The sequence below is a fragment of the Zootoca vivipara genome, chromosome 3, assembly GCF_963506605.1.
Source record: "Zootoca vivipara chromosome 3, rZooViv1.1, whole genome shotgun sequence".
In the NCBI taxonomy this organism is placed as follows: domain Eukaryota; kingdom Metazoa; phylum Chordata; class Lepidosauria; order Squamata; family Lacertidae; genus Zootoca; species Zootoca vivipara.
Genome location: NC_083278.1, coordinates 5779253 through 5835645, shown reverse-complemented (window position 1 = coordinate 5835645; position 56393 = coordinate 5779253). Strand labels below are relative to the sequence as shown.

General features: G+C 43.8%; 2 protein-coding genes across 2 annotated transcripts; both read right to left on the bottom strand.

Moving 5' to 3' along the window:
• Positions 1–1836: 1836 nt before the first annotated feature.
• LOC118082620 (cytochrome P450 2K6-like) lies at positions 1837–14459 on the bottom strand. Its single transcript, XM_060272364.1, has 9 exons — positions 14182–14459; positions 12253–12415; positions 9652–9801; positions 7495–7655; positions 6127–6300; positions 5359–5500; positions 4414–4598; positions 3839–3980; positions 1837–2231 (listed from the first exon to the last, which is right to left on the bottom strand). Exons 1-9 carry the CDS (start codon positions 14362–14364, stop codon positions 2044–2046), a joined length of 1488 nt encoding a protein of 495 aa, XP_060128347.1. The 5' UTR covers positions 14365–14459; the 3' UTR covers positions 1837–2043.
• A 2686-nt stretch (positions 14460–17145) lies between these two features.
• Positions 17146–32459, bottom strand: LOC132591870 (cytochrome P450 2K6-like). Its single transcript, XM_060272365.1, has 9 exons — positions 32157–32459; positions 30323–30485; positions 29749–29898; positions 28185–28345; positions 27446–27619; positions 26657–26798; positions 25991–26175; positions 18943–19084; positions 17146–17795 (listed from the first exon to the last, which is right to left on the bottom strand). The coding sequence occupies exons 1-9, from the start codon at positions 32337–32339 to the stop codon at positions 17608–17610; spliced, it is 1488 nt and encodes a 495-aa protein (XP_060128348.1). The 5' UTR covers positions 32340–32459; the 3' UTR covers positions 17146–17607.
• Between the last annotated feature and the right edge of the window lie 23934 nt (positions 32460–56393).

The following is a 56393-nucleotide window of genomic DNA, read 5'->3' as shown; positions in this document are numbered from 1 at the left end:
GTGTCTATCAAAGCTACAGCCCCCCCTTCTTATTCACTTCCTTTTAGCCTTGCAGGGCCACCTTAGTCAAATTGAATCCTCTGCACCCTCATTAAATCGCCAATAGAACTGTTAATGCGATCCCTGAATGCCCATTAACAACTCCCACTGAATAACAATAGGGTGAATAGGGTGGACCTTGCCTGAAGGGATATTCTGCTCCATTGTCTTAACTGCTTAAGTACTGGTAGCCACTTTGCTTTATTTATTTGATGTGTTTTTGTTACAGCTGTGTTCCCGCCCCCAGCAAGTGGAGAGCTGCTCTTGCTAAAGCAAAGCCCTTTCCACTTCAGTTTTTGGAGGGGCAAAGTATTGGTTATGGTCTGTAAAATACAATAGTTTTTTGCTTCTAGGGGGGGGCAGCTGCCCCCTCCTGCCCCCCTGTCTACACCCATGTTTCATAACATTTATACACCACTTGGTTGTTGTTTTTTAAAAAGCTCAAAGTTGGTAGGTGTCATGGACTGGCTGTGATGGGATGCAGCAGCTGGGAAAACCCCAGAGGGAGAAGGCTCCAAGCCAGGGGACTGGTGGTGGGGTGAGTGGTCAGTGGGAGAAGAGGGAGCTGACTGGGAGGAGGAGGTGTTGGTAGCTGAAGAGGTAACAGGGTTTTGTGGGCAGGAAGAAACTGCCGCGGAGAACAGTTTAGACAGGAGAGGAAGGGGGCAGAAGACAGAGATGCTGCAGCCTGCCTCATCCGGGGAGTCTCCCCCTCCTGCTGCGACCAGCTCCCTTCTCCCTGGTCACCCAGAATATGGAGAGAAATGAAGACGGCAAAGTCATGAGATGCAAGGTGAGGCTGTAGGCTGCTGGGGGGTGGGGCTTAGAGGGCAAGGGGAAGGTGGGATCTTCAGTTCTCATAAGCTGGCAGCAGCTGGAGTCAGGAGTAGGTCAGCAATAAAAAGACCACCAGTGCCGGGGAAGTTAATTCTTTATTCAAAGAAAGCAAAATAGTGCAGGCCTAGTGATCACAGCATCTCCCATCCAGATTTTTCATACCACCCACCCCCAATTTTTAAAATAGAATTTCTCCACAGAGTAAGTTTTGCATCTGAAAATGAAGGAAATTTATTTTTATTGGCCAATACAGTATATTCCATATTTTCTACCTGACTTAATTGTTTCAAGTGTTGTTTGAACTTTCAAACATCTTGATCCTAATGCAAGGTGCTATGTATGTATGTAAATTATCCACTGTGATACATTAAGACCATCAGCAAGTCTTCAATATTTAATATTTGTCAATAAATAGGCATGATTTTATATTTTCAGATTTGGAACTCCACATCCGCATTCTTTAATTTGTGAATGCATTTTCTGCAAAGGTGTTCTCTGTGTTTTTGAGACCCAAAGACATTTCCTAAACAGGGAGTTTATCTTTTGGAAATATGATCTGGATATAAAAACTGGAAGGCCTCTCAGAATATAGATAAATCTGGGGACAATGTTCTTAATCAGATTCCTGATGTGAATTTTAAAACCAGTGGAATTTATCATTGCTCTTTTCACATGGAAAGACAATCTATTTTGTTACCTGTAGACTTGCTATACCTGTGGCCCTCAGTTAAAATCTGAGCCTCTTGATCAGAGTGGAGAGAAGCACCTGCATTTGACTATTCCTTTTTGACCAGCCATCACTTAAATCTTTGTTTTTAAAAGTGCCCTTCACTTAGAACCACATGATGAAGCAGTAAAATACACAAGGAATGAAGTGTCTTGGCACAAAATATACAGATTATAGTAGGTAATTTCCCCCCTGAACAGAATCAAATAACTTTCAAAATTAAATCCCTAGGCTGAACTAAAGCACTACAATTAACACAATATCATATTTACTACAAACATTAAGCAGAACATAGTGTGTAACACTTAGGTTTTGTGACACATCATGGGCCAATCCGACTGGAAGTCTACTGAAACAAAATGTCCATGGTTAATAAGGGTGTTTAAAAAAGGTTTGCATTGATCACACAGGGAGGCTTACCAACCCATGAACTTTGCGTCTTATGAACGTGGCAGAGCACAGAGTTGGTGGGGCATGGGTGCTGTTGTTAACCCAACAGCAGGGGTAAAATCCAGGTCATCTTCAGATGTTCCAGGAGGGAGCCGGAATGTGAATCTCTGCAGGAGACTCGTGAAGAAGAGGAAGAGCTCCATTTTGGCAAGAGTCTCACCTAAACATGCTCTCCGACCTGTAAGGAAGCCCAAGCAGGATTGAAACTGGCTTTATTGCTTACTTAATACCATTTTATTGGTTTATCTATAATGGAATTGTCAGAGGGTCATCGTGGCTACTCTAGAGTAACTCCGCTTGAGTCCAGTTTGTCTTTAAAGACTTTTATTGTGCATAGTATTTATAATAATAATAATATTATAATTTTTTATTTATACCCCGCCCATCTGGCTGGGTTTCCCCAGCCACTCTGGGCGGCTTCCAACAGAAAAATAAAACACAATTATCTACTAAACATTAAAAGCCTCCCTGAACAGGGCTGCCTTCAGATGTCTTCTTAAAGTCTGGTAGTTGCTTTCCTCTTTGACATCTGTTGGGAGGGCGTTCCACAGGGCAGGCGCCACCACCGAGAAGGCCCTCTGCCTAGTTCCCTGCAACTTGGCTTCTCGCAACGAGGGAACCGCCAGAAGGCCCTCGGTGCTGGACCTCAGTGTCCAGGCAGAATGATGGAGGTGTAGAGATAGCTTAAAACATGACCTCTCAGTCCGAACCAGAATCCGGCAATGGCTTACGTCTGTTCCTATGCCAGGAAGTAGTTGGGGCACCCCAAAACACCTCCCCCTTGACCTGCGTCACAGTGCTCTCCTCAACTCTTGCTCCGAAAGGAGCGATGCCCTCTCAGCCTCCTCCTGGTCAAAGTGGTGCAATGACCCTCCAGCATCCTGGAGCCCTTGCCTTCATCTCTCCTCCCCTGAGCTTTCCCATCATTCCGCAAGCTGGCTTCTCTCTCCCTCCGAGTCTTTCCCCTCCCCCCTGGCTGCTGAATCCCTCCAAGTCAGAAGTTGCCCTACTGAAAACGAATAATGTTGCGAATCTTATTACAGCTCTAAATGACAGATATAAGTACTCCAAAGTTAGAGACTGGGTCCTCTGTCCAAGTTTTATTTTATGTTAATATACTTAGGAAGGCCTGTTCATTGGATATGTATAAATAGACACAAAATACTGTTGGATTTTTTGAATAGTCAAGTTACTTTAGAGCCGGTCTAATGTAAATACTGTCTGTTTAAGAGAAACAGGTGCCGGTGTTTCTGTTAATTGCTCACAGGCGTGGGCTCTGCTCCTTGTATATAAGGCTCTGCCAGAAAGCCTTCTGTATCTCTTAGTTAGATCTTTCAGTTTTGATTCATCTCTAAGTAGATCACTCTCTCAGTTTAAGAGATTCCTTAGTTGAATCTTAGTATGATTGCTTAGTTATAATGCTAGAATGCTGTTAATTCTCGGGTAGTTTAATGGGAGGTTTGTGGGAGGTTTGGAATGTGGGAGAAAGCATTTATCTTTAGTTTAAAGTCTCTTTCGATTCAGTTTGTTTTTCAGTTAAAGAAACCCAACCGTTTATATTTTCATCTGCATACTTTTACAAGTGTGCAGCTAGTAAGGGGTTTCATATAAGGGAGATAATTCCCTACGCTCTTGGTGGTGTTTTCTTAGCCAGGTCGACTTCTGATTGCGTATAATCTGCGTGAAGCGTACTTTAAAGGGCCACTGAAAACTGGGATATATGATTTAGGTTAAGCAAGTTTCAATACACAGTTTTCTCCAATATTATTCTGATAAATATGTTACCTGCAGAGAAAGGCAGGAATGCGTGTCTCTTTATGAACTTTCCTTCAGAGTCAAGAAAGTGCTCAGGATAAAATTGGTATGGTTTTTCCCACTGAGATTCATCATGCAGCACGGAGGTCAGTAGTGGCAAGATATGAGTCCCCTGAAAAGGAAAAGCAAGAGTTATTTAAACACTGGATATGGCCCATCAAGCAAATTGTTATGGTATAGTCCTCAATGTATTTTTTTCTTTAAAAAAGCAAGAAATGAGCCGGAATATAATCCAGAGATTATATACCATTAGCTCCTTAAACAGTCATCATTGGGCTGAGAGAATTGTTGACTGAGCCTCTTGCCCAACTTTTCTGGGATGACTCAATAAAGACCTGTATGCAGGAAGGAAGGCAGAAGCAAGTAGGCCCAGACTAGAGAACTGGGGCACCAAGTGGGGCCCCCAGAGGGGCAATGGCCCCCTACTTTACAAGGAGGTCAGTGGGACCTGCTCCTAGGGTTAGCCTAAAGTGTAATGTCCTAATTAATGAATAAATCAATTGCAGACAGTTGAGCAAAGAATGCAGTTTAATCAAAGTGATTACCTTTGGAATGAAGTAGCCTTTGAGGGTAACATCCACAGTGGTTGCATGGGGAAGGTTGGCTGGGACAATGTCAGCAAATCTCTGGATCTCATGGACCACGGCATCTGTATAAGGCATTTTAGTTCGGTGCTCTATCCTTGGTTGAGAAGATCCAAGAAACTTTGCAATTTCTTCTTGGACCTTATCTGAGGGCAGTGGAGAGGCATTTTTTTTTGTCAAAATAAACTCATTGGTGGTTTTTTTGTCCCCCATAAATGCCAAACTCAAAATCATATTTCTGGTTACAGGTAGGTGGCCGTGTTGGCCTGACGTAGTCAAAACAAATTAAAAAAAACCCTTCCAGTAGCACCTTAGAGACCAGCTAAGTTTGTCATAGGTATGAGCTTTCATGTGCATGCATGTTTCTGAAGAAGTGTGCATGCACACAAAAGCTCATACCAATGACAAACTTAGTTGGTCTCTAAGGTGCTACTGGAAGGAATTTTTTTTTATTTTGTTTCAAAAGCATATGTTTGCCATCAACTTATATCTTCAGATTTCCTGGAGTAACTGACAGCTAATTATGCAATGGGACTGCCTGATCTATGAGCACAATCTCACAACTTAATGCAAAATTGTGGAAGATGCTATTCACCTGAGAATTTTAGTAGAAATTCACAATTTGCATATAGTTATGCCGGAAGCAAAAGTCAGAAACATGTGTGCTCCGTTACACCCAACATTGGGGGGGGGGAATGGGGACTGACATGTGTGTGGTCACACAGTGAAACTAGGCCCAACAAGGCCCACCCAGTTGTGGAATATTGAGGGGGGCCGCCCCCTCATCGAAAATTGTGGGGCTCACCGCCCAGCTCCCTGGCTCCCCAGAGAGTTACCGGTATGTACAACTGGAATCAAGATATGATAGCTAGAGTAATGGGAGCCAACCCAATGAAAAGAACTCACTCTGAATTTCAGGATATTTCATCATTAGTAACAGTCCCCAGCACAGTGTGGTAGAAGTGGTTGCCATGCCAGCAGCAAATAAGTTACCCACAGTGGCTTTTAGGTTCTCATTGTGGAAACATCCGTTTGGCTTGTCCTTCTCCTGGGGTGTAAAAAGAAAGAACTGGCTATAACCAGGTGAATGAGCAAATTCCATGCGCAGATATCCAAGTAGCCAACCAAGGGCTGGGAGGGCACTCACTGGAATGGAAAGAGTAGAAATATAATACACGCCAAGCACACTAAAATTTCTTTTATCTATGAAAGCATGTCACAGGCAGAAGAAAGGAGCGTAGTGGGGAGGGAAACATGACATGTTGGACTAGTCATGGAATCAAGGAATCATAGAGTTGGAAGGGACCCTGAGGATCATCTATTCCAACCATCTCAATGTAGGACTGCAGCTGTCACTAACAGGGATCGAATCTGCAACCTTGGAGTACGCAGCAACGTTTTACAACCAACTGAGCTACTGTATCTCAAAGGTTGTTTTTTTCCTTTTCTTTTGAGAGAAGCAGGCGTCCAACTGCAAACAGCCCTGCAAGCAATCAGGTCACAGACTCCGGATATTCGGATATTAGCCAAAGCTTTAGAGAGCAAAAAATAAAAAATAAATGTGCAGAGTATAGTAGACACCGGCTCACATGGAAATGTATTTTTAAAATGTGAAAATTTCAGCTTTTCAAAATATCAAATTTTATTCTTGTTGGGTTTAAAAGACTCCATTACCTCTTGCTGTCTCAGAAGAAATGAATCAATAAAGCTCCTTTGGTCGTTTTCATCCAGATCTTTGAGGTGTTGTATGAAGGTGGCTTTTACGAAGGCATGTATCTCATCCCTGTTGTGAAGGATAGTCTTACGAGCTCCCAAAAGTGAGCCAAGAGCAGGAAATATGTTATACAGCTGTAAGAATAAAATACGACAAAGAGAAAAGCCCAGTGCTCAATTATCAGGTGGTACCCCAAATATGTTTGCTCATCTTCCACAGAGGAATACACAATGACAGAGAACAATAATGTATTCGGGTTGGAGCAACGTTGAGTAAATATCCCTTCGAGGCCAAGGCTGCAATAGAGCTGGCTGGAGGGCCAATTTCCTACGTGCTGTTGTAGTTATCAAGCCCCGTTGTACTTGTGGATTAGCAGTTTGTTGAGATGTGGACAAGCCCCTAGATTAGGCATCCCCAAACTGTGGCCCTGCAGATGTTTTGGCCTACAACTCCCATGATCCCAAGCTAACAGGACCAGTGGTCGGGGAAGATGGGAATTGTAGTCCAAAACATCTGGAGGGCCAAAGTTTGGGGATGCCTGCCCTAGACAGAGGTCAACACTGTATACTTAGACCAGTAGTTGCCAGGGTCATCAATATACAAAAAGTCAATTATGGTTTAAGTTATCTAGCTATCATATGTTAAGCAGAATACCCAATTATATTGTCAGAGGGTCGTTGCGGCTACTCTAGAGAAACTTTGCTTGAGTCCAGTTTGTCTTTAAAGACTATTATTGTGCAAAGTATTTACAGTGCAGAGACAGCTTAAAACATGACCTCTCAGTTTGAACCAGAATCCGGCAATGGCGTACGTCTGTTCCTACGCCAGCAAAGTAGTCGGGGCACCTCAAAACGCCTTCCCCTTGACCTGCGTCGCGGTGCTCTCCTTAACTCTTGCACCGGAAGGAGCAATGCCTTCTCAGCCTCCTCCCGTTCAAGGCGGTGGAAGGGCTCTCCAGCATCCTGGAGCCCTTGCCTACATCTCTCCTCCCCTGAGCTTTCCCATCGGTCTGCATGCTGGCTTCTCTCTCCCTCCGAGTCTTTCCCCTCCCCCCTGGCTGTTTCAGACCCACTGCTGCTCCCTCTGCTTGGCGAGGTGGATGTTAGGATGATGGGGGCTGGCTCCCTGTAGGGTGTCACCCTTACATATATGAATGAAAATAATAAATGGGTGGAAGACTGCTTTTTAAAAATGTCCTGAAAGTGTCTCATATTTCTCAAAATATTTTTGCAGTGAATGCTGAACAATATGGAATTGCACACACATTGAGTTTTCTGTGAATACAACCAACTACAGTATTTCTTTTCCATTTGACAAGCTTAGATTACCATGATAGAGGGGCTTCCAAAAAGCCGGACATTTTCATTGAACAACTCCAGAAATTGTCTAAATGTGGAATCTTCGTATTCAAATCGCTTGTTTATTAGGATAGACGCTATGATATTGGCAACAGCGGCATTCATAGTTGTGGTGGTTTCAAATGGTTGTCCTATACGTAAATATTAAACAATGTTCAGATAAAATAAAAAAGTATAATTGCTCTTCACTACCTTAAGTTCCCAGGGTCAGCCTACCTATGTATAGAGTGCATTTATATTAGCATATATAATGTAGAAGAGTTTGGATTTGATATCCCGCTTTATCACTACCCTAAGGAGTCTCAAAGCGGCTAACATTCTCCTTTCCCTTCCTCCCCCACAACAGACACCCTGTGAGGTGAGTGGGGCTGAGAGACTTCAAAGAAGTGGGACTAGCCCAAGGTCACCCAGCAGCTGGAGGTGGAGGAATGGAGAAGCCCAGATTACGAGTCTACCGCTCTTAACCACTACACCACACTGGCACCATAATGTACCTACCCATAAGTCTCCAACCTTTTTGAGTCCATGACTCCCTTGTCCAGCTACAATCTTCCTGTGGTTCCCCTGTGGGGCAAATGCACTCCAAGCCTCAGGAGCCAGTTATGTCACCCCTTGGCAGATCCAGCTGCCTCTCACCCTTTTTCAAACACCCTCCGTTACGAAGTGTTCCCTCATCCTCTTCTCCTCTCCCCTCTCCTTGGGAGTCCTCTAGGGAGCAGCCACAGCCACCCCTGGTCTCTGAGCCACCCCCTGCCCCCCAAGAGAGGTGCCTCCTCAGGCTGCCCCACAAGGGCCTAGGAAGAGGGCGCCCCAGCCTTAGCGGCCTGACGGAGACTGGACGGAGGTGATTGTGAAGCCAGCACCTTACTTGCCTTGGGAGGCAGCAGTGGCAGCAGTGGGTGCCACCAGCAGGGCCGGCTCTAGGTAGACCCCCGGTGGCGCAGGGCACCAGGGCGCCTAGGTGCTCAGGGGGCGCTGAGGGGCGTCCCAGCAAGTGGGGGAGCTGCGCAGCGGCCTCCCTTTTCCCTCCGCCAGCCGCGCCGCTCAGGGGAAAGCAGGGAGGTAAGCGAGTGGAGCAGGGGCACTAGGACCCTGCTCCGCTCTGCAGGGTCATCCCTCACCCCGGCGCTGCGTTTCATTGGTAGAGGTGACGCCACATGGCAGCAGCTCTACCAATGAAACGCAGCGCCAGGGTGGGCGGGAAGGCTGTCAAACCTCCGAGGCCAGGAGCCACGCGGCCTCTGAGGCACCTCGGCTGCTCCTGCAAAGAAGGCTGCTTCCTTGCTCCAGGCCCGGCGGTGGCGGGGTGGCCCTTCCTCCTCGGGTCCTGCCCCGCGCTCCTCAAGCGGCGGTCGCGGGTGTCCCGAGTGGGAGGGCCTCTGGCTTGGAGCTCGGCGAGGCCGGCGGAGTCGTGCTCCCCTTGCAGCAGCCTCCCGAGCTCGCCCGGCAGCTCCTCCGCAGGCCCATGTACAACAGGCCTCCGCTGGGCAGGGAAGCGCAGCTGGGTGAGCTGGGCCGGCCTGTGCACCTGGAGCTGAGCGCCGCCGAGGAGAGCATCCGGAGCCACCAGAGGTGAGTGACTCAGAGCCTGGAACCGTGCAGGCCGAAGGGAAGGGGGGGGGGCGACAATTTTTTTTTTTGGCACCAGGGCACTGGGTACCCTTAAGACGGCCCTGGCCACCAGGCCTGCATGGCGCAAAGGCTCCCCTTCGGCACCGTACACTCAGCTCCCAGACATGGTCTTGCACACAGCAAGCACAAGAAAGGTCAGTGTGGTGCCTGCCTGCCCAGCCTCCCACTGGTCTGTCCATTCCCAACATCAAGGGCTGGTGGACTGGCTGAACCACCTCAGCTTCTGACAACCAGCACCCCCTGGCCAGCCCCAAAGGCACCGTTCACCTGGGGAGCTTGTAGCCAGGGCTGCTGCAACAAACAGCTGTGCAAGCCTTTGGGTGGGAGAGATGCGAGAGGACACCTGAGGAGGGAGGAAAGGAAAGAGGGACAGAGGCCAGCATTCTCTCACACTGACCTGAACACTGCAGATTGGTTACTCCTTCACCAGGAATCCTGGTTACTATAGTTCTGAGAGTTAGCAATATTTATAGAACACAATATTCTGTAACCCACCTTGGTAAGATTCAAATTTCTTAATCAGGACACTGCATTCTTCCACAATTCTGTCCTCTATGGACCTTTTCCCCATGCCATAGTCCCGTAATGTGCTTAGTGCAAACCGCCGCATCACTTTCCAGTTTTCACCATGTGAAAAAATAACACCTGAAGAGAAGAGATCAAGTTTCTAGTTACCATGGTCACGATAATATGTTTTGGCTTCTCGGGCCCTTCTTCTGTGGAACTGACAATCGCTCTCAGCTGGTCCCTCATCCGGTCTCTGATAAGACACACACTCTCCAGAACTTCAGCAATATCCCTATGGGTTGTACCCTCAGAACACGATTGGACAGGGGGTTCTCCAGTTTACGGCTCTTCAGATGTAATGGTACATTATCTTATGACCAGATTCTCCTATTCCCTCAACACTACTCTTTTGCTGGCAGTGACAAAGACATTTGACATTATCCCTCAAATGGCTGCAACTACACTGGCCGATTGAAAAATTGGCAGGCTGGCCTCAAAGCTATAATTTAAACTAATAATCAGATCTCAAATCCAAATCACTTTATTTCAGCTTTGAGCTCATAGACATAATAAAACAAGAACAGAAATACACACAATTTGATTGACAATTAAAAGGTAAAATAGCTTAAGGGATATACAGAATTAGATAAGGATATAATAAAATAATTTCAAGTTGTGTATAACAATCCATTCCATCTCTTATATGTCAAAACAGAAGTTAATTTTTTTTTGGCCATTTGTAGAGTTACAAACGGATTTGTGTCTTGCAATAAAAAAGCAAGGTGAGAATCTTCCAGATGCCCGGGGAGTTTTTTGAATTAGTGGGAGCAATAAATTCTTACGGACAGCACAGTATAAAGGACATATAAACACTATGTGCTGCAGGGTTTCAATCGAGGAGTTATCACAGGCACATAAAACTGAAACTTGGCCCTTAGAACATCTGTGAAGGAGGACATTTGGGGGGAAGAAATTAAAACTTGCCTTAATAAAAGCAAAACGACGAGTGGCAATAGGAAGGGATGATAAGTAAACTGGCACATGAAATGAAGGATTAACACCCAAATGTTGCGGAGATCATGTCCCCCCACCAAGCATAAGATTGTGTTGCATCTCTATATCGTCCAATCTTTGGGTAATAATCTTTTTTGCTGTAGTAAGATCGTACCACAGAATTTCTAAAGCGAAATTCCAAAAAGCGAGAGTTTGGCGTGGATCGTACTAGCCCAAGGGCGAGTAAACTCACCGTGCCATAAGCATTGGGCTAGATAATAATTAGGTAATCTGTGCCAAAGTGTTAACCAATAGCTAAAAACATGTTTCCACAGGAGTGTCTCCAAGGAAGGCACCCTCAATTCCACACTGATAGCTGCATTGCTCACACAAGTGGGAACATTCAAGAGGCGACGGAAGAATTGATTTTGGAGAGACTCAAGAGCTGAGACATTTGCCAAGGCAGCCCAAAGTGGCGCAGCATAACCGAGTGTGGCAACTACTCTCGATTTATACACCTTCAACCCCGAAGGCACATGCAGGGCACCATCCGTAAAATAGAATTGGAGTAGTGCATAAGACAAAGCTTTTGCCTTGTTGAGAAGGTATTGTATCTGTGCTGTCCACCTCATATTTTGTGGAACTTAGCAACTTGTTTCACTGCTACTCCATCAAGCTTCCAAGTATATTGTTTCCGGCTTCTGGAAAAGATCATTATTTTAGTTTTGGAGTGGTTAATGGCTAGATGATTAGATCGACAATAGGACGCAAAAATCTTCAGTGCTCTGTTTAGAACAACTCGTGAGTAGGAAAGAATCACTGCATCATCTGCATGGATATTAGCAGATGACTCAGCTAGGGGCTTTCTCATATCACTTATATACAGGTTAAAGAGAAGGGGTGCCAGTATACAGCTTGACGGACTCCCCTATTTATCTGGAACTCACCCTGTTCGTGAGTTCACCTGAAGGAGTTAATCTCACTCTGGCAGCTGATCCCTCATGTAATTGAATCATGAGCCATAGCAGTCTTCTATCTATACCCCACGTACGGTAGCTAGTTTCACCCATAGATTGTTCCTGGGAAAACTATCAAAAGCTGCCTTCAAATCAATGAAGGCTGCACATAAACGGCCCCACCTAGGGGCCGAGTATTTCAGTGCACGGCGTGATCAGTTGTGGAGCGATTAGACTTAAAATCCGCCTGTTCATGCCCAATTAAGTTTGACTTTTCTGTCCACTGGGCTAATTTGGACAACAAAAAATGGGCATAAATTTCCCCTAAGGTTGACAGTAAGCTAATATTGTGGTAATTCCCCGGGTCAGAGGTAGGTCCTTTTTAATGGATTGGAATAACAATAGCCTCCTACCAGGCCCTAGGAATGAGACCAGTGGTGTTTATGGCATCAAATACTTTGGCCAGGATTTCAGCCCACCACTCAGGATGTGACCTAATGGCCTCAGCTGGAACCAGGTGCTTTACCTGCTTTCAGTTGGCCGATCAAGTCTTTTCTAATAATCAGTTCTATGAACTTTTTGGCACAGATTCTATATTGCTATGATAACTAAATTTCACAAACAGAAGGAAAGGCCTCACCAAAGCCCCTTGCAAAATCCTCAAAAATGGGGACGATGGGTCTCTCTGCAAATGCGTCCGCCTGATTCACCAGAGCCTCCTTGACTGTCTCATACCCCGTCAGCACCACCATTTTCTGGAATCCCATTTGGATGTGGAAGATGGGGCCATGTTCTTTGGACAACTGGAGTTCAATGACCAAAAGAGAGAAACATCAAATAAATCCCCCAAGACTAAGCAAAGGGTAACTAAACATACACAATCTCTCACAGATCTGAAATAAATTTCATTTACATGGTTTCATGGTATATTTGTGACTGAATTATCAACTTTAAATGTCTAATCACATGGGTGCCTTTAGGAAGAGGAGTAACATCAAATTGTTAAGAAGAAGGTGCAGTAGGGTGGCAATTTCTGCAGGTCTTTTATTTTATTGGGAGGAAACTGTGAGCAGATAAAGTTGAAAACTGATGTGAATTTTCCTTCCTTAACAAAATGAAAGTTAGAATCATAGAATTGTAGAGTTGGAAGGACCCACAAGGATCATCTAGTCCAACCCCCTGAAATGCAGGAATCTTTTTGCCCAACGTGGGATCGAACCCACGACCCTTTGATTAAAAGTCTTATGCTCAACCAAGTGAGCTATCAGTTCTGGCTGCTCATAATTGGGCTCCTCTGTTTCACCCGTGGAGAGCTAGTGCTTTCCAATATTGCCTTTAGCTAAAATTACCCTGGAGATTTAATCTATATTTAATCTAATGCAAAAAAATTTCACCTGCCCAAAGAATCCTGGAAAATGTGGGTGTTGTGAAGAGATGAACATTCTCAATAAGAACATAATTGCGTGTGGAGACGTTTTAACCAGGCCTAGACATAAATTCAGACAGGACTCAAATTTTGGTTTGGTTTTTGGCAGAATTTAGGCCACAACTTTATTGATTACAAATCAAGTGAGTGGTTCCATAGGCTCTGGTTTGTCTAGCTACCTGCAGCCCTGCAGGGAGAGCTGACTCTGGACACCAACCATAAGTCAGCCTTGGGTGAACACCTGGGACAGAGGCAGACAGAGGTGTCTGCCACGCCTCCACCCAGATGAACTCAGGCTCAGGGCACAACTCCGCACGGGGAAGACCAACCGTGAGTCCTTGGATTCCTTCTTAAAGGAATACCCAATGGATAGGGATGGCTAGGCATCCTGCCAACCCTATCAACAAGAACCAGAGCCTATCTGCACCCCTACAAGTTGTGACAATTTGCTACACGGCAGGGGAAACCCAAATGGCACCAGCCAATCAGCCAAGTGGGGGAAATTCCTGCCATGCCCCTGTCCCAATGACAAGCGACACACGACGGCATAGCAAGGTCAAGAAAAAGCCATAAATATAGGGACAGGTGGGCAGGTCCGATGAACTGAGCCTGAAAGCCTTCTTTACTGGCCGAGGGAGCCAGCATTTGTCCACAGACAGTTTTTCCGGGTCATGTGACCAGCATGACTAAGCCACTACTGGCAAACCAGAGCAGCGCACGGAAACACCATTTAATTTCCTGCCAGAGCGGTACCTATTTATCTACTTGCACTTTGACGCGCTTTCGAACTGCTAGGCTGGCAGGAGCAGGGACCGAGCAATGGGAGCTCACCCTGTCGCGGGGATTCGAACTGCCAACCTTCTGATCAGCAAGCCCTAGGCTCTGTGGTTTAGACCACAGTGCCACCCACGTCCCAGGCTGGTTATGGCATTCCTATTTCCCTCCTCCAGTGACCCAGTCCCTCCACTGCACAAATCAGCTATCAGCCTAAACCATAACAGCAATCACACACAAAAAGGAAGAAAAAAAGGAGTAAGCGATTCTTGATAGAGTTTTGTCATTTTTGCATATATGCATATATGAAATGGAACACTGACATCTACCTGGCCTAAAAATATCCACAGAAAGAACAGAAAACGTTACCTTTAACATTGTTCTGTAAGGTCTCTTCAGATCCATCATGTGGAGATTCCCAACAAGTGGTAAAGGTGTAGGCCCTGGTGGGAGATTTTTGGAGCTGCTATTCCAGAAACTGCCCCATTTCAAAATGAATATAATCGTAAGGACGAGCAGGAACAATGTTGGAATCTGTGCAGTCCAATCCATTTCTTTTCAGTAAGCAAATTTCTGAAGCGATTACTGTGAAAGTCACAACATAGTTTGGTTAAGGACAATGTCTGCCGCCTGAAACGAGCAGCAAATTTATCATACTAGGAACTGTCTCTAGTGAATCATTTCAATCAATAGAATGCCTTCACTTTCCCCCAGACTTTACTGCAATCTACACTTGATGATTTAGCTTTCCCTTTAAAGGTACGGTAAAGGACCCCTGGGTGGTTAAATCCAGTCAAAGGCGACTATGGGGTTGTGGCGCTAATCTCGCTTTCAGGCCGGGGGAGCTGCCGTTTGTCCACAGACAGTTTTCCGGGTCATGTGGCCAGCATGGCTAAGCCGCTACTGGCACAGGGAGGACTGTGACGAGTGCCAGAGTGCACAGAAATGCTGTTTATCTTCCCTCTGCAGCGCTACCTATTTATCTACTTGCACTGGCATGCTTTTGAGCTGCTAAGTTGGCAGGAGCTTGGACAGAGCAACAGGAGCTCACCCAGTTGTAGAGATTCGACACCCCACCCCAAGAGACTCAGTGGTTTAGAGTACAGCGCCCTTTCTACTTACTTGAGCAGGGGTCTTTTCTTCCTGAAATGAAAACATCGTTCAGGAGCTTCAACCTCTTGAATTCTCAGAAGGTCCAATGTTCAGGTTTAGAAAAGCATTAAGAAACCCTCTTGCGTAAATATTGAACTAGTGAGAAATCTTTCAGATAGTCTCAGAATCTCCTGAACTCCTTCTTTACAAATATTCTGCATTTGGCATGTGTGTGTAGCTAATTTAGTTAATTAATATACCGGTGCCGGCAACATAGGGAGATGTTCTTGGGGAAATACTGCACAAATATTTTGGTGTGTGTGTGTGCGCGCGCATGCGATTTTCTGCATTTTGCAGCATGGACCTCTTCTGTGGGCCCAATCTCTTGAACTGTTTGCTCCATAGACAAACTTGTGTTATACACTTCCTCTTGGCTTGTGCAACATTGTGGTTCAGCTGATGATGATGTATTTTATTTATAGTTGCTCTTGATCCATAAGGTCCCAGGGCAGATTACAACCATTTTAAGCACATGCTGTTGACAGGCGGTTACCAGAGCAGGTACTGGTACACAGAAATTCTAGTGGGCCCAGGGAGGAATATATTTGTTAAGAGTCCAGTGAGGAATACTTTAGTAGAAATTTCAGCATTTGGACCTTCTTATTGAGTGTTTCTGACCATAGGACCTCACCCAGTAGTCCCTTAAGCTTTTTGAAATCAGCCTTCTTAAAGTGAATAACTGTGAATAATTGTATGAGTGTACAACTTAGCATGAGAAGAGAAGACTCCCTGGAAAAGACCCTGATGTTGGGAAAGATGGAGGGCACTAGGAGAAGGGGACGTCAGAGGATGAGATGGTTGGACAATGTTCTCGAAGCTACGAACATGAGTTTGACCAAACTGCGGGAGGCAGTGCAAGACAGGAGTGCCTGGCGTGCTATGGTCCATGGGGTCACGAAGAGTCGGACACGACTAAATGACTAAACAACAACAACAACACAACTTAGCTACTTGCATTCACAGATTGTACATTTGTTGAATGTAACATGTGAAGATTGCTACTTCCTCATATTAGAGTGCATGTTTGTGTCTGACCTTTAAGGCTACAGTTGAGGACACTGTTTCAGATGTGGGGAGACCTGGATTCCCCACTGACAGGAATTGGTAAGGGAGTGCAAACCATGGATTTGAAGAGCCCACTCGCTCTGTATGAGGGGGCTTCACAGATAAGCTGCTTGTATAAAAAACTTTTTGCAGCTTGTATAGTTGTTGTATTTCCCAAGTAAAACCATTATCACTAGCTCACGTTTGGACATTTAACTGGGAATATGATGCTCTGAGATATTTGAAGGCATTTGTTAACATGGGAATACAAGAAACCAGTTTTGTCACTTGATCTCTATGCCCGAAGCAGAGGCACCAACTTGCGCCCAAGATGTGACATCATGAGTGCACAACATCACAGTGCCGGGAGAAATGGAGTCCAACCTTATCTATTTATTTCATAACATTTATACACCACTTGGTTGTTGTTTTTGAAAAAAAGCTCAAAGTGGGTAGCTGTGAAGGGAGGCAGCAGCTGGGAAACCCCAGAGGTAGAAGGCTCCGAGCCAGGGGACGGGTGGTGGGATGAGTGGTCAGTGGGAGAAGAGGGAGCTGACTGGGAGGAGGAGGTGTTGGAAGCTGAAGAGGTAACAGGGTTCCGTGAGCAGGAAGAAACTGCTGCGGAGAACAGTTTAGACAGGAGAGGAAGGGGCCAGGAGACAGAGATGATGCAGCCTGCCTCATCCGGGGAGTATCTCCCTCCTGCTGCAACCAGCTCCCTTCTCCCTGGTCACCCAGAATATGGAGAGAAATGAAGACAGCAAAGTCATGAGATGCAAGGTGATGGAGCTGTAGGCTGCTGGGGGGTGGGGCTTAGAGGGCAAGGGGAAGGGGGGATCTTCAGTTCTCATAAGCTGGCAGGAGCTGGAGTCAGGAGTAGGTCAGCAATAAAAACACCACCAGTGCTGGGGAAGTTAACCCTTTATTCAAGGAAAGCAAAATAGTGCAGGCCTAGTGATCACAGCATCTCCCATACAGTTTTTCCATACTCCCCCCCCCAATTTTTAAAATAGGATTTCCCCACAGAGTAAGTTTTTAATGTTCTTAATAAGATTCCTGATGTAATTTTTTAAAACCAGTGGAATTTATCATTGCTCTTTTCACATGGAAAGACAATCTATTTTGTTACCTGTAGACTTGCTATACCTGTGGCCCTCAGTTAAAATCTGAGCCTCTTGATCAGAGTGGAGAGAAGCACCTGCATTTGACTACTCCTTTTTGACCAGCCATCACTTAAATCTTTGTTTTTAAAAGTGCCCTTCACTTAGAACCACATGATGAAGCAGTAAAATACACAAGGAATGAAGTGTCTTGGCACAAAATATACAGATTATCGTAGGTAATTTTCCCCCTGAACAGAATCAAAGAACTTTCAAAATTAAATTCCTAGGCTGAACTAAAGCACTACAATTAACACATAATCATATTTACTACAAACATTGAGCAGAACATAGTGGGTAACACTTAGATTTTGTGACACATCATGGGCCAATCCGACTGGAAGTCTACTGAACCAAAATGTCCATGGTTAATAAGGGTGTTTAAAAAATGTTTGCATTGATCACACAGGGAGGCTTACCAACCCATGAACTTTGTGTCTTATGAACGTGGCAGAGCACAGAGTTGGTGGGGCATGGGTGCTGTTGTTAACCCAACAGCAGGGGTAAAATCCAGGTCATCTTCAGATGTTCCAGGAGGGAGCCGGAATGTGAATCTCTGCAGGAGGCTTGTAAAGAAGAGGAAGAGCTCCATTTTGGCAAGAGTCTCACCTAAACATGCTCTCCGACCTGTAAGGAAGCCCAAGCAGGATTGAAACTGGCTTTATTGCTTACTTAATAACATTTTGTTGGTTTATCTATAATGGAATGCATCAAACCACTTACTGTTTAAAATTTCATAATGATACCATTCTAAAATGCAACAAGAATGAATACTCATCTTGAACAAATGCATGCTCTCCAAGTGTCCCACTTCTCCACTGGTATCCCCACAATTACGAAAGCCGTCCTGGCTTCTGATTTGATGCCAGAATGTCCCATTTCCCTATTTTGCCAGGGGCTCTGCTCCTGAGCTTGGGGAGAAGGATGAGCCAGCACTTGCCCCTCCACAGCAGCTGCTGGAGGAGAGGATGTGGCTGTCGAGGCCTAGCGTAATGATGCAGTGGCTCAGAGGGGGAGGCAGCAGGCAGAGCAGCCCTGAGTGGGACGAAATGGGGAGCGGAACAGAGGACAAGGAGTCTGGATTTATTTTAAAAAAATGTTTGTGCATCCATGTCTAATCTTGTCTCTTTCTAAAAGTGTGTGTTCTTCCTTTTGTAAATCTACCAAAAGAATAAAATCAAATTGGGGCTAAGGGGTTTTCTCAAGACAGTGGAGGGTATGTGTGCTGAGTCCCATTGGTGTAGGGGTGGCATTACCCTAGGAGGGTGAGTTGGGTGGGTGTGAAAAATGTCGAGATTTTCATCTGAGGAATGTTGGCAAGTATGCAAAAGATGAACTACCAGCAAGAAGCATTCTACAGGGCTGAAAACCAAGGTGAGTGGATGTTTTTCAACCTGTTTTCTGTACCCTAAACCTCTAAACAGCCTGTATGCATTCTCCACCACAGCAAGCAGGTGCCATTATCCTAGATCAATGGCACATTCCAGCCAGGCAAAAGCACACAAGGGGAACACAGAGCAGGTCCACTGAAAGCCACAGCCTGGGGGAAGTTCTGAGGGGGGTTAGAGAGCCTTGAAGAGTCCAATTTGGCCAGTGGTCCAGAAGTTGCCCTACTGAAAACGAATATTGTTGTGTATCTTATTGCAGTTCTAAATGACAGATATAAGGACTCCAAAGTTTGGGACTGGGTCCTCTGTCCAAGTTTTATTTTATGTTAATATACTTAAGATGGCCTGTTCATTGGATATGTATAAATAGACACAAAATACGTTACCTGCAGAGAAAGGCAGGAATGCATCTCTCTTTATGAACTTTCCTTCAGAGTCAAGAAAGTGCTCAGGATAAAATTGGTATGGTTTTTCCCACTGAGATTCATCATGCAGCACGGAGGTCAGTAGTGGCAAGATATGAGTCCCCTGAAAAGGAAAAGCAAGCAAGAGTTATTTAAAAAATGGATATGGCCCATCAAGCAAATTGTTATGGTATAGTCCTCAATGTATTTTTTTCTTTTAAAAAGCAAGAAATGATCCGGAATATAATCCAGAGATTATATACCATTAGCTCCTTAAACAGTCATCATTGGGCTGAGAGAATTGTTGACTGAGCCTCTTGCCCAACTTTTCTGGGAAGACTCAATAAAGACCTGTATGCAGCAAGGAAGGCAGAAGCAAGTAGGCCCAGACTAGGGAACTGGGGCACCAACTGGGGCCCCCAGAGGGGCAATGGCTCCCTACTTTACAAGGAGGTCAGTGGGGCCTCCTCCTAGGTAAAGGGAAAGGAACCCCTGACCATTAGGTCTAGTCGTGACCGACTCTGGGGTTATGGCGCTCATCTCGCTTTATTGGCCGAGGGAGCTGGCGTACAACCAGATCTCACTTCTGGTTGGTGGTGGAATGCCACAGGCGATGCATTTCTGGGCGCCTTGTGGAATTCCTTTTTTAAAAAAATTATATTTATTGAGGTTTTTTACAATAAAAAATACAGCACAAAGCTACAAAAGCTTTAAAAAATTAGAAAAGAAAAATTAAGAAAAACATAAGAAAAAGCACAAAAAGAAAAAAAGAAAAAAGGAAAAAAGATAGTATCTTTAACAATATTTTTTTTAAACATACTTTTTATTAATTTTACAAAATACAAAAATAAAATAAAACGGTACATACATAAACACCTTTTCCACCTCCTTCCTACCCACCCACATGGGTCCTCCCCTGCCACAGAAGTATCCCATGTATGTGAACAGTCAGAGATGGTCCATTTTATGCTTGGATTTCTGTCCTCCTCCCCCTCCCCTGACCCCAAAGCCCCCCCTGCCACCAGGGGGCTCCAGTAAACCAGGGCAGTACGCAGGAGGTCATCCATCCAACCATCTATTGTCATACCAAAAAAAAAGAAAAATAGAAATAGGAAAAAAGAGAAAAAAGAAAGGGCAAAAAAAGAGAAAAAAACAATACAAAACAGAAAATTTTTTCTTACATTCATAATTGTAAAACCATATTTTGTGGGCTTCCCCTCCCCCCCCTTCCCCGGTTTTCATCCCTTTTTTATCATCTGCAACAGTTTCTTACTTTATAAAAATACACCTTTGTATCTTATACAACTTATAAATCAATTGTTAACATTTTCATCTAATATTCAAATCACTGAAAAATCAAACTCCCATTTTATCTTCCCGTGCCTAATTTTTACTCCCTCTATAAGCCTCCATATTTTCACATTTTTCCAAAATCCATTCACTTTTAAAACTATAACTATTCTCAATTTAACCTTACATCCCCGATTACCGGCTCCACCCCCCCCAATCCAGCAAATTCCATAATCAGCAGACCAGTTATAAACCTGTTAATCCATCCTTATAATCACAACATCACTTTCCCTTCACCCCACCCCCTGTTTACAGTCTTTTGCCATCCAGGCCACCATCCAGGACCCCTGAATTTCTTCTCTTCTCTGCATATTTTTTCCTTCTTCCCTGTGGGCGTTCTGGAGTTCCAGTAATACCAATCGTACCCCCCTCAAAGGCAGGGCACTCCATCCAACTTTTTGTAGAGTAAAGTCATCATTTTTTTCGTGGTGTGCTTCATTTTGTGTTGAATCATCACAGTCCTCATCTTCATCTTTTCCTTCCAAATCACAGTCACCATCATTGTCATTCTCACATTCATCTTTTTCAGTGTCAAAAGCTTCATCTTCTAAAAAATCATATTCTGCCATCACCATCTGAAATTGTTGCTGTAACTCTTGCCGTCGTGTCTCCTCTTGACATAGTTCTATTCTTGTTTCCCACATTAAGGTCAAAACAGACCGCTGGAACTCAGGGGAACACTTTTTTGTTGACATAGTTCAATCCTGCCAAGGTCAAAACTTGTCACGTGGGGTGGAATATGATCACAGTTTATTTTCTCGACTCCATTTTAACAAACTGGCTGCATTCTTCAAGTCTTATTAACAATAAAGTTCGAACTCACATTTCACAAACATTTAAACCAAAAAAAGAAATTCCACAAAGTCCAGAAATACAAAGTGAAATAAAAATTGACTTATAAATCCTGATCAACTCACTGGGTTGTCTGGGCTGCCGGCTCCCGAGGAAAAGAAAGGTTTTTCTTAGTCTTTACCTCTTGCTGCAGGGCACTCACAACCACAGTCTCTCTCCCCTTTCACCCTGCATCAAAGGGGAGATTCTCTTTGATGCCTTTGAGGGATCCTTTTGAATTGCAAATCTTCTGTTTACGGCTTCGGGTTTCTATTTACTGTCTCTTTTGTTGCCGTGGGGGGGGGTGGCTTCCTCTTTTCTCCCCTCTCTCCCAGATCCAAATTGTTTTATAATCCAAATCGTGAGGTTACTTACAATCTTGTTTCCAATCGTTTTATTTTCGGAAGAATCCAGCGCTCTCCGCCTTCGGCTTTTAACAATATCTTGTCCCCGACTTCCCCGTCCTTCTCCTCCCGGGTCAATTCCATATCAAAGTTCACAACTTCTTTTTTATACCCCACACAATGATTTCTATTAAATTTTAAACTATATTGCTTTTAACTATTTCTAATAATTTCCTTTAGCCTATAATTTTCCCCTAAAAAGATATATCTTTTCCTGATTCAGATTCTATCCAATCTTTTAGCCAAACCTCAAATCCCACCCCCTCCCTCCCCAGGTAGCAGTTTCCCCTTTTCCCCGGCCAGCGTCTTCATACTATCCGATTTCAAACCTTTTAATCCATCCATTCATCTACTTTATATTCCTTCTTCACCCCACACCCACTCTTAGCCATTCTAAACAACCCCATTCCTCCTTCTTCCCCTTCCGTTGTTTTAATTCTTCCACCAGCCTCCCACCCTCATCTTTATTTCCACTGTCCCCTATTTCCAGTCTTCTGTCTGGCCTGTGTCCCCTCACTCTCACTGGGGGGGCAAGGCCAGACTCTTTCCTCCCTCCTCAGCTTGTTTGTTTCCTTCTGAGATCTGGCCACCCTCTCTCACTGGGCGGACCAGGTCCCAGAGTCCATCTTGTTCCTTGGCATCCAAAGTCACGCAGGTGGTCAATGCTTCCTCTCTCACAGGTTGCATTGATTTCACAGTCCGTTGCTCCTTATTTTCTGTCTGTTGTTCAATGATTTCTTCTTCTTCCAATTCTACAGTTTCCATTGGGTATGTCTGTTGTTGGTCTTCTTTTAAAGTCTGAATATTTCCTTTGCCATAACGTATTTCCTCTGTCATTTCTTTAATAAAGTCTAGAATATACTGCAACTCAACCTCCTCCATTTTTAAGAGGGTTGTTTTGGCTGGCAGCCTTCTTTGTCCTTCTATGTTCCCGTGGGAATTGTAACTTGATCCACCAGAGATGGTGTTGTAATGCCCAAGCTAGTTCCTTTGTTTGTTTCCAACCATGTTTGTCATTTATAATTCAAATTCTTAATCCAAATTTTCCAATTCTCCGCTTTATTCCGTCAGTCAACTTAAATATGATCCAAAAGTTATCACAAAATCACAACGATTACTCTTTATAAATCCTTATATTGTCAGCTGGTCATGGCTTTAGGTTCCTGCCCCCAGTTTCCGGGGGGGGGCGGTTCTTTATCCCAATAGTAAATTTGCCAATGCAGTCTAAGACATATGTTTCCCCCCCCTTAGTTCTGCCTTTTAAGGGGGGATACAAGTTCCATTTTTTCAGGGGGATCCGCACCCCTTCTCTTCGATCGGCTGCAGGTAAGTTAGTTGTGGCACAGCCTTCCGGGTGGGGGGGGGAAATGACCTCCGTTTTTTATTCCCCTCCCAAGTCCAAATTCTTCTTTTTAAAAAAACAATGTATTGTCTTACTCACAGTCCGAATCTTAATTAGAAGGTATCTGCCGCTCCTCTGTCTCCGGCTCGGAGCTTTCCGCTACCAAGGTAGCAATGGTCCCAAGGCTCCGCCATGTACAGCCTGCTCTCGGAGGCTCCGACGGGGGCTCTCCGGGCGGTTTCCATGGCTTTTTGGAGCCCGCTGGGTATCCAGGCCCTCAGAACGCACAATCTGAGGATTCTCCGGGAGGTCGCGGCGCCCACGCGACTCCCCCCCCCTCGGTAGCGGTGGGTGTCTCGGAGACCGAGACAAACCCCGCTGGTGGCTGATGGCAGCAGACCAGAAGTCTCTTTTTTAAAAATAATAATATTTATTGAGATTTTTCAACTTGAAATTACATTCACTTCATCACATCACATCCTAATACCATATAGAAAAAGAAAAAGGAAAAAAAGAAAAAAGAAAAAGAAAAATACAGCAAAAAACTGGAAAAATTCCAGAAGAAAAAAGAAAAAAAGAGATAGAATCAAAAAGAAAAAAGAAAACAACAACAATCCAATCTTATATTAATAACTCTGTCATAACTTCGACTTCCCCGTTCCTCCCTTCCCGAGTCTAGTTATATCCCATCTTAGCAATTTTCATAATTATACAATTCCAAAACTATCAATTTAAATCTTAAAATAATTACTTGAATAAAATCCTTTAATCCAAATAATAGACAAATTATTCCCTCTAATTACTCCCTTTGGCCTATTAATTTTCACTAAAAATATTCTACCTTATCCATTCTGACAATTCTAATACCTCACTTATAAGCTAGTTTAATTTCTAAATCCCCCCTCCTTCTCCCGGATGACATTTCCCTGGATATCCGGACCAGCTCCTATATACAGTCCAGTTTCAAACCATTTAATCCGTCCTTTAATTACAATAGCTATCAACCCATTCCGTCTCTCGACCACTCCAGCCCACCCCCCTCTCCAACAGCCCTTCTGCCAGCCCCACTCCAGTTTTTCCTTTTTCTTGTCCCCCCATTTAGCATGTCCTTCGCCTGGTTCTTGCCTCCCTTCTCTCACTAAGGAGGTTCGAATCCAGGCCACCTCTTTGTTCATTGTCACAGCTTGGTTATTTTTACCAAGAACCTGCTCTCCTTCTCTCACGGGGAGAAGTGATTCCTGGTCTTCCATGCACATTGGAGCTCCTTGGTTATAACGTATGTCCTGTGCAACCTCTCTCACAGCTTGCACTTCAATCAAAATCTGATGCTCCTCTTGGTCTTCCTCTTTTAAAACTTTAATGTTTTTGTCTTCTATAATCTCAACCTGTGTCTCAAAATTGTCTGTGGGGAGAAGTTGATGTTGTGTTTCAATCCATAACTTTGTAAGTCTTTTGGATTCTTTTACTCCTCTTAGCACTTCTTGAACTTTTTCCCATACACTTTGTATACCGTTCTCACCCATCTCGTGAAGTTATTTTGACTGTCTGTATCCTTTGTCTTCTCAAGTTACAATATGGCGCATAGGCTGTTGTGCCAGAGACGAGTCCTAATGGTGGCTAGTCGGAGCCTCCAGTTTCCCGTCACCCGGTTACCGGAGAGCTCATTAATGGACAGTTCCAATTTTTGCAGGAATCTACACAAAGAAAATAAATCACCTCCCCTTGGCTCCGCTACCACAGGGAAGGGGTCCAACTTAATTTTTAGATAAATTCAGAGTCCCGTTCCAGCATGATGGCTGCAGGCTCAGTAATTGCATGTTGGTATCTCGGTGGGGCGGGGGAAACGACCTCTGTTATCTTTAGAATTCCCCTCCCAAGTCCAAATTCTTTCCCAAATTAATTAAAAATATTTACTCACAAGTCCAAATCAATTCTTTGGAGGCATCTGGCGCACATTGTCACTGGCTCGGAGCTTTGCGCCTCAGAGTGAGCGAATAAACCCAAGGCTCCGTTTTGCTCAGCCTGCTCACGTCGCCCCCCAAAAAGGGGCTTGCCGGGCAGCGAGCGGGACTCTAAGGAGCTCTGCTGGGTGTCCACGTCCCCAAAAAGCACAATTCGGGGGTTCTCCGGGGGGCTGCTTCGCTCAAGCGGCTCTCCCCCCCTGGGGCGCTGGGAACCTCTGAGCCCGAGGATTCCCTCGCCTATTTCCAATGGCGCCAGACCGGAAGTCGCCTTGTGGACGTCCGGCGAGGCAAGGTGGCAGTCGGCAAGGAGTCACGGAGCTCCTGAAAGTGACCAGTGCTGCAGGAGCTGCCGGACAGGCTCCCAAGCCCCCGCCCCGCCCCCGCCCAGACACTGGGGGCCACCAGTGCAGCAACCGGGGAGCTGCTAGACCCCACCCCCACCCCGCAAACCTGACGGCCGGCCTCAAGGCACTCCAAAGGCCAGAGGAGGAAAAAGGAAGCCCTGGCCCTGCTGCTGCCGCCGCTGCCACCACAGAAAGGAAGGAAAAACAAGGCAAAGGGGAACAGGGGTCCGCTCGCTCCGTTGCCATCCCCGTCGCCCCCGACTCAAGGAAGAGGAGGGGGCCCTTGAAGGAGGGGAAAAAAACCGACCCCGACCACGCTGCTACCACAACCGCCACCTTGCCACCATTCCAGGAAGAGAGAAAATTTGCCCCGCTGCCGCGCAAGCATAGCCGAGTGAGGGGAGAGGGAGGCTGAAGAGGGCCACGAGGAGACACAGGCCCAACCCGAGCCCACCTCCCCAGCAGCAGACCTGTTGGAGGAAGGCCTGAGTCCAGAGTCCCACTGGGAAAGACCTCTGGGTCTTTCCCCCCCTTTTAAAATATATTTTTTTAAAAAATTCCCTCCCCTTTTCCCTTTTTATTCTAAATATTCCTAGGATATTCCTAAATATCGTGAAATTTTGGTTTTTCTCTCAAAGTGACACACCACCCGAGTTATGCTCAGTTTTTTGGCGGATTTTGACACACCAAGCTCAAAAGGTTGCCCATCACTGGCCTAAAGTGTAATGTCCTAATTAATGAAGAAATCAATCGCAGTCAGCTGAACAAACAATGCAGTTTAATCAAAGTGATTACCTTTGGAATGAAGTAGCCTTTGAGGGTAACATCCACAGTGGTTGCATGGGGCAGGTTGGTTGGGGCAATGTCAGCAAATCTCTGGATCTCATGGATCACTGCATCTACATATGGCATTTTCGTTCGGTGCTCAATCCTTGGTTGAGAAGATCCAAGAACCTTTGCAATTTCTTCTTGGACCTTATCTGGGGGCAGCGGAGGGGGATATTTTTTTTGTTAAAATAAACTCATTGGTGGTTTTATATGTCCCCCCCCCAATGGCAAACTCAAAAGCATATGTTTGCCATCAACTCATATCTTCAGATTACCTGGAGTAACTGACAGCTAATTATGCAATGGGACTGCCTGATCTATGAGCACAATCTCACAACATAATGCAAAGTTGTGGAAGATGCTATTCACCTGAGAATTTTAGTAGAAATTCACAATTTGCATATAGTTATGCTGGAAGCGAAAGTCAGAAACATGTGTGCTCCGTTACACCCAACATTGGGGGGGGGGACTGACATGTGTGTTGTGGAATATTGAGGGGGGCCTCCCCCCTCATTGAAATTTGTGGGGCTCACCGCTCAGCTCCCCGGCTCCCCAGAGAGTTATGTACAACTGGAATCAAGATACTGTATGCTAGCTAGAGTAATGGGAGCCAACCCAATGACAAGAACTCACTCTGAATTTCAGGATATTTTATCATTAGTAACAGTCCCCAGCGCAGTGTGGTAGAAGTGGTCTCCATGCCAGCAGCAAATAAGTTACCCACAACGGCTTTTAGGTTTTCATTGTGGAAATATCTGTTTGGCTTGTCCTTCTCCTGGGGTGTAAAAAGAAAGAACTGGCTATAACCAGGTGAATGAGCAAATTCCATGCGCAGATATCCAAGTAGCCAACCAAGGGCTGGGAGGGCACTCACTGGAATGGAAAGAGTAGAAAAATAATACACGCAAAGCACACTAAAATCTCTTTTATCCATGAAAGCATGTCACAGGAAGAAGAAAGGAGCGTAGTATAAAAGAAATACCGGGCGTGTGGGGAGGGAAACATGACATGTTGGACTAGTCATGGAATCATGGAATCATGGAATCATAGAGTTGGAAGGGACCCTGAGGATCATCTATTCCAACCATCTCAATGTAGGACTGCAGCTGTCCCGTACAGGGATTGAATCTGCAACCTTGGAGTACGCAGCAACGTTTTACAACCAACTGAGCTACTGTATCTCAAAGGTTGTTTTTTTCCTTTTCTTTTGAGAGAAGCAGGCATCCAACTGCAAACAGCCTTGCAAGCAATGAGGTCACAGACTCCAGATATTAGCCAAAGCTTTAGTGAGCAAAAATAAAAAATAAATGTGCAGAGTATAGTAGACACCAGCTCACATGGAAATGTATTTTTAAAATGTGAAAATTTCAACTTTTCAAAATATCAAATTTTATTCTTGTTGGGTTTAAAAGACTCCATTACCTCTTGCTGTCTCAGAAGAAATGAATCAATAAAGCTCCTTTGGTCGTTTTCATCCAGATCTCTGAGGTGTTGTATGAAGGTGGCTTTTACGAAGGCATATATCTCATCCCTGTTGTGAAGGATAGTCTTACGAGCTCCCAAAATTGAGCCAAGAGCAGGAAATATGTTATACAGCTGTAAGAATAAAATACGACAAAGAGAAAAGCCCAGTGCTCAATTCTCAGGTGGTACCCCAAATATGTTTGCTCATCTTCCACAGAGGAATACACAATGACACAGAACAATAATGTATTCGGGTTGGAGCAACGTTGAGTAAATATCCCTTGGAGGCCAAGGCTGCAATTGAGCTGGCTGGAGGGCCATTTTCTTATGTGCTGTTGTAGTTATCAAGCCCCATTGCACTTGTGGATTAGCAGTTTGCTCAGATGTGGACAAGCACCTAGACAGAGGTCAACATTGCATACTTAGACACAGTAGTGGCCAGGGTCATCAATATACAAAAAGTCAATTATGGTTTAAGTTATCTAGCTATTATATATTAAGCAGAATACCCAATTATATGAATGAAAATAATAAATGGGGGGAAGATTGTTTTTTAAAAATGTTCTGAAAGTGTCTCATATTTCTCAAAATGTTTTTTGCAGTGAATCCCAAACAATATGGAATTGCACACACATTGAGTTTTCTGTGAATACAACCAACTACAGTATTTCTTTTCCATTTGACAAGCTTAGATTACCATGATAGAGGAGCTTCCAAAAAGCTGGATATTTTCATTGAACAACTCCAGAAGTTTTCTAAATGTGGGATCTTCGTATTCAAATCGCTTGTTTAGTAGGATAGACGCCATGATATTGGCAACAGCAGCATTCATAATTGTGGTGGTTTCAAATGGTTGTCCTATACGTAAATATTAAACAATGTTCAGATAAAATAACAAGTATAATTGCTCTTCACTACCTTAAGTTCCCAGTGTCAGCCTACCTATGTACAGTAGAGAGTACATTTATCTTAGAAACTATTGAAATATATAGTGCAGAAGAGTTTGGATTTGATATCCCACTTTATCACTACTGGAAGCTGTATGCCGGCTCCTTCGGCCAATAATGTGAGATGAGCGCCGCAACCCCAGAGTCGGTCACGACTGGACCTAATGGTCCCTTTACCTTTACCTTTAAGGAGTCTCAAAGTGGCTAACATTCTCCTTTCCCTTCCTCCCCCACAACAAAAACTCTGTGAGGTGAGTGGGGCTGAGAGACTTCAAAGAAGTGTGACTAGCTAGCCCAAGGTCAACAAGGAGCTGCATGTGGAGGAGCGGAGACACGAACCCGGTTCCCCAGATTATGAGTCTACCGCTCTTAACCACTACACCACACTGGCACCATAATGTACCTAACCAGAGATCTGCAACCTTTTTGAGTCCATGACTCCCTTGTCCAGCTACAATCTTCCTGTGGCTCCCCTGTGGGGCAAATGCACTCCGAGCCTCAGGAGCCAGTTATGTCACCCCTTGGCAGATCCAGCTGCCTCTCATCCTTTTTCAAACACCCTCCCTTATGAAGTGTTCCCTCAGCCTCTTCTCCTCCCCTTGGGAGTCCTCTAGGCCAGTGTTTCCCAACCTTGTGCCTCCAGATGTTTTTGGCCTACAACTCCCATGATCCCTAGCTATCAGGACCAGTGGTCAGGGATGATGGGAACTGTAGTCTCAAAACATCTGTAGGCACAAGGTTGGGAAACTGGACGAAGGTGATCGTGAAGCCAGCAACTTACCTGCCTTGGGAGGCAGCAGTGGCAGCAATGGGTGCCACCAGGCCTGCATGGCGCAAAGGCTCCCCATTTGTCACTGTACACTCAGCTCCCAGACATGGCCTTGCACACAGCAAGCACAAGAAAGGTCAGTGTGGTGCCTGCCTGCCCAGCCTCCCACTGGTCTGTCCATTCCCAACATCAAGGGCTGGTGGACTGGCTGAACCACCTCAGCTCCTGGCAACCAGCACCCCCTGGCCAGCCCCAAAGGCACCATTCACCTGGGGAGCTTGTAGCCAGGGCTGCTGCAACAAACAGCTGTGCGAGCCTTTGGGAGGCAGAGGTGCGAGAGGGCACCTGAGGAGGGAGGGAAGGAAAGAGGGACAGAGGCCAGCATTATCTCACACTGACCTGAACACTGCAGATTGGTTACTTCTTCACCAGGAATCCTGGTTACTATAGTTCTGAGAGTTAGCAATATGTATATAACACAATATTCTGGGCATCCAATGTAGTTTTGTTTTGCCCTGGAGCAGTAGAGGGAAACACTAACCCACCTTGGTAAGATTCAAATTTCTTAATCAGGACACTGCATTCTTCCACAATTCTGTCCTCTATGGACCTCTTCCCCATGCCGTAGTCCCGTAATGTGCTTAGTGCAAACCGCCGCATCACTTTCCAGTTTTCACCATGTGAAAAAATAACACCTGAAGAGAAGAGATCAAGTTCCAAGTTACCATGGCCATGACAATATGCTTTGGCTTCTCGGACCCTTCTTCTGTGGAACTGACCATCGCTCTCAGCTGGTCCCTCATCCGGTCTCTGATAAGACACACACTCTCCAGAACTTCAGCAATATCCCTATGGGTTGTACCCTCAGAACATGATTGGACAGGGGGTTCTCTTCAGATTATATTATGACCAGATTCTCCTATTCCCTCCACACTTCTCTTTTGCTGGCAGTGACGAAGACATTTGACATTATCCCTCAAATGGCTGCAGCTACACTGGCCGATTGAAAAATTGGCAGGCTGTCCTCAAAGCTATAATAATCAGTTCTATGATTTTTTTTGGCACAGATTCTATATTGCTATGATAACTAAATTTCACAAAGAGAAGGAAAGGCCTCACCAAAGCCCCTTGAAAAATCCTCAAAAATTGGGATGATGGGTCTCTCTGCAAATGCGTCCGCCTGATTCACCAGAGCCTCCTTGACTGTCTCATACCCTGTCAGCACCACCATTTTCTGGAATCCCATTTGGATGCGGAAGATGGGGCCATGTTCTTTTGACAACTGGAGTTCAATGACCAAAAGAGAGAAACATCAGATAAATCCCCCAAGACTAAGCAAAGGGTAACTAAACATACATACAAAACATACATAATCTCAAAATCAAACTGTTACGAAGAAAGTGCAGTAGGGTGGCAATTTCTGCAGGTCTTTTATTTTATTTGGAGGAAACTGTGAGCAGATAAAGTTGAAAACTGATATGAATTTTCCTTCCTCAACAAAACGAAAGTTAGAATCATAGAATTGTAGAGTTGGAAGGGACCATAAGGATCATCTAGTCCAACCCCCTGAAATGCAGGAATCTTTTTGCCCAACGTGGGATCGAACCCACGACCCTTTGATTAAAAGTCTCATGCTCAACCAAGTGAGCTATCAGTTCTGGCTGCTCATAATTAGGCTCCTCTGTTTCACCCGTGGAGAGCCAGTGCTTTCCAATATTGCCTTTAGCTAAAATTACCCTGGAGACTTAATCTAGATTTAATCTAATGCAAAAAAAATTCACCTGCCCAAAGAATCCTGGAAAATGTGGGTGTTGTGAAGAGATGAACATTCTCAATAAGAACATAATTGCGTGTGGAGACCTTTTAACCAGGCCTAGACATAAATTCAGACAGGACTCAAATTTTGGTTTGGTTTTTGGCAGAATTTAGGCCACAACTTTATTGATTACAAATCAAGTGAGTGGTTCCGTAGGCTCTGGTTTGTCTAGCTACCTGCAGCCCTGCAGGCAGCGCTGACTCTGGGCAGCAAACATAAGTCAGCCTTGGGTAAACACCTGGGGCACAGGCAGGCAGAGGTGTCTGCCATGCCTCCACCCAGATGAGCCCTGAACTCAGGCTCAGGGCACACCTCCACACGGGGAAGACCAACCGTGAGTCCTGGATTCCTTCTTAAAGGAATACCCATGCATGGGGATGGCTAGGAATCTTGCCACCCCTATCAACAAGAACCAGAGCCTATCCGCAACCTTAGAAGTTGTGACGATTTGCTACGCGGCAGGTGAAACACCAATGGCACCAGCCAATCAGCCAAGTGGGGAAAATTCCTGTCATGCCCCTGTCCCAATGACAAGCGACACACGACGGCATAGCAAGGTCAAGAAAAAGCCGTAAATATAGGGACAGGTGGGCAGGTCCGATGAACTGAGTCTGAAAGCCCGCTTTACTGGCCGAGGGAGCCAGCGTTTGTCCACAGACAGTTTTTCCGGGTCATGTGGCCATTATGACTAAGCCTCTACTGGCGAACCAGAGCAGCGCACGGAAACACCACCTACCTTCCTGCCAGAGTGGTACCTATTTATCTACTTGCACTTTGATGCGCTTTCGAACTGCTAGGTTGGCAGGAGCAGGGACCGAGCAATGGGAGCTCACCCTGTCGCGGGGATTCGAACTGCCAACCTTCTGATCGGCAAGCCCTAGGCTCTGTGGTTTAGACCACAGTGCCACCCACGTCCCAGGCTGGTTATGGCATTCCTATTTCCCTCCTCCAGTGACCCAGTCCCTCCACTGCACAGATCAGCTATCAGCCTAAACCATAACAGCAATCACACACAAAAAGGAAGAAAAAAAGGAGTAAGCGATACTTGATAGAGTTTTGTCATTTTTGCATATATGAGATGGAACACTGACATCTACCTGGCCTAAAAACATCCACAGAAAGAACAGAAAACGTTACCTTTAACATTGTTCTGTAAGGTCTCTTCAGATCCATCATGTGGAGATTCCCAACAAGTGGTAAAGGTGTAGGTCCTGGTGGGAGATTTTTGGAGCTCCTATTCCAGAAACTGCCCCATTTCAAAATGAATATAATCGTAAGGACGAGCAGGAACAATGTTGGAATCTGTGCAGTCCAATCCATTTCTTTTCAGTAAGCAAATTTCTGAAGCGATTACTGTGAAAGTCACAACATAGTTTGGTTAAGGACAATGTCTGCCGCCTGAAATGAGCAGCAAATTTATCATACTAGGAACTGTCTCTAGTGAATCATTTCATTCAATAGAATGCCTTCACTTTCCCCCAGACTTTACTGCAATCTACACTTGATGATTTAGCTTTCCCTTTAAAGGTACGGTAAAGGACCCCTGGGTGGTTAGATCCAGTCAAAGGCGACTATGGGGTTGCGGCGCTCATCTCGCTTTCAGGCCGGGGGTGCTGCCGTTTGTCCACAGACAGTTTTCCGGGTCATGCGGCCAGCATGGCTAAGCCGCTACTGGCACATGGAGGACTGTGACGAGTGCCAGAGTGCACAGAAATGCTGTTTATCTTCCCTCTGCAGCGGTACCTATTTATCTACTTGCACTGACATGCTTTTGAGCTGCTAAGTTGGCAGGAGCTGGGACAGAGCAACAGGAGCTCACCCAGTTGTAGGGATTCGACCCCCCACCTTCCAATCAGCAAGCCCAAGAGACTCAGTGGTTTAGAGTACAGCGCCCTTTCTACTTACTTGAGCAGGGGTCTTTTCTTCCTGAAATGAAAACATCGTTCAGGAGCTTCAACCTCTTTTGAATTCTCAGAAGGTCCAATGTTCAGGTTTAGAAAAGCATTAAGAAACCCTCTTGCGTAAATATTGAACTAGTGAGAAATCTTTCAGATAGTCTCAGAATCTCCTGAACTCCTTCTTTACAAATATTCTGCATTTGGCATGTGTGTGTAGCTAATTTACTAATTTAGTTAATTAATATACCGGTGCCGGCAACATAGGGAGATGTTCTTGGGGAAATACTGCACAAATATTTTGGTGTGTGTGTGTGTGCGCGCATGCAATTTTCTGCATTTTGCGGCATGGCCCTCTTCTGTGGGCCCAATCTCTTGAACTGTTTCTCCATAGACAAACTTGCGTTATACACTTCCTCTTGGCTTGTGCAACATTGTGGTTTAGCTGATGATGATGTCTTTTATTTATAGTTGCTCTTGATCCATAAGGTCCCAGGGCAGATTACAACCATTTTAAGCACATGCTGTTGCCAGGCGGTTACCACGGTATCAGAGCAGGTACTGGTACCCAGAAATTCTAGTGGGCCCATGGAGGAATATATTTGTTAAGAGTCCAGCGAGGAATACTTTAGTAGAAATTTCAGCATTTGGACCTTCTTATTGAGAGTTTCTGACCATAGGACCTCACCCAGTAGTCCCTTAAGCTTTTTGAAATCAGCCTTCTTAAAGTGAATAACTGTGAATAATTGTATGAGTGTACAACTTAGCATGAGAAGAGAAGACTCCCTGGAAAAGACCCTGATGTTGGGAAAGATGAAGGGCACAAGGAGAAGGGGACGACAGAGGACAAGATGGTTGGACAGCGTTCTCGAAGCTACCAACATGAGTCTGACCAAACTGTGGGAGGCAGTGGAAGACAGGAGTGCCTGGCATGCTATGGTCCATGGGGTCACGAAGAGTCGGACACGACTAAACGACTAAACAACAACAACAACATAACTTAGCTACTTGCATACACAGATTGTACATTTGTTGAATGTAATATGTGAAGATTGCTACTTCCTCATATTAGAGTGCATGTTTGTGTCTGCCCTTTAAGGCTACACCTGAGGACACTGTTTCAGATGTGGGGAGACCTGGATTCCCCACTGACAGGAATTGGTAAGGGAGTGCAAACCATGGATTTGAAGAGCCCACTCGCTCCGAATGAGGGGGCTTCACAGATAAGTTGCTTGTATAAAAAACTATTTTTGCAGCTTGTATAGTTGTTGCTCACGGTTGGACATTTAACTGGGAATATGATGCTTTGAGATATTTGAAGGATTTGTTAATGTGTGAATACAAGAAACCAGTTTTGTCACTTGATCTCTATGCCCGAAGCAGAAGCACCAACTTGCGCCCAAGATGTGACATCATGAGTGCACAACATCACAGTGCCGGGAGAGATGTGACAAGAGACTGCAAAATGGAGTCCAACCTTATCTATTTATTTTATAACATTTATGCACCACTTGGTTGTTGTTGTTTTTTTAAAAAAAGCTCAAAGTGGGTAGCTGTGAAGGGAGGCAGCAGCTGGGAGACCCCCCGAGGGAGAAGGCTCCGAGCCAGGGGACTGGTGGTGGGATGAGTGGTCAGTGGGAGAAGAGGGAGCTGACTGGGAGGAGTAGGGGTTGGTAGCTGAAGAGGTAACAGGGTTTTGTGAGCAGGAAGAAACTGCTGCGGAGAACAGTTTAGACAGGAGAGGAAGGGGGCAGAAGACAGAGATGCTGCAGCCTGCCTCATCCGGGGAGTCTCCCCCTCCTGCTGCAACCAGCTCCCTTCTCCCTGGTCACCGAGAATATGGAGAGAAATGAAGACAGCAAAGTCATGAGATGCAAGGTGATGGAGCTGTAGGCTGCTGGGGGGTGGGGCTTAGAGGGCAGGGGGAAGGTGGGGATCTTCAGTTCTCGTAAGTTGGCAGGAGCTGGAGTCAGGAGTAGGTCAGCAATAAAAACACCACCAGTGCTGGGGAAGTTAACCCTTTATTCAAGAAAAGCAAAATAGTGCAGGCCTAGTGATCACAACATCTCCCATCCAGATTTTCCATACCCCCACCCCCAATTGTTAAAATAGAATTTCTCCACAGAGTAAGTTTTGCATCTGAAAATGAAGGAAATTTATTTTTATTGGCCAATACAGTATATTCCATATTTTCTACCTGGCTTAATTGTTTCAAGTGTTGTTTGAACTTTCAAACATCTTGATCACAGCATCTCCAATCCAGTTTTTCCATACTCCCCCACCCAATTTTTAAAATAGGATTTCTCCACAGAGTAAGTTATGGAAAGACAATCTATTTTGTTACCTGTAGACTTGCTATACCTGGGGCCCTCAGTTAAAATCTGAGCCTCTTGATCAGAGCTTATTCAAAGAAAGCAAAATAGTGGTTTCGCCCATCCAGTTTTTCACCCCCACCCCACCCCACCCCCAATATTTAAAGTAGAATTTCTCCATAGAGTAAGTTTTGCATCTGAAAATGAAGGAAATTTATTTTTATTGGCTAATATATTCCATATCTTTCTACCTGACTTAATTGTTTCAAGAGTTGTTTGAACTTTCAAACATCTTGACCCTAATGCATTCTGACACTCCAACAATGTTTTCTGCTTCAATTTGACTCATTTTACAAAGGTGCTTATTCCTGGAGTGAACATGCAGTTCTACTCAAGAGTAAGCAACTAAGCGAAATAAAGCCATGGAACGTTTATTTGCCTTCTATCTATGCATTCTGACACTCCAACAATGTGTTCTGCTTCAATTTGACTCATTTTACAAAGGTGCTTATTCCTGGAGTGAACATGCAGTTCTACTCAAGAGTAAGCAACTAAGCGAAATAAAGTCATGGAACGCTTATTTGCCTTCTATCTATGCATTCTGACACTCCAACAATGTGTTCTGCTTCAATTTGACTCATTTTACAAAGGTGCTTATTCCTGGAGTGAACATGCAGTTCTACTCAAGAGTAAGCAACTAAGCGAAATAAAGCCATGGAACGCTTATTTGCCTTCTATCTATGCATTCTGACAGTCCAACAATGTGTTCTGCTTCAATTTGACTCATTTTACAAAGGTGCTTATTCCTGGAGTGAACATGCAGTTCTACTCAAGAGTAAGCAAATAAGCGAAATGAAGCCACGGATCGCTTATTTGCCTTCTATCGATGCATTCTGACACTCCAACAATGTTTTCTGCTTCAATTTGACTCATTTTACAAAGGTGCTTATTCCTGGAATGAACATGCAGTTCTACTCAAGAGTAAGCAAATAAGCGAAATGAAGCCATGGAACGCTTATTTGCCTCCTATCTATGCATTCTGACACTCCAACAATGTTTTCTGCTTCAATTTGACTCATTTTACAAAGGTGCTTATTCCTGGAGTGAACATGCAGTTCTACTCAAGAGTAAGCAACTCAGCGAAATAAAGTCATGGAACGCTTATTTGCCTTCTATCTATGCATTCTGACACTCCAACAATGTGTTCTGCTTCAATTTGACTCATTTTACAAAGGTGCTTATTCCTGGAGTGAACATGCAGTTCTACTCAAGAGTAAGCAAATAAGCGAAATGAAGCCACGGAACGCTTATTTGCCTTCTATCTATGCATTCTGACACTCCAACAATGTTTTCTGCTTCAATTTGACTCATTTTACAAAGGTGCTTTATTCCTGGTGTGAATATGCAGTTCTACTCAAGAGTAAGCAACTAAGCGAAATAAAGCCATGGAACGCTTATTTGCCTTCTATCTATGCATTCTGACACTCCAACAATGTTTTCTGCTTCAATTTGACTCATTTTACAAAGGTGCTTGTTCCTGGAGTGAACATGCAGTTCTACTCAAGAGTAAGCAAATAAGCGAAATGAAGCCACGGAACGCTTATTTGCCTTCTATCTATGCATTCTGACACTCCAACAATGTTTTCTGCTTCAATTTGACTCATTTTACAAAGGTGCTTATTCCTGGTGTGGATATGCAGTTCTACTCAAGAGTAAGCAACTAAGCGAAATAAAGCCATGGAACGCTTATCTGCCTTCTATCTATGCATTCTGACACTCCAACAATGTTTTCTGCTTCAATTTGACTCATTTTACAAAGGTGCTTATTCCTGGAGTGAACATGCAGTTCTACTCAAGAGTAAGGAACTAAGCGAAATGAAGCCATGGAACGCTTATTTGCCTTCTATCTATGCATTCTGACACTCCAACAATGTTTTCTGCTTCAATTTGACTCATTTTACAAAGGTGCTTATTCCTGGAGTGAATATGCAGTTCTACTCAAGAGTAAGCAAATAAGCGAAATGAAGCCACGGATCGCCTATTTGCCTTCTATCTATGCATTCTGACACTACAACAATGTTTTCTGCTTCAATTTGACTCATTTTACAAAGGTGCTTATTCCTGGAGTGAATATGCAGTTCTACTCAAGAGTAAGCAATTAAGCGAAATAAAGCCATGGAACGCTTATTTGCCTTCTATCTATGCATTCTGACACTCCAACAATGTGTTCTGCTTCAATTTGACTCATTTTACAAAGGTGATTATTCCTGGAGTGAACATGCAGTTCTACTCAAGAGTAAGCAACTAAGCGAAATAAAGTCATGGAACGCTTATTTGCCTTCTATCTATGCATTCTGACACTCCAACAATGTGTTCTGCTTCAATTTTTTTTTTGAATAATTTTTATTAATTTTTAGAAAAAAAAAACATACAAAGTATACAACATAAACTCTGTCCCTTCATTTTCCCTCCACCCACAAGCCCACCTCTGCCACCAGTGAGCCCCATGGGTATTGGGGAACAAAGGGGTCCATTTTAAGCTGGGTTTGACCTCCCCCCTCCTTCCTCCCCCCTCATCCCCCCCCTGCCACTGAGAGGACAAAGGCGGTGGATCTCTGGGGATTGGCTTATCCCCCAGCTATTTCTTCACTGTACTGGAAAAAAGAAAAACAAAGAAAAAAGGAGAGAGAGAGAAAAAAAGCAAAAATATGAAAAGGGGAAAAAAAGGGAAGGAAAAAAAAAGGAAAAAGGAAAAATATTAATGGCTTCCACGACTCTCCTCCTCCTGGATTTCCCAACCTCTTTACATAGTTATGGCGGGTTTTCTAATCCAATTCAGAATCTTATTCTTATAATATTAACACAATCCTCCTTCTTCATGCTGTCCCCCTCTGAGCCCCCCCCCCTGCAACTGGGGTAGCCCGAGGAGTCCAGCAGTCAAAAGGTTCCATTTTTGTGTCTGGGTTTCCCTCCACCCTTCCCTCTCCCCTCAAGGCACCCCCTGCCACTGGGTACCAAGAGTAAGAAGGGGGAGACAGGCAGTTTTCCACCCAAACACCTGATCACCAAAATTATTCAAAAACAAACTCTAAGCATATTTCCTCAGCCATTCCTTTTACTCCCTCCAGAAAGCTCTTAACCTTAAACTATAAAGATCTCTCCTCCCCCCCCCAATGTCCCTCCTCCCAATTGGATCAGCATATCCTTTAACAGGCCAAGATTCCGACACCGTTGTTCATAGACCAAAAACAGTACCTTAAACTAAAATTTTTACCCCACACCAATTCTTTCCCACATCCACTTCCAGACCTCTGCTCCTCTCTCTTTCTGCCTTTCCCTCCCTTCACTAACACCATTCAACATTTCAGTCTCTCCAGGATTTTCACTTCCATCAATCTTCTCTTCACTTTGCTTCTCCTTGTCGGCCTCATCTCTTTGTTCTGATCTTTGTTTTTCATCATCCAACACATATTTTTTATAGTCTGAATCAGTCTCCAAATTGTCCTCAAATTGTTGCTCCTCACACACAATCTCATAATCAAAATTGTCCTCTAAATCTTGCTCTTGCACCTCATTCTCCTTTTCTGTTGGATTGAAACATTGCCTTTCCTTGTAGATATCTTCCCATGTTTGTAGATAACCCAGCACAGCTTCCTGGAAAGCTCGAGAGAATTTTGTTTTCATAGTTCACTTGACCACAGGCAGACCAGAGATAAGGGCAGAAGGGTACTGGAAAATTCCTCTCTACAACGTTTTCGGCTCCATCTTGGCTGTTCTTATCCTTTGTCTTTAACCTCATCAGATTTCAAATTTACAGTCCGCTTAAATCCTTTTAAAACCTTTTGAATCAATTTTTCCAATTCACAGGAATAAAATCGTCTTTCTTAGCCCTTTAACAATTTGACAGCTTTTGACAGCTGTCAAAACGTCCTCCCCCTTGTTGCTGCTGAACCTCAAGGGGCAACGACACCGGGGGGCTGGGGAGGTTTGGAAAAGTCTTTCTTTCTCTCGGGTCCGCAATCTTGAAAGAAGTTTTCCCTTTTCGGCTTGGGAATATTTAATGCGCCTCCCGATTGTCCATTTGGAAGAGATCGGCTTCCGTTACTTTAGAATCTCTTCCTATCTTCAAATTTAAAATTTTTAAGATCCGAATAGAGATTTAACTTACTTTGAAGAAGTCTTTTATTGCCTTCTTTTATTGCCTTTTATTGCCTTGGAAGAATCCGCCGCTTGCAGGCTAAGGACTCGGAGCTTCACTTCAAGGAGGTAAGATGAAACCCAAAAATGGCTCCCGCGACTCCACTCCGCTGGCTCTCGATTGCTCTACTGAGCTCTCGGGCAGCAGAGGATTCGCGTTCGGAGCAAACAGCTGGGCACTATGTCACCGAGACTCTCTACTCGGTGTTTTTTCGGGGAGTCCGCTCGCTCTGCGGACTATCCCCCCCTCCACGAAGCCAGGGACTTCAGAGCACGAAGTCCCTGCGTCCAACTTCACCAGCGCGACGAATCGGAAGCCTCAATGTGTTCTGCTTCAATTTGACTCATTTTACAAAGGTGCTTATTCCTGGAATGAACATGCAGTTCTACTCAAGAGTAAGCAAATAAGCGAAATGAAGCCACGGAACGCTTATTTGCCTTCTATCTATGCATTCTGACACTCCAACAATGTTTTCTGCTTCAATTTGACTCATTTTACAAAGGTGCTTATTCCTGGAGTGAACATGCAGTTCTACTCAAGAGTAAGCAACTCAGCGAAATAAAGTCATGGAACGCTTATTTGCCTTCTATCTATGCATTCTGACACTCCAACAATGTGTTCTTCTTCAATTTGACTCATTTTACAAAGGTGCTTATTCCTGGAGTGAACATGCAGTTCTACTCAAGAGTAAGCAAATAAGCGAAATGAAGCCACGGAACGCTTATTTGCCTTCTATCTATGCATTCTGACACTCCAACAATGTTTTCTGCTTCAATTTGACTCATTTTACAAAGGTGCTTTATTCCTGGTGTGAATATGCAGTTCTACTCAAGAGTAAGCAACTAAGCGAAATAAAGCCATGGAACGCTTATTTGCCTTCTATCTATGCATTCTGACACTCCAACAATGTTTTCTGCTTCAATTTGACTCATTTTACAAAGGTGCTTATTCCTGGAGTGAACATGCAGTTCTACTCAAGAGTAAGCAAATAAGCGAAATGAAGCCACGGAACGCTTATTTGCCTTCTATCTATGCATTCTGACACTCCAACAATGTTTTCTGCTTCAATTTGACTCATTTTACAAAGGTGCTTATTCCTGGTGTGAATATGCAGTTCTACTCAAGAGTAAGCAACTAAGCGAAATAAAGCCATGGAACGCTTATCTGCCTTCTATCTATGCATTCTGACACTCCAACAATGTTTTCTGCTTCAATTTGACTCATTTTACAAAGGTGCTTATTCCTGGAGTGAACATGCAGTTCTACTCAAGAGTAAGGAACTAAGTGAAATGAAGCCATGGAACGCTTATTTGCCTTCTATCTATGCATTCTGACACTCCAACAATGTTTTCTGCTTCAATTTGACTCATTTTACAAAGGTGCTTATTCCTGGAGTGAACATGCAGTTCTACTCAAGAGTAAGCAAATAAGCGAAATGAAGCCACGGATCGCCTATTTGCCTTCTATCTATGCATTCTGACACTCCAACAATGTTTTCTGCTTCAATTTGATTCATTTTACAAAGGTGCTTATTCCTGGAGTGAATATGCAGTTCTACTCAAGAGTAAGCAACTAAGCGAAATAAAGCCATGGAACGCTTATTTGCCTTCTATCTATGCATTCTGACACTCCAACAATGTGTTCTGCTTCAATTTGACTCATTTTACAAAGGTGATTATTCCTGGAGTGAACATGCAGTTCTACTCAAGAGTAAGCAACTAAGCGAAATAAAGTCATGGAACGCTTATTTGCCTTCTATCTATGCATTCTGACACTCCAACAATGTGTTCTGCTTCAATTTTTTTTGAATAATTTTTATTAATTTTTAGAAAAAAAAACACATACAAAGTATACAACATAAACTCTGTCCCTTCATTTTCCCTCCACCCACAAGCCCACCTCTGCCACCAGTGAGCCCCATGGGTATTGGGGAACAAAGGGGTCCATTTTAAGCTGGGTTTGACCTCCCCCCTCCTTCCTCCCCCCTCATCCCCCCCCTGCCACTGAGAGGACAAAGGCGGTGGATCTCTGGGGATTGGCTTATCCCCCAGCTATTTCTTCACTGTACTGGAAAAAAGAAAAACAAAGAAAAAAGGAGAGAGAGAGAAAAAAAGCAAAAATATGAAAAGGGGAAAAAAAGGGAAGGGAAAAAAAAGGAAAAAGGAAAAATATTGATGGCTTCCACGACTCTCCTCCTCCTGGATTTCCCAACCTCTTTACATAGTTATGGCGGGTTTTCTAATCCAATTCAGAATCTTATTCTTATAATATTAACACAATCCTCCTTCTTCATGCTGTCCCCCTCTGAGCCCCCCCCGCCACTGGGGTAGCCCGAGGAGTCCAGCAGTCAAAAGGTTCCATTTTTGTGTCTGGGTTTCCCTCCACCCTTCCCTCTCCCCTCAAGGCACCCCCTGCCACTGGGTACCAAGAGTAAGAAGGGGGAGACAGGCAGTTTTCCACCCAAACACCTGATCACCAAAATTATTCAAAAACAAACTCTAAGCATATTTCCTCAGCCATTCCTTTTACTCCCTCCAGAAAGCTCTTAACCTTAAACTATAAAGATCTCTCCTTCCCCCCCCCCCAATGTCCCTCCTCCCAATTGGATCAGCATATCCTTTAACAGGCCAAGATTCCGACACCGTTGTTCATAGACCAAAAACAGTACCTTAAACTAAAATTTTTACCCCACACCAATTCTTTCCCACATCCACTTCCAGACCTCTGCTCCTCTCTCTTTCTGCCTTTCCCTCCCTTCACTAACACCATTCAACATTTCAGTCTCTCCAGGATTTTCACTTCCATCAATCTTCTCTTCACTTTGCTTCTCCTTGTCGGCCTCATCTCTTTGTTCTGATCTTTGTTTTTCATCATCCAACACATATTTTTTATAGTCTGAATCAGTCTCCAAATTGTCCTCAAATTGTTGCTCCTCACACACAATCTCATAATCAAAATTGTCCTCTAAATCTTGCTCTTGCACCTCATTCTCCTTTTCTGTTGGATTGAAACATTGCCTTTCCTTGTAGATATCTTCCCATGTTTGTAGATAACCCAGCACAGCTTCCTGGAAAGCTCGAGAGAATTTTGTTTTCATAGTTCACTTGACCACAGGCAGACCAGAGATAAGGGCAGAAGGGTACTGGAAAATTCCTCTCTACAACGTTTTCGGCTCCATCTTGGCTGTTCTTATCCTTTGTCTTTAACCTCATCAGATTTCAAATTTACAGTCCGCTTAAATCCTTTTAAAACCTTTTGAATCAATTTTTCCAATTCACAGGAATAAAATCGTCTTTCTTAGCCCTTTAACAATTTGACAGCTTTTGACAGCTGTCAAAACGTCCTCCCCCTTGTTGCTGCTGAACCTCAAGGGGCAACGACACCGGGGGGCTGGGGAGGTTTGGAAAAGTCTTTCTTTCTCTCGGGTCCGCAATCTTGAAAGAAGTTTTCCCTTTTCGGCTTGGGAATATTTAATGCGCCTCCCGATTGTCCATTTGGAAGAGATCGGCTTCCGTTACTTTAGAATCTCTTCCTATCTTCAAATTTAAAATTTTTAAGATCCGAATAGAGATTTAACTTACTTTGAAGAAGTCTTTTATTGCCTTCTTTTATTGCCTTGGAAGAATCCGCCGCTTGCAGGCTAAGGACTCGGAGCTTCACTTCAAGGAGGTAAGATGAAACCCAAAAATGGCTCCCGCGACTCCACTCCGCTGGCTCTCGATTGCTCTACTGAGCTCTCGGGCAGCAGAGGATTCGCGTTCGGAGCAAACAGCTGGGCACTATGTCACCGAGACTCTCTACTCGGTGTTTTTTCGGGGAGTCCGCTCGCTCTGCGGACTTCCCCCCCCTCCACGAAGCCAGGGACTTCAGAGCACGAAGTCCCTGCGTCCAACTTCACCAGCGCGACGAATCGGAAGCCTCAATGTGTTCTGCTTCAATTTGACTCATTTTACAAAGGTGCTTATTCCTGGAGTGAACATGCAGTTCTACTCAAGAGTAAGCAACTAAGCGAAATAAAGTCATGGAACGCTTATTTGCCTTCTATCTATGCATTCTGACACTCCAACAATGTGTTCTGCTTCAATTTGACTCATTTTACAAAGGTGCTTATTCCTGGAGTGAACATGCAGTTCTACTCAAGAGTAAGCAACTAAGCGAAATAAAGCCATGGAACGCTTATTTGCCTTCTATCTATGCATTCTGACAGTCCAACAATGTGTTCTGCTTCAATTTGACTCATTTTACAAAGGTGCTTATTCCTGGAGTGAACATGCAGTTCTACTCAAGAGTAAGCAAATAAGCGAAATGAAGCCACGGATCGCTTATTTGCCTTCTATCGATGCATTCTGACACTCCAACAATGTTTTCTGCTTCAATTTGACTCATTTTACAAAGGTGCTTATTCCTGGAGTGAACATGCAGTTCTACTCAAGAGTAAGCAACTAAGCGAAATAAAGCCATGGAACGCTTATTTGCCTTCTATCTATGCATTCTGACACTCCAACAATGTGTTCTGCTTCAATTTGACTCATTTTACAAAGGTGCTTATTCCTGGAATGAACATGCAGTTCTACTCAAGAGTAAGCAAATAAGCGAAATGAAGCCACGGAACGCTTATTTGCCTTCTATCTATGCATTCTGACACTCCAACAATGTTTTCTGCTTCAATTTGACTCATTTTACAAAGGTGCTTATTCCTGGAGTGAACATGCAGTTCTACTCAAGAGTAAGCAACTCAGCGAAATAAAGTCATGGAACGCTTATTTGCCTTCTATCTATGCATTCTGACACTCCAACAATGTGTTCTGCTTCAATTTGACTCATTTTACAAAGGTGCTTATTCCTGGAGTGAACATGCAGTTCTACTCAAGAGTAAGCAAATAAGCGAAATGAAGCCACGGAACGCTTATTTGCCTTCTATCTATGCATTCTGACACTCCAACAATGTTTTCTGCTTCAATTTGACTCATTTTACAAAGGTGCTTTATTCCTGGTGTGAATATGCAGTTCTACTCAAGAGTAAGCAACTAAGCGAAATAAAGCCATGGAACGCTTATTTGCCTTCTATCTATGCATTCTGACACTCCAACAATGTTTTCTGCTTCAATTTGACTCATTTTACAAAGGTGCTTATTCCTGGAGTGAACATGCAGTTCTACTCAAGAGTAAGCAAATAAGCGAAATGAAGCCACGGAACGCTTATTTGCCTTCTATCTATGCATTCTGACACTCCAACAATGTTTTCTGCTTCAATTTGACTCATTTTACAAAGGTGCTTATTCCTGGTGTGAATATGCAGTTCTACTCAAGAGTAAGCAACTAAGCGAAATAAAGCCATGGAACGCTTATCTGCCTTCTATCTATGCATTCTGACACTACAACAATGTTTTCTGCTTCAATTTGATTCATTTTACAAAGGTGCTTATTCCTGGAGTGAATATGCAGTTCTACTCAAGAGTAAGCAATTAAGCGAAATAAAGCCATGGAACGCTTATTTGCCTTCTATCTATGCATTCTGACACTCCAACAATGTTTTCTGCTTCAATTTGACTCATTTTACAAAGGTGCTTATTCCTGGAGTGAATATGCAGTTCTACTAAAGAGTAAGCAACTAAGCGTAATAAAGCCATGGAACGCTTATTTGCCTTCTATCTATGCATTCTGACACTCCAACAATGTGTTCTGCTTCAATTTGACTCATTTTACAAAGGTGATTATTCCTGGAGTGAACATGCAGTTCTACTCAAGAGTAAGCAACTAAGCGAAATAAAGTCATGGAACGCTTATTTGCCTTCTATCTATGCATTCTGACACTCCAACAATGTGTTCTGCTTCAATTTTTTTTTTGAATAATTTTTATTAATTTTTAGAAAAAAAAACACATACAAAGTATACAACATAAACTCTGTCCCTTCATTTTCCCTCCACCCACAAGCCCACCTCTGCCACCAGTGAGCCCCATGGGTATTGGGGAACAAAGGGGTCCATTTTAAGCTGGGTTTGACCTCCCCCCTCCTTCCTCCCCCCTCATCCCCCCCCTGCCACTGAGAGGACAAAGGCGGTGGATCTCTGGGGATTGGCTTATCCCCCAGCTATTTCTTCACTGTACTGGAAAAAAGAAAAACAAAGAAAAAAGGAGAGAGAGAGAAAAAAAGCAAAAATATGAAAAGGGGAAAAAAAGGGAAGGAAAAAAAAAGGAAAAAGGAAAAATATTAATGGCTTCCACGACTCTCCTCCTCCTGGATTTCCCAACCTCTTTACATAGTTATGGCGGGTTTTCTAATCCAATTCAGAATCTTATTCTTATAATATTAACACAATCCTCCTTCTTCATGCGGTCCCCCTCTGAGCCCCCCCCCTGCCACTGGGGTAGCCCGAGGAGTCCAGCAGTCAAAAGGTTCCATTTTTGTGTCTGGGTTTCCCTCCACCCTTCCCTCTCCCCTCAAGGCACCCCCTGCCACTGGGTACCAAGAGTAAGAAGGGGGAGACAGGCAGTTTTCCACCCAAACACCTGATCACCAAAATTATTCAAAAACAAACTCTAAGCATATTTCCTCAGCCATTCCTTTTACTCCCTCCAGAAAGCTCTTAACCTTAAACTATAAAGATCTCTCCTTCCCCCCCCCCCCAATGTCCCTCCTCCCAATTGGATCAGCATATCCTTTAACAGGCCAAGATTCCGACACCGTTGTTCATAGACCAAAAACAGTACCTTAAACTAAAATTTTTACCCCACACCAATTCTTTCCCACATCCACTTCCAGACCTCTGCTCCTCTCTCTTTCTGCCTTTCCCTCCCTTCACTAACACCATTCAACATTTCAGTCTCTCCAGGATTTTCACTTCCATCAATCTTCTCTTCACTTTGCTTCTCCTTGTCGGCCTCATCTCTTTGTTCTGATCTTTGTTTTTCATCATCCAACACATATTTTTTATAGTCTGAATCAGTCTCCAAATTGTCCTCAAATTGTTGCTCCTCACACACAATCTCATAATCAAAATTGTCCTCTAAATCTTGCTCTTGCACCTCATTCTCCTTTTCTGTTGGATTGAAACATTGCCTTTCCTTGTAGATATCTTCCCATGTTTGTAGATAACCCAGCACAGCTTCCTGGAAAGCTCGAGAGAATTTTGTTTTCATAGTTCACTTGACCACAGGCAGACCAGAGATAAGGGCAGAAGGGTACTGGAAAATTCCTCTCTACAACGTTTTCGGCTCCATCTTGGCTGTTCTTATCCTTTGTCTTTAACCTCATCAGATTTCAAATTTACAGTCCGCTTAAATCCTTTTAAAACCTTTTGAATCAATTTTTCCAATTCACAGGAATAAAATCGTCTTTCTTAGCCCTTTAACAATTTGACAGCTTTTGACAGCTGTCAAAACGTCCTCCCCCTTGTTGCTGCTGAACCTCAAGGGGCAACGACACCGGGGGGCTGGGGAGGTTTGGAAAAGTCTTTCTTTCTCTCGGGTCCGCAATCTTGAAAGAAGTTTTCCCTTTTCGGCTTGGGAATATTTAATGCGCCTCCCGATTGTCCATTTGGAAGAGATCGGCTTCCGTTACTTTAGAATCTCTTCCTATCTTCAAATTTAAAATTTTTAAGATCCGAATAGAGATTTAACTTACTTTGAAGAAGTCTTTTATTGCCTTCTTTTATTGCCTTTTATTGCCTTGGAAGAATCCGCCGCTTGCAGGCTAAGGACTCGGAGCTTCACTTCAAGGAGGTAAGATGAAACCCAAAAATGGCTCCCGCGACTCCACTCCGCTGGCTCTCGATTGCTCTACTGAGCTCTCGGGCAGCAGAGGATTCGCGTTCGGAGCAAACAGCTGGGCACTATGTCACCGAGACTCTCTACTCGGTGTTTGTTCGGGGAGTCCGCTCGCTCTGCGGACTTCCCCCCCCCCTCCACGAAGCCAGGGACTTCAGAGCACGAAGTCCCTGCGTCCAACTTCACCAGCGCGACGAATCGGAAGCCTCAATGTGTTCTGCTTCAATTTGACTCATTTTACAAAGGTGCTTATTCCTGGAGTGAACATGCAGTTCTACTCAAGAGTAAGCAACTAAGCGAAATAAAGTCATGGAACGCTTATTTGCCTTCTATCTATGCATTCTGACACTCCAACAATGTGTTCTGCTTCAATTTGACTCATTTTACAAAGGTGCTTATTCCTGGAGTGAACATGCAGTTCTACTCAAGAGTAAGCAACTAAGCGAAATAAAGCCATGGAACGCTTATTTGCCTTCTATCTATGCATTCTGACAGTCCAACAATGTGTTCTGCTTCAATTTGACTCATTTTACAAAGGTGCTTATTCCTGAAGTGAATATGCAGTTCTACTCAAGAGTAAGCAACTAAGCGAAATAAAGCCATGGAACGCTTATTTGCCTCCTATCTATGCATTCTGACACTCCAACAATGTGTTCTGCTTCAATTTGACTCGTTTTACAAAGGTGCTTATTCCTGGAGTGAACATGCAGTTCTACTCAAGAGTAAGCAACTAAGCGAAATAAAGTCATGGAACGCTTATTTGCCTTCTATCTATGCATTCTGACACTCCAACAATGTTTTCTGCTTCAATTTGACTCATTTTACAAAGGTGCTAATTCCTGGAGTGAACATGCAGTTCTACTCAAGAGTAAGCAACTAAGCGAAATAAAGCCATGGAACGCTTATTTGCCTTCTATCTATGCATTCTGACACTCCAACAATGTTTTCTGCTTCAATTTGACTCATTTTACAAAGGTGCTTATTCCTGAAGTGAATATGCAGTTCTACTCAAGAGTAAGCAACTAAGCGAAATAAAGCCATGGAACGTTTATTTGCCTTCTATCTATGCATTCTGACACTCCAACAATGTGTTCTGCTTCAAATTGACTCATTCTACAAAGGTGCTTATTCCTGGAGTGAACATGCAGTTCTACTCAAGAGTAAGCAACTAAGCGAAATAAAGCCATGGAACGCTTATTTGCCTTCTATCGATGCATTCTGACAGTCCAACAATGTGTTCTGCTTCAATTTGACTCATTTTACAAAGGTGCTTATTCCTGGAGTGAACATGCAGTTCTACTCAAGAGTAAGCAAATAAGCGAAATGAAGCCACGGATCGCTTATTTGCCTTCTATCGATGCATTCTGACACTCCAACAATGTTTTCTGCTTCAATTTGACTCATTTTACAAAGGTGCTTATTCCTGGAGTGAACATGCAGTTCTACTCAAGAGTAAGCAACTAAGCGAAATAAAGCCATGGAACGCTTATTTGCCTTCTATCTATGCATTCTGACACTCCAACAATGTGTTCTGCTTCAATTTGACTCATTTTACAAAGGTGCTTATTCCTGGAATGAACATGCAGTTCTACTCAAGAGTAAGCAAATAAGCGAAATGAAGCCACGGAACGCTTATTTGCCTTCTATCTATGCATTCTGACACTCCAACAATGTTTTCTGCTTCAATTTGACTCATTTTACAAAGGTGCTTATTCCTGGAGTGAACATGCAGTTCTACTCAAGAGTAAGCAACTCAGCGAAATAAAGTCATGGAACGCTTATTTGCCTTCTATCTATGCATTCTGACACTCCAACAATGTGTTCTTCTTCAATTTGACTCATTTTACAAAGGTGCTTATTCCTGGAGTGAACATGCAGTTCTACTCAAGAGTAAGCAAATAAGCGAAATGAAGCCACGGAACGCTTATTTGCCTTCTATCTATGCATTCTGACACTCCAACAATGTTTTCTGCTTCAATTTGACTCATTTTACAAAGGTGCTTTATTCCTGGTGTGAATATGCAGTTCTACTCAAGAGTAAGCAACTAAGCGAAATAAAGCCATGGAACGCTTATTTGCCTTCTATCTATGCATTCTGACACTCCAACAATGTTTTCTGCTTCAATTTGACTCATTTTACAAAGGTGCTTATTCCTGGAGTGAACATGCAGTTCTACTCAAGAGTAAGCAAATAAGCGAAATGAAGCCACGGAACGCTTATTTGCCTTCTATCTATGCATTCTGACACTCCAACAATGTTTTCTGCTTCAATTTGACTCATTTTACAAAGGTGCTTATTCCTGGTGTGAATATGCAGTTCTACTCAAGAGTAAGCAACTAAGCGAAATAAAGCCATGGAACGCTTATCTGCCTTCTATCTATGCATTCTGACACTCCAACAATGTTTTCTGCTTCAATTTGACTCATTTTACAAAGGTGCTTATTCCTGGAGTGAACATGCAGTTCTACTCAAGAGTAAGGAACTAAGTGAAATGAAGCCATGGAACGCTTATTTGCCTTCTATCTATGCATTCTGACACTCCAACAATGTTTTCTGCTTCAATTTGACTCATTTTACAAAGGTGCTTATTCCTGGAGTGAACATGCAGTTCTACTCAAGAGTAAGCAAATAAGCGAAATGAAGCCACGGATCGCCTATTTGCCTTCTATCTATGCATTCTGACACTCCAACAATGTTTTCTGCTTCAATTTGATTCATTTTACAAAGGTGCTTATTCCTGGAGTGAATATGCAGTTCTACTCAAGAGTAAGCAACTAAGCGAAATAAAGCCATGGAACGCTTATTTGCCTTCTATCTATGCATTCTGACACTCCAACAATGTGTTCTGCTTCAATTTGACTCATTTTACAAAGGTGATTATTCCTGGAGTGAACATGCAGTTCTACTCAAGAGTAAGCAACTAAGCGAAATAAAGTCATGGAACGCTTATTTGCCTTCTATCTATGCATTCTGACACTCCAACAATGTGTTCTGCTTCAATTTTTTTTTGAATAATTTTTATTAATTTTTAGAAAAAAAAACACATACAAAGTATACAACATAAACTCTGTCCCTTCATTTTCCCTCCACCCACAAGCCCACCTCTGCCACCAGTGAGCCCCATGGGTATTGGGGAACAAAGGGGTCCATTTTAAGCTGGGTTTGACCTCCCCCCTCCTTCCTCCCCCCTCATCCCCCCCCTGCCACTGAGAGGACAAAGGCGGTGGATCTCTGGGGATTGGCTTATCCCCCAGCTATTTCTTCACTGTACTGGAAAAAAGAAAAACAAAGAAAAAAGGAGAGAGAGAGAAAAAAAGCAAAAATATGAAAAGGGGAAAAAAAGGGAAGGGAAAAAAAAGGAAAAAGGAAAAATATTGATGGCTTCCACGACTCTCCTCCTCCTGGATTTCCCAACCTCTTTACATAGTTATGGCGGGTTTTCTAATCCAATTCAGAATCTTATTCTTATAATATTAACACAATCCTCCTTCTTCATGCTGTCCCCCTCTGAGCCCCCCCCGCCACTGGGGTAGCCCGAGGAGTCCAGCAGTCAAAAGGTTCCATTTTTGTGTCTGGGTTTCCCTCCACCCTTCCCTCTCCCCTCAAGGCACCCCCTGCCACTGGGTACCAAGAGTAAGAAGGGGGAGACAGGCAGTTTTCCACCCAAACACCTGATCACCAAAATTATTCAAAAACAAACTCTAAGCATATTTCCTCAGCCATTCCTTTTACTCCCTCCAGAAAGCTCTTAACCTTAAACTATAAAGATCTCTCCTTCCCCCCCCCCAATGTCCCTCCTCCCAATTGGATCAGCATATCCTTTAACAGGCCAAGATTCCGACACCGTTGTTCATAGACCAAAAACAGTACCTTAAACTAAAATTTTTACCCCACACCAATTCTTTCCCACATCCACTTCCAGACCTCTGCTCCTCTCTCTTTCTGCCTTTCCCTCCCTTCACTAACACCATTCAACATTTCAGTCTCTCCAGGATTTTCACTTCCATCAATCTTCTCTTCACTTTGCTTCTCCTTGTCGGCCTCATCTCTTTGTTCTGATCTTTGTTTTTCATCATCCAACACATATTTTTTATAGTCTGAATCAGTCTCCAAATTGTCCTCAAATTGTTGCTCCTCACACACAATCTCATAATCAAAATTGTCCTCTAAATCTTGCTCTTGCACCTCATTCTCCTTTTCTGTTGGATTGAAACATTGCCTTTCCTTGTAGATATCTTCCCATGTTTGTAGATAACCCAGCACAGCTTCCTGGAAAGCTCGAGAGAATTTTGTTTTCATAGTTCACTTGACCACAGGCAGACCAGAGATAAGGGCAGAAGGGTACTGGAAAATTCCTCTCTACAACGTTTTCGGCTCCATCTTGGCTGTTCTTATCCTTTGTCTTTAACCTCATCAGATTTCAAATTTACAGTCCGCTTAAATCCTTTTAAAACCTTTTGAATCAATTTTTCCAATTCACAGGAATAAAATCGTCTTTCTTAGCCCTTTAACAATTTGACAGCTTTTGACAGCTGTCAAAACGTCCTCCCCCTTGTTGCTGCTGAACCTCAAGGGGCAACGACACCGGGGGGCTGGGGAGGTTTGGAAAAGTCTTTCTTTCTCTCGGGTCCGCAATCTTGAAAGAAGTTTTCCCTTTTCGGCTTGGGAATATTTAATGCGCCTCCCGATTGTCCATTTGGAAGAGATCGGCTTCCGTTACTTTAGAATCTCTTCCTATCTTCAAATTTAAAATTTTTAAGATCCGAATAGAGATTTAACTTACTTTGAAGAAGTCTTTTATTGCCTTCTTTTATTGCCTTGGAAGAATCCGCCGCTTGCAGGCTAAGGACTCGGAGCTTCACTTCAAGGAGGTAAGATGAAACCCAAAAATGGCTCCCGCGACTCCACTCCGCTGGCTCTCGATTGCTCTACTGAGCTCTCGGGCAGCAGAGGATTCGCGTTCGGAGCAAACAGCTGGGCACTATGTCACCGAGACTCTCTACTCGGTGTTTTTTCGGGGAGTCCGCTCGCTCTGCGGACTTCCCCCCCCTCCACGAAGCCAGGGACTTCAGAGCACGAAGTCCCTGCGTCCAACTTCACCAGCACGACGAATCGGAAGCCTCAATGTGTTCTGCTTCAATTTGACTCATTTTACAAAGGTGCTTATTCCTGGAGTGAACATGCAGTTCTACTCAAGAGTAAGCAACTAAGCGAAATAAAGTCATGGAACGCTTATTTGCCTTCTATCTATGCATTCTGACACTCCAACAATGTGTTCTGCTTCAATTTGACTCATTTTACAAAGGTGCTTATTCCTGGAGTGAACATGCAGTTCTACTCAAGAGTAAGCAACTAAGCGAAATAAAGCCATGGAACGCTTATTTGCCTTCTATCTATGCATTCTGACAGTCCAACAATGTGTTCTGCTTCAATTTGACTCATTTTACAAAGGTGCTTATTCCTGGAGTGAACATGCAGTTCTACTCAAGAGTAAGCAAATAAGCGAAATGAAGCCACGGATCGCTTATTTGCCTTCTATCGATGCATTCTGACACTCCAACAATGTTTTCTGCTTCAATTTGACTCATTTTACAAAGGTGCTTATTCCTGGAGTGAACATGCAGTTCTACTCAAGAGTAAGCAACTAAGCGAAATAAAGCCATGGAACGCTTATTTGCCTTCTATCTATGCATTCTGACACTCCAACAATGTGTTCTGCTTCAATTTGACTCATTTTACAAAGGTGCTTATTCCTGGAATGAACATGCAGTTCTACTCAAGAGTAAGCAAATAAGCGAAATGAAGCCACGGAACGCTTATTTGCCTTCTATCTATGCATTCTGACACTCCAACAATGTTTTCTGCTTCAATTTGACTCATTTTACAAAGGTGCTTATTCCTGGAGTGAACATGCAGTTCTACTCAAGAGTAAGCAACTCAGCGAAATAAAGTCATGGAACGCTTATTTGCCTTCTATCTATGCATTCTGACACTCCAACAATGTGTTCTGCTTCAATTTGACTCATTTTACAAAGGTGCTTATTCCTGGAGTGAACATGCAGTTCTACTCAAGAGTAAGCAAATAAGCGAAATGAAGCCACGGAACGCTTATTTGCCTTCTATCTATGCATTCTGACACTCCAACAATGTTTTCTGCTTCAATTTGACTCATTTTACAAAGGTGCTTTATTCCTGGTGTGAATATGCAGTTCTACTCAAGAGTAAGCAACTAAGCGAAATAAAGCCATGGAACGCTTATTTGCCTTCTATCTATGCATTCTGACACTCCAACAATGTTTTCTGCTTCAATTTGACTCATTTTACAAAGGTGCTTATTCCTGGAGTGAACATGCAGTTCTACTCAAGAGTAAGCAAATAAGCGAAATGAAGCCACGGAACGCTTATTTGCCTTCTATCTATGCATTCTGACACTCCAACAATGTTTTCTGCTTCAATTTGACTCATTTTACAAAGGTGCTTATTCCTGGTGTGAATATGCAGTTCTACTCAAGAGTAAGCAACTAAGCGAAATAAAGCCATGGAACGCTTATCTGCCTTCTATCTATGCATTCTGACACTACAACAATGTTTTCTGCTTCAATTTGATTCATTTTACAAAGGTGCTTATTCCTGGAGTGAATATGCAGTTCTACTCAAGAGTAAGCAATTAAGCGAAATAAAGCCATGGAACGCTTATTTGCCTTCTATCTATGCATTCTGACACTCCAACAATGTTTTCTGCTTCAATTTGACTCATTTTACAAAGGTGCTTATTCCTGGAGTGAATATGCAGTTCTACTAAAGAGTAAGCAACTAAGCGTAATAAAGCCATGGAACGCTTATTTGCCTTCTATCTATGCATTCTGACACTCCAACAATGTGTTCTGCTTCAATTTGACTCATTTTACAAAGGTGATTATTCCTGGAGTGAACATGCAGTTCTACTCAAGAGTAAGCAACTAAGCGAAATAAAGTCATGGAACGCTTATTTGCCTTCTATCTATGCATTCTGACACTCCAACAATGTGTTCTGCTTCAATTTTTTTTTTGAATAATTTTTATTAATTTTTAGAAAAAAAAACACATACAAAGTATACAACATAAACTCTGTCCCTTCATTTTCCCTCCACCCACAAGCCCACCTCTGCCACCAGTGAGCCCCATGGGTATTGGGGAACAAAGGGGTCCATTTTAAGCTGGGTTTGACCTCCCCCCTCCTTCCTCCCCCCTCATCCCCCCCCTGCCACTGAGAGGACAAAGGCGGTGGATCTCTGGGGATTGGCTTATCCCCCAGCTATTTCTTCACTGTACTGGAAAAAAGAAAAACAAAGAAAAAAGGAGAGAGAGAGAAAAAAAGCAAAAATATGAAAAGGGGAAAAAAAGGGAAGGAAAAAAAAAGGAAAAAGGAAAAATATTAATGGCTTCCACGACTCTCCTCCTCCTGGATTTCCCAACCTCTTTACATAGTTATGGCGGGTTTTCTAATCCAATTCAGAATCTTATTCTTATAATATTAACACAATCCTCCTTCTTCATGCGGTCCCCCTCTGAGCCCCCCCCCTGCCACTGGGGTAGCCCGAGGAGTCCAGCAGTCAAAAGGTTCCATTTTTGTGTCTGGGTTTCCCTCCACCCTTCCCTCTCCCCTCAAGGCACCCCCTGCCACTGGGTACCAAGAGTAAGAAGGGGGAGACAGGCAGTTTTCCACCCAAACACCTGATCACCAAAATTATTCAAAAACAAACTCTAAGCATATTTCCTCAGCCATTCCTTTTACTCCCTCCAGAAAGCTCTTAACCTTAAACTATAAAGATCTCTCCTTCCCCCCCCCCAATGTCCCTCCTCCCAATTGGATCAGCATATCCTTTAACAGGCCAAGATTCCGACACCGTTGTTCATAGACCAAAAACAGTACCTTAAACTAAAATTTTTACCCCACACCAATTCTTTCCCACATCCACTTCCAGACCTCTGCTCCTCTCTCTTTCTGCCTTTCCCTCCCTTCACTAACACCATTCAACATTTCAGTCTCTCCAGGATTTTCAGTTCCATCAATCTTCTCTTCACTTTGCTTCTCCTTGTCGGCCTCATCTCTTTGTTCTGATCTTTGTTTTTCATCATCCAACACATATTTTTTATAGTCTGAATCAGTCTCCAAATTGTCCTCAAATTGTTGCTCCTCACACACAATCTCATAATCAAAATTGTCCTCTAAATCTTGCTCTTGCACCTCATTCTCCTTTTCTGTTGGATTGAAACATTGCCTTTCCTTGTAGATATCTTCCCATGTTTGTAGATAACCCAGCACAGCTTCCTGGAAAGCTCGAGAGAATTTTGTTTTCATAGTTCACTTGACCACAGGCAGACCAGAGATAAGGGCAGAAGGGTACTGGAAAATTCCTCTCTACAACGTTTTCGGCTCCATCTTGGCTGTTCTTATCCTTTGTCTTTAACCTCATCAGATTTCAAATTTACAGTCCGCTTAAATCCTTTTAAAACCTTTTGAATCAATTTTTCCAATTCACAGGAATAAAATCGTCTTTCTTAGCCCTTTAACAATTTGACAGCTTTTGACAGCTGTCAAAACGTCCTCCCCCTTGTTGCTGCTGAACCTCAAGGGGCAACGACACCGGGGGGCTGGGGAGGTTTGGAAAAGTCTTTCTTTCTCTCGGGTCCGCAATCTTGAAAGAAGTTTTCCCTTTTCGGCTTGGGAATATTTAATGCGCCTCCCGATTGTCCATTTGGAAGAGATCGGCTTCCGTTACTTTAGAATCTCTTCCTATCTTCAAATTTAAAATTTTTAAGATCCGAATAGAGATTTAACTTACTTTGAAGAAGTCTTTTATTGCCTTCTTTTATTGCCTTTTATTGCCTTGGAAGAATCCGCCGCTTGCAGGCTAAGGACTCGGAGCTTCACTTCAAGGAGGTAAGATGAAACCCAAAAATGGCTCCCGCGACTCCACTCCGCTGGCTCTCGATTGCTCTACTGAGCTCTCGGACAGCAGAGGATTCGCGTTCGGAGCAAACAGCTGGGCACTATGTCACCGAGACTCTCTACTCGGTGTTTGTTCGGGGAGTCCGCTCGCTCTGCGGACTTCCCCCCCCTCCACGAAGCCAGGGACTTCAGAGCACGAAGTCCCTGCGTCCAACTTCACCAGCGCGACGAATCGGAAGCCTCAATGTGTTCTGCTTCAATTTGACTC

Bases quoted from the DNA above. Each gene is read 5' to 3' on its own strand.
- LOC118082620 (XM_060272364.1), bottom strand. From the start codon at position 14,364: ATGGATTGGACTGCACAGATTCCAACATTGTTCCTGCTCGTCCTTACG. The intron at 9,802-12,252 runs GTGAGGCCTTTC...TCTTCTCTTCAG, and splicing joins GGATTTTGCAAGGGGCTTTG to GTGTTATTTTTTCACATGGT. The intron at 6,301-7,494 runs GTAATCTAAGCT...TTATTCTTACAG, and splicing joins TTGGAAGCCCCTCTATCATG to CTGTATAACATATTTCCTGC.
- LOC132591870 (XM_060272365.1), bottom strand. From the start codon at position 32,339: ATGGATTGGACTGCACAGATTCCAACATTGTTCCTGCTCGTCCTTACG. The intron at 30,486-32,156 runs GTAACGTTTTCT...ATTGAACTCCAG, and splicing joins CTTACAGAACAATGTTAAAG to TTGTCAAAAGAACATGGCCC. The intron at 29,899-30,322 runs GTGAGGCCTTTC...TCTTCTCTTCAG, and splicing joins GGATTTTTCAAGGGGCTTTG to GTGTTATTTTTTCACATGGT.